Source organism: Dendrobium catenatum, unplaced genomic scaffold (genome assembly GCF_001605985.2).
Source record: "Dendrobium catenatum unplaced genomic scaffold, ASM160598v2 fragScaff_scaffold_412, whole genome shotgun sequence".
Classification (NCBI taxonomy): Eukaryota; Viridiplantae; Streptophyta; class Magnoliopsida; order Asparagales; family Orchidaceae; genus Dendrobium; species Dendrobium catenatum.
This window is the reverse complement of record NW_021318874.1, coordinates 1,089,800-1,161,052: the sequence shown is the minus strand read 5'-3', so window position 1 is coordinate 1,161,052 and position 71,253 is coordinate 1,089,800. Positions and strand designations below refer to the sequence as shown.

The following is a 71,253-nucleotide window of genomic DNA, read 5'->3' as shown; positions in this document are numbered from 1 at the left end:
TTTTTTTCCTCTTGCAAATGTCTAGTGAGAACATCCATGACTAAAGCAAAAATATATGACCTTAAGGCTGATCCTTGATGTAATCCAATCAAAATAGAAAAATACTTGGTCAAACCACCTTGGTTTATGCTTTTTGCTGATGATATTCTTCTTGTTGATAATACTAGAGAGGGAGTTGAAGGTAAACTTGAATTATGCAGGTCAAACTTAGAGTCTAAAGGTTTTCGCTTGAGTAGATCTAAAATTGAATATATGGAGTGTAATTTTAGTAGTAATAGACCTAGTGAGGAGATTCTGACTTTGGGCGATCAAGTCATTAATAAGAGTACACGTTTTAGATATATTGGATCTATTGTTCAAAGTGGAGGAATGCATCGGGCATGTTGTGTGATAGAAAAGTCCCCCTCAAACTTAAGAGAAAATTATATAAGATGGTGGTGAGACTTGCAATGCTTTATGGTGCCGAATGATAGCCATTAAAAGTGAAGCATAATACTGAGTTAAGTGTTGCTGAGAAAAGGATGATCGGGTGGATGAGTGGCTTTACTCTTAGAGATAGGATACAAAATGAGCATATACATGAAAAGGTTGGAGTAGATCCAGTGGAAGATAAGATTAGAGAGAGTCGCCTTAGATGGTTTGGTCACATAAAACGGCGGCCTTCCGATGACCCGATTAGAAAAGTAGATGTATTAAATTTGACTTATGTTAAAACGGCAGCCTTCCGATGACCCGATTACGATTAAAAAAGTAGATGTATTATATTTGACTTATGTTAAGAAAGGTAGACATAGACCTAATAAGACTTGGTTAGAGAATATTATAAATGGCCTTTCTTTATTAGATTTAGATGAGAATTTGACTCTTAACAGGACACAATAGAGAAAAAGGATTCATGTAACCGACCCCACATAGTGGGATAAAGGCTTATTGTTGTTGTTGTTGTTTTTATAAGGAATTTTTTTTTGTAGTTTTGAACCATAGGGAGCAATTTTGAGCTATAAAGGAGTAGTTGCCACCCACTTGTCTTTATCAATATTGAAGATAAGGCAATGAGCACTTCATCCTTGCTTGGTTAAAGGGTTTTGCCTCGCCTCCTTATAAGTGGAAGAGTTGGCTCTAAATAGATTAGATATCTCGAATTTCTCCAATCTTAATGGAGACCAAAAACAAATATGAAGTCATTGATCATCTATGTTGCACACACAATCTAACTACCTTGCTTAAGGTTCAAAAGTTACATGATTAGGGACTCTTAAGATAGATATGCATGTGTTATTGTTAGAGTAAATGTTTTATCTTTATCCACACAGTTGTGAGCATATCATCTAGATCATCAAATTTGCAATTTTATTGGTAGAATCTGTGAATTAAGAATAGTATATTTGAATCACTAATAATCATCATGCAATGCTATTCCAACAGTCGTCAATTTTCAAAAGCTGATCAAAGATACATAAATCAAATTTTAGATGAAAGTAGAGGCTTTGACCTTAATAACTTTTGATAGATCATTATAATCATCATCATGGCATTATCCATGATGGTCAATTTTCATGCTACATTGGTGTTTATGTATTGGGAAATAATCAACAAGGCCAAATCCTCAATGACTTCATCTTGCTATATCCTAAGGATATATCTTATCAAACAATCATTATTATATCTATCTAGCGCTTGGTCCTAGGATTTTTATCCACGTGAAAATCCTAGTGTTGTTTATCGCTTGGATTTACCCTTAGCATTAATTCACAAACAATAAACTTGATAGATATACCTATATGGCATACTCAAACTTGATGTTGTTACTCCATAGAAAACATCAATGGAAGAAGTTGATGTTAATTTCATGTTTCATTCATATTCTTATTCGCACTTATCAGATTGATCCTCCACCCCCAACCTATAATTACCAACCACAAAAGATTTCAAACTAATTTTATCCAGATTTTGAACATCATAGAAATAAAGGACTTGCATACCTAGAAAAACAGGCCAAACTTTGAAGCTACTCCAAAATGGCTAAGCTTAATTCAACCATTAGAAATCTAAGTAATATTCCTTGATAGATATCCCTATATTGCACACTCAAACTGTGATGTTGACTACTGCTCCATAGACAACATCAATGGAAGATGCTGATGTTAATTTCCTGTTTCATTCAGATTCTTATTCGCACTTCTCAGATTGATCCTCCACCCCCAACCTATAATTACCAACCACACAAGATTTAAAACTAATTTTATTCGGATTTTGAACATCATAGAAATAAAGGACTTGCACACGAAGATATACAGCCCAAACTTTGAAGCTACTCCAATATGGTTAAGCTTAATTCAACCATTATAAATCAAAGTAATATTCCAGTGAAAATTCTTAATACACTCAAGAAGAAATTTAAATATGCATGTATTGTTTGGGTTTTGTTGTGATACATAAAATCAATACACGAGTAAAACCGAAGAAATAAAATTAAAGCGACTAAATGCAGAGAATAAGAGAAAAAATTTCACAGAGCCATGCAACATAAGTTTTTGTAGATAAGAGTTTATCCTCCCCAACCGACAAAATTTGAGGACAAATACTAGGAGAAATTGATTGAGAAATTACTTGCTCAGATGTGGCCATTGACCCATGACAAGTGAGAACCAAAATCCTGTTTGGATCTCCTAACAGAGGGTGGGCCTTAAGTTGGTCCCTCAAGCAACTGATATCATCCCAGCCTGTCATGAAAACTAAAACAGCACCTGGTCCCTCCTTCCGACATATATGACATAACACAGCCTCGATGAGATTAAACCCAATGCAATCAGGAGTCCAGCTGGCCAAGGAATCTCGTGCCCTCGCACTGTATGTTTCATAGTTTGAATTCTTAAGAACGTCCTGTGCAGTAAAAGAAACATAATCACAGCACGTTTAAAATTCTAAGAGAAGAAATACGCTAGTATCACATGTTTCTGTAAGAGGAGTCATACCTCAACTAGCGTGGTGATCTGATTCTTTCTCTTCCTAGGAAGCAGCTGTCTTTGTGTTTTCCATAACTTATCTTGGCCATAGTCATCAACTTGATTGAATGAAGTTAGCTTATATCCAGTTTTTTCCAAAATGTCTTCAAGAAAGAGTGCTCTAACCGGATATGTAAAACCCTAAATTAAACGAGAAAAAACCGCACATGTAGCTTAAAATCGTATAAACCAATTGTAGCTACTTATTAAGCTACAATTTTATAATAAGATTCTGCATGGAATAAAAGCCACAATGCACCTAGCTCTATAGTGTGAATCTTGAGCACTTGCAAAGTGTTAAACCTAACAAAGTTGACTGCCAGTTTAGTGAATAGTACGTACTAATTATAACAGAAGAATTAATAGTTTGACAATGTCATGATAAAGAATTAAGTATTTTGTAATATTACCAAATTTTATAAGAAGAAATCATAGAGACTTGCAAACAAATGTTATAGATTACAACTAGATTGACTATGATATACTCAAAACAATGCTATATGGATCTAAGCGTCACAATATAAAAAGCCATTGATAATAAAGTTATTGTAGCAAATACTTTAAAATGCTAAGATATTTGTCTGGAAAAATCAGGAAGAATATATTAAGAAGCAATTGCATAAGGGTAATTGTAACATTAGCACTTATTGAAAAAATGTGCTGAAAAATAGATTTCGTTTTAGAAGTCGTACAGAAAAAATTAACATGGAAAGAACCAAAAAAAAAAAGAATAAAGACCAAATGTAATATGAATGTGCAAAAATATCAAATAGATTTAAAACCTTCAAAGGTTTCTAAGGTTTGAGGCAAGGCAAACCACTCTGTTGCTTTCCTCTTCTTTTCATTATTATTGGGGATGTCCTTCGTATAATGCTTATAGTTGCAACCAATGATGGTTGGATAGAGGATAACAAGTGTGGCAAAACCAGCATTGTAATTGATAGTATTCAATTTGCAAATGAAACTATCTTGATAGTATTCAATTTGCAAATGAAACTATCTGATGTGAAACTACGAGGAGTTATTTAAAAATTTAAAAGAAACGATTAAAGTGTTGCTCCTTACGAATTTAAAGCTAGCACATAAAATTTGAATTAGGGATTTGAAAATATTAACTTGATTAGGCCAAAGAGATGCACTTGAGATTAACCAAAATAGTTCATTCAAAATCCAAGGGAATTAAATGCGAAGTACAAGTAACAAAACCCAACGTTTAACAACGAGAATTTCACCTTGGGGCCGTATCACTCAAAGATTGGTGGACTTTTGGCGGAGATAGAAGATCCAAGCAATGAAGGAAGTTACCACTAGAGAAAGGGCGCAGTAGAACTTCGTCGGAGGAAAAGTAGCCGGCGGGGATGGATCTCGTAGGTGACCGTCAAGGCTCCACGTGTGCTTCGAAAATTGACGGTCGTAGATGCTTGCAAGGATCGGGACGACTCTCTCCAAGTACTCTTCCACGGTGGTCTCGTCTTCAAATCCTACGTCGAAACAAGGTGATCGTAGAATGTTGATGCTCCCGTCGGCGTTGAATACAAGACCCCACTCAAACTCCGGGTCCGCCATTCATGCTTGATGTTGGCCAATCTTTCAAAAGAACGAACTTGGAGTGATGATGAAGGAGGAGCCTTGCGCCCAAAAGAAGGGAGGATGGGGATGAGAGGCCGGCGGGATCTCCAGGGGAAGGGGGCGGCGGGTTCCACAAGGAGAGGCTAGGGTTTCAAATTGCAATCCTAGTTAATTCCCTAATTAAATCTAAAATAAATTTCAGAATTAATGATGTTGGGAGGGAAATCCCATTTGAAATTAGTTTCAAATTTCAAAGGAATTGATGGGGGGAATTAAAGAGTAATTATTGGGGCTTCTCCATGATGGCCGGCGGCATAGAGAGGTTGGGGAGGGATTTGGGGAGGGATTTAGGGAGTTTCCAAAGTGGGAGGATGGATTAGGAAAGTTTTCATGAGATCCAATTTATTAGAATTTCAAATTGGGATCATGAATAAAACTTTCCTTAATTGGATTTTCCAATTTTGGTAAGATTTGAATTTCAAATGGAGCCAAAATCTTCATGTCATGCTCAACCTCATTGGGGAAATTTTGTGATGATGTGGATCAACAGCAAGATGAATGGACGGTGGAGTGGGTGGGCGGCGGTAAGGGGCAAGCTGGACGGGTGGGGGTGTTGTGGACGGGTGGGTGAAGTAGGGGGCTGGTTTGGGCGTTTGGGAAGAAGGCTTTGAACCACAAGCGATGTTGAATCTTGGATGATGGTGGTGCTATGGATGCCGTCGGGTGGGTGAGGGAGGGTGTGGAGATGAGGAAAACAAATAAAATAAGAGAAGAAAACCACGAGTCGAGGACTCTTCCAACGACTGGTGGGCCTTGCGATTTGCTCCCCTTGAGCTCTCTCACCCTTCTCTAGCTCTCATGCAAGAAGAAGAAGAAGATAACATCAAATTTTATTCAAATATTCATTAGCCTATTACAAAGCATGAGACCCCTATAAATAGGTCTTCAAACATAAGGAAATAAAAGTACTCAAATGCCCCTTGGACTACAATAAGACATAACTCCCCACAGGGGTAAAATGGGAAAACAGTAAATAAAAAGACAATAATAATAAAATACATCATGACATCTAAATCAGAAGTAGAGGCGCTGAATCGTGGCCGTCGATCTGCGGTTTCGCCAGCGATAAACATGTCGGTAGCGTCTGTCGATGTCCTCATCACTATCTTATTTTGTTGTGTATCCCATTATCAAGTTTTGCTTCTCAAAAACATTCTACTCCTTTTCAAGAAGTTTCAAGTCTCAAATAAACTTTATTTAAATTTTCTTTGATCTACATTGGTGGGTGTCAAAATAAAGTATTTCTATCACTAATATTTTAGAATGTTCTCTTGAAAGGCTTCCTTTCAAATATTTGAACCTTCCTTTTGGCACTAAATAGTTGTAAAAAGACCTGTGGAATCGTATTATTGAAAAACTCCAGGAAAATTTGCATCCTAGAAAGGTAAATTCTTTTCTAAAGGCTAGATAATTGTTCTGATAAATTATATTTTAATTTATATCCCTCTTTATTTGCTTTCCTTCTTTTGAGTGCTAAAATGGGTCATTGATAAAAATGCTATCATCAAAAAGTTTCTTGTAGAAAGTAATAGAGGAAGGCAAAAGTTTCTTCTTGGTCAACTAGAAAAAAAAATGAAGATTAAAAATAAATGGAGGGCTTGGTGTAGAAAATCTCTGTACCATGAATATTTCTCCTCTCTAACTGGATCTAGAAATTAATTCATGTTAATAATAGGTATTTAAAAGACACTTTACTGAGCAAAGGCACTCGTGATTCTCAATTTATTAAAAGAGTTGGGAAAGCTCCTACGCCTTTCTTCCAACCAACCCTCTTGGGACACTATCAATGGTGAAAGAGTCAATTTTTTAAAAGATGTTTAGATTTGCAATTTGTCCTTAGCAAAGATTTATCCTCATCTCTTCAAGTTAGAATATAATCCAAATTGCTTAGTAAAGCTCAATTTTTTTCTTAATATTAGCATGTTCATTAGAAAGGAACCACTCATTTTCATCTATACAATGATACTGTCAATCTTAACTACAAGTTAAGCAGATTAAGCTAGAACTCATACTTTGCTTCACTGATGTGGAGCTCTCTCCTAAAGGCCTTTTTTGGTCAACTCTTTCTATTTTTCTTAATGCATGTAGCTAGAATTAGATTCTCTTAAAATTAGATCTGAAAGACATTGGTTCCCTTGAAAATAATTTTATTAGATAGACTATTTATTTGGAAAAAAAAAATTCAAGTAAACCTTCAACATGTTAACTTGTTTCATGAGAAATTCCATTCTAGAGGATGATTCACAATTGGTTTTTTTTAAATGTAGCTTCTCATCTAATGTTTGGAGTAGACTTCTATCTCATAGTGGCATTTTAATTATACCTTACCTTCGAACTCTTCATTTCTTCCAGGTGAGATCTTCATATCAAGAGTACTGCAAAAGCCATTCATGATATTTTCCTTCTCTCAACTCTCTGGAACAGCAATAGATGAGTTTCAAACACTACCAATGATGATAAATCAATCTAGTTCAACACTATCTCTTAATTGCTTTTGGATGGGCTATGATTAAGGAAGCAAGACGCGTCAAATTCTAGAGAAGATAAGGGCTTTAAATATCCCAGAAAAACATTGTAATTTTTTAAGGAAATTGTAATATATATATATATATATATATATGTGTGTGTGTGTATAACATCATCAAATAGCAATCAAACAGAAAACAATCGAGAGTTAAGATTCATCAATTTGTTAAAAGAGCACTTCAAAGCACACTTTAGGAACTGAGCGAAGCGATGTTTTAACCTTGCGCACCTCTTGCATGTGAAACACAAGCTCTCAACAAAGCATGCTTCTCACACAGCTTTGCCAGTCACGTAGTATAGCTGTGTGATCAGCTCCCACTCAAGCAACATCCGGGTTCATATTTGAAGTTTTTGTTCCACATCCACCAAAATAATTAGGCAAGATTGTGTGCTTTTCATCACTATTTCTCATAGTTATTTAAGTATTTTCTCATTGATTCTTTGGTATCTCCTATTGGTGCTAGTTGCTTCCATATGATTCTCTTCGCTCTCACTTCCTGAATATTTCTTGTGCATTTTTCACTATATTGTTGGGACTAGTAGCTTCTTCTAGAGAATGCTTCTCATGCCACATCTTCACATTTTCTCTTGCTTCATGCTGCCTTTGCCTCTCGATCTCAAATCAGTCACATAATCTCACAAGTATACTACTGATTTCTAAGTATATGATTACATCAATTTTTTTTTTTTCTTTCAAATAGCTGGAAATTATTATTATCGAACATATTATTATATTTGTTTGAAAAGTATTATCTGATGTGGTTTAGATTAATTACATAAATAACTACTCTATGCACAAAATATCTTTATGTATGATATGCAATAAGGGTGTAAACGAGTTGAGCTGAGCTTGAGTCATCTCTAATTTGAGCTTGATCATAATTCATCAATTGAGTTCAAGCTCAAGTTTAATTCAAGGAGTTTGTTTCGGCTTACAAGCTGGATCATTTATTATGTAAGAGAGAAGATAATTTTTTTCAAGCAATTATTATAATAAATGATAAAAAATAAAAATAAATGTGAAATAATAAAAAATCAATTAAAATATGAAAGAGAAATATAGTTCTTGAATATTTAATAATGTTATCCTAAAATTATTTAATTATAATATATTTTAAATATTCATTAATATTTTTTAAAGGAGCCGGCTCACGAGTTGACAAGTCAAGCAGAAGCTGGCCCAAGCTTAGCTTGTTAGCTCATCAAGCTCAGCTCGAGTCGAAACTGAGCCAGCTCACGAGTCATCTTGACTCTGGTAAACTCCCAATATACAATTCATGAACACCATAGTAAGTAAAAATGTTGTATTACTTTGCGCATTGAAGTAAAAAATAATCCTTGTGCATCATATTGTGCTTAGCACCTTGAAAATACTTGGATTCATAAAAAAGACCTTAAATAGTTGGGATACAGCCAATGATGAGTAATAACATGAATCCTGAAAGACTCAATTCCCCTCCAAGGCAGATATACAAGAAAGACAAAAAAGGCCTTCGAGATCCTTGTTCAGCCATTTCCAAAGAAGGAGAAATGACAATATTCAGAAAATTCCAATACTATCAAACCACTGTCCAAATTTAAAAAAAAAAATCAAGCAAGCTACTAGTGGAACTTAGCAACAACGTTGGAGTACTGAATAAAAAATAACTAAATTATCAAACTGCATAAGTTGGTAATTGATTTCAACAGATATGTAAAATGACCTAAGCAATAACAGCAGAATACCCAAAAAAAAAGTAAAAGCAGAAGTAAAAACACATTTTTTCTTTAAAAATATAAGCTTACTGGAATATGAATTGTAGGAGCTCCACCAAAGTAATTTGAAAACATTTCAGCATTCAATGTAGCACTCATTAAAATCAACCTTAAATCACGACGACGGGGAAGAAGATCTTTCAACACAATCAACAAGAAATCTGCACTTGTAGGAAATCAAAGTATAAGCACCAACTAGAGAGCAGATTGTATAAGATAAATAGTAATGCAATTAAAGAGGTACTCGAATATAAATCTGATCAAACAAGCAAAGCACCTTCATTCATGCCTCTTTCATGAATTTCATCAACAAAAACATGGGTTACACCATTCAAATTGCGATCCACCAACAATCTTCTCAGTAAAATGCCACTGGTACAAAAAAGCAGATGTGTGTTTTTTCCTTTCATACCTTCTAATCGAACTTTGTAACCAACCTATCACAGAAACTAATGTTGTATGGAAGAAAGAAGAAAAGTGCTGAAACAATCTCTCTTAAAAGTCACATAACAGTTAGATTCCAAGGTTATGGAGGCTTACTGTTTCACCAAGATTCTCCCCCCTTTCAGTAGAAACCCTTTCTGCCACAGTCATAGCAGATATTCTACGAGGTTGGGTACAGATGATATTGCAAAATGCTCCTCGACCAGATTCTATCTCAGATTCTAATACATACTGAGGAAGTTGTGTTGTTTTACCACACCCTGTCTCCCCAGAAATTATAGTAACCTGCCCAAAATTACATAAAATTTACACGTCCATAAAAACCAAATTAAAATCTGTATCAATTAAATGTTCATATTGCTGTTTCATTACAAGTGGAAAGAAATAAAACTTAGTAGTAAAACTTAAAGAACTATGAGTTCAAGTGTTTCTATGCAGTCATCCTCTTTTAACAAAAAGAGCTTTACATTTGGGAGGTCATGAAAATGAGAATTATTTTTTATAATTCTGCATGATGAAGATTTTAACCATTCTCTGCAAGTGAAGACTTTAGAAAACTATAGTGGGGGCAAACTAGGGAAGAAGGATTCTTCTTCCCCATCTCAGATTATATCTCCACCTCAACTTTTACCCTTTTTTGGCCCTCACTTCTCCTCATTTTATCATTCTCATCCATGGTTCATACCCATGATTTGCATCACATTCCCAGCAATAAGGACAAATTTATTTTAGTGCCTCAAATGATTGGATTTAACTTCAGGAAATGAGTTGAAGTGTTTATTTGACAATGGACCACACAAACACACACGCAGAAACAACTCCTCATTTGGGATGCATATAAATGGTTTCAGCCTTCAATAGTTTATGCTAAACTTTTTTCAGAAAAAAAAATGCATCCTCAAACTTTGCCATGGAAAGCAATAATATTGAACTCATCCTTACTTATATTTATTTGTTGACCGTATGAAGTTTAGGATTCACGTGCAGTTTTAAAATAGCATCAGGTGCAGTGATGTTATCATCAACTATAATATCACGTAGTTCAAGTACATTTGATATGGAATCTGTGGTGCCAGCCCATAGGGCTAAGAGTTTTCTAACGTCTTCTCTATAATAAAACCTGGTACAACAGCTTTTTGCCTTCTAGTGAAAAAGGCTTATCTACTGAAGGGGCCATGAACTTTTGATGGAATTGTGACATTTTATGGGTAGAAAAAATCAATAGGAATTGAGAAAGAAAACATGATAATTAAACATGAGTAGTTATTTTAGAAACCACCTAACTAAACCCATTTTAAAAGGCAAGCATGTATTAGAAACATAGAGCTAGAATGTCAATAGTAACTAAGGCTACTTAGAGAGAAGGCGTAAGAATCTCAAAGAAATGATTATAACTCTACATGATCATTAAATAAAAATAAACCAACATGAAGTATCCTTCACCACCAAGTAAAAACCTGATTCCGAGCAATCGCAGACAAAAGACTCTCCTTTTCCATGTATGCAGGAAGAGATCTTCTGGAATTGAGCATTTTAATGCCCTCGGGAGACTCCTGTCAATTTAAAAGTCAAATTTCCATGTTTCTAATTTAAAATCATAAATCAATGGCATAGAAAACTCAAATCTGCAAAGAAAATATAAAAAAGTTTATCATGCCGAAAGAGAACGGAATAGCCAAACGTAGACGCAGTAGAAATAGGTTTGTAAGCCTAACTTAACAAAGATTATTGATATAATTATAGACTACAACAAGGTTTGGATGTAAAAAACAACAGCATATTGTTCTGGCCATAAATAAATAAAACTACAACTATTCTACAATCTCATGGGAATTATATTAATGATAAAAGGTGATAATGGTTTCTCAAAAACAGTAAAACGTGGAATGATTAAGGGGATCAACCTGCCAACTCCGTTGCAGGTTACGCATACGCCAACTCCTCCTCTGAAGAATCTTTTCCATAAGTATGTCATCAACTAAAGTATCTTGTTTTTCATCAACAGCTTCTTTGGTATCTACAGTAGAAGATGTTCCTTCCAACATTTGACTATATTTGCAAGAAGATGCTAGTTCAATTCTATCAATGTGTTCCTGCAATAAACCCTCAACTCGTCTTTGTAAACTGAGAGGAATCACAACCTGTGAAGCAATAGCAAAATATTAATCATTTTGGACAATTCAAATTGCTTCACACATCCACTGCAGTAGAAAGAGGAAATTGCCTCTCTTTGTGGCCGTTTGTCATCAAGATCAGGTCTATAATTAGGAAGAGGAACTTTGCTGGCAACAACCATCTTCCCATATAATTCACTGCAAGTAGAGGTAATTGTAGTTACATAACATTGAATACTTTGAAGAAAGAGAATGATGAATCTCAACCAGATCTGCTACCTATAGAGCCCCATCCTTTTTGCAAGGTTAGAGATTTGTTCATAGTCACGGCGATCTCGTTTATCTCTGGAAACAATTTCTTGCTCTTCAGGATTACGTAAAAGCATGCTTAGTTTCCACCTCCACTCATCTATGTTGGCAACTGAAGAAGATGGCTATATAGGAAAAAAAGAGTGAAGTTTTGAAAATAGTTTGATACCAAAAAAAAAAAAAAAGAACAAGCCAAAATTTTTTCAAATCAAATATTTAAATGTTAAATGCTAGTGTATTTTCTAACAAATGTCATAGTTTGCGCTGTTTTAGGGGAACGATTAGTGCACAGAAACAAACGATAAGATATACAGGCAGTCATATCAAACGTAAGCGCGCCAAAGAAGTAAAAAAAAAAAAAAGAATAGTCTGAAAAATCTTTATTTGTACACTCATGAGAGCATCCAAATCGACAGTTATAAGATGTACTAGCCACTGTATATCAGTTCATAGCATCAATCACCGGTTTGCTAGACAAGTTCGAATCCAGAATTCAATCAACCAATATGGCATAGACATCAGAAACCTACCACCAAGAAACAACTGCGGTGTTCTTCTTATCAGCATTCAAAAGCAAACCTCTAAATGCTCCATTCTAAAGAAACTCTAGTCTGACGAGGAGAACAACATGACTTATTAAGCACATCGAGTTAATAATTATGCCAATGATCAAACAATAAAGGATTGGGTAATCCATGTAGCACTACAAAATATCTCAAATAAGTAATAGTGTAAAACGATGATGATAACGACATGAGAACAAAAAATAAAAAAACAAATATGACGATAACTGATAGCGAAGTGTAAAAAGTTTCCATTCCTGACCTTCTGGTTTTCGAAGTCACACTCGTACTCGTCATCTGAGTACTGCTCCGCGGCGTATCCACAAAACCCCCGGCTCTCACCAGCTGAGCAACGTTGTCCAAAATCTCCGGCATTTGATGATATCGCAAAACGGAATAGGTAAGGGAGACCGCTGTGCGTGCTGCGACTACGAAATTTCACCGCTGAACTTGCAGTTCTCAGCAGAATTACTAGTCCCGGCCTCAATCCAGAAGGCATCGTACTATGGGGACATGATGGTAGGGCAAGGTCTGGACGGCCAGTTTGGCTGGTTCAAGTAGTGGTTTAGGGTTTTTGTGTCCTGACGAAGGAGACGACGAAACCCGGGTCGATGACGAGACCGGGAGTCTGATTAGGCTTATTTCCTCCGTCTAGCTGGAACTTTTATTTGGTCCGGTGTAAGGACCTAGAGGAAGGTTCAGTTTTGTCTAAAAAAATGCAAATACCGAGTTTTTTGAAAAAATACCGAGTTTTTCAAAAAACTCGGTATTTGCACTTTTTGACCTATTTTTGCCTAAAACCGAATCTTACTCTACATCTAGTGAAAGGACCTAATAATTGCTCGTCTAGCTGAGGCTACTGATCTCTCGTTTGGCTGGTATTTGATTGAGATAATCTTTGGTGCTTTGGATAGAACTTTTATTTGGTCCGGTCACAGGACGTAGCTCTACGTTCGGGCGTCAGTAGAATCGCGCCACGCGTTCTCACTATTTACCGTGCGCCCCGACAACTCAACCCGGAACAGACCCAGTATGGCTTGGTATTTCTCGATTTTGCTAGGTATTGCTAGGTATTAGTCGATTTTGCTCGGCAATAACCAATACCGAGCAAATACCGAGCAATACCGAGTAATACCGAGCAATACAAGTTGTACCGGGTTTTTCTAGAAAAACTCGATACAACTCGGTATTGGTTTTCACAGAGCGGTATTTCTCGCTATTGCCAAGCAATACCGAGCAAATACCGAGTAATACCTCGCAATACGCGAACATAGCATTCCCAGGTTCCAGTCCGGGTCAAGTCGTCGGGCCGCGCGGTAAAGAGTAAGAGCACGTGGCGACATGTTATTGGCGGCCGAACGTAGCTCCACGTCTGGTCAGAGGACGTAATAATTGTTCCTTTGGATAATAGTTGTTTGAGCATGTAATTTAACTTTATAATTTTGAGTCTCAGATTCTTGTTTGATATTTGATGGTATACTTTTATTACATTAAAATAAATATATTCTTGTATATAATTACTTTAGCGATACAAATTTTGTGAAAATTCTTATATTTTTGTCTAGTTATTAGGCAATGTCAAAATTCTTATTTTTATGATTGTCCTCAATTCTCATTGGTTTGACTTAATATATTTATTGACATATATGGGTTTTGATATAACACTCACTAAAAAATTGATATGATTGGAAATGAATCTCCAAAAATATTTAAATTGAAAATTTTCAAAATTAAATTTGGGATCATTTGAACTATAAATTTAGCAAATTTAGGGTCATAATAGATGTTTTAATAAGACAAATTCAATGACAAAGCAGCTCAAACCAAGCACTTAAAACATAATTTATAACTTTGAGATCTTATGCTTTATTTAGGGCGGCTTTTTTAATGTTTTCTAAAGTTATTTTCTAGTACAAAAAAAGACTTGAAGTTGAAATTTTTGTACTAAAAAATTATTTTAGAATGCAGTAAAAAAGTCGTCTCAAACGAAGCATTAATCATATGATCGAATGATCTACATTCTAATATATTTATAGTCAAATCTAGGGAGCTTAAAATTGCCTAAATTCGAACATTATTAAGGCATGTAAATGTTTGAAGAACAATATAAAATTTGAGGGAATTAATACGAAATGTTCGATTGAGTGTTTCGAATTTTGATTATAATTATAAGCACGCCACTCCCGATAAGTCGATAACATCGATCTGATGATGGTTAGTTCGATTGCAGATGTTAGTTGGCTTTGGTCGGATTACGGTGGTTAGGTAGTGATTCGATGGAGCTACAAGATTATTTAAGCCTTTGATTCCTACTTAATTTCAAGCCATCATCAGATCGATGTTATCGACTTATCGGAATGCCACCATCGAACCTCTACCCCTTTTCATCTGCACTTCACCCGCTATTATCCGACTACGGTCCACTTACCATCATCGTCTAACTATTGTCGTCCAATTATAGTTGTCTAACAAAGGACCTCCAACCACCATCGTCCACTACAGCCATTTGACCTCCATATCCTGACTACAATCATTTGACATTTGTCCAACTATAGTCTTTCAACAATTGTCACTTAGTTAAAAGCCCTTAGATCATTGAGGCAGATTACGACACTCCAAGCATGGTCACCTAGTTATGGCCCTCCAATCACTCTTGCTTAACTATAGCCCTTCAAACATTGTCATCCAACAACTGGCCTCCCGCTAACGTCGCCAAACTACGACCCTCCGGCCACAATTACCTAACTATGATCCTTAGGCCACTATCACCCTAATACAGTTTTCTGACACCGTCACTCGATTATAGTCATCCAACCACCGTCACTTGAGTACGTTGAACCACTGTTTCATGACCATGATCTTTCTTCCACCATCACCCAATTATAATCATTCAACCATTATCGCTTGACTATAGTCTTCCTAACACCATCACTCGTTTATGACCATTTGACCATTGTTATCCAACAACGACAAATCAACCTTCCAACCACTGTTGCCCGACCTCTATTAGATATTGTTCATATCGACTATTTTGTGTCAACAGTTCGACACTTTATTCAATTATGGGGAAGAACATCATTTGTAATCAATGACAAAAATTAATTGAATCATTTCAATTGGGCTATGTCTTATGGTTTTTATTTCTTTGGGTTTTTTCTGTAAAAACTCTAGTGTCTACTACGACCCTCTTTTGTATGTACGTGAGATGGATATGCATACAATACTAAGATGTAAAACGCATAAATTATGCTTTTGTCTGGAATAAGCACTTAGTTTATATTACATTATTTGTTCTATGGCAAAATAAGTACAACTTAACTAATCAAACCTAGGTTATTAAAAAGACATGGGGCAGTGTATTACTTTACTGAAATGCCTATTATGTCACCGTTTTAATTTATTTAATAACCATCAAATCTTAAAGGTTTTATTTATCAAATTATTTAGATTGATTTATGAGATAAGCAGAAGCTTTCAAGTTTTTTTTTTTCTTTTCTCTATCTCTCAATCATAATTTTTTGAATTATTAATATTAGTTCTTAATGAGATCTCTGATTTTTAAATACTCTAATGATTTTATTTTTTTCGACTTCTTGGGCGAATAGAATTGTTGCATTTACCTACTTTAGATATTATATTGTTGATTTCATCACTGTTCAAGATTTATTGTTCCTACGTATATCATTTTATTAAAGCTTTTGTTTTTTTTAATTTTTAATGATTGAGGTTTTGTTTCGGACAATTTTTTTTTACTGTTTTTAAAGTACTTTTTTACTTAAAAAATATGTTGAATTTGAAATTATTATAGTAAAAATTGTTTTATAAAGCATTAATAAAGTAGTCCCAAACGATACCTAAGCATTAATTATAAGGCTACATGATGCATCACCAAAAAAACATCTTGATCGAGCATGAATCTCGAGGCAAAGATGAATTAAAAACTTTCAAAATTAATTATAGGACCATCTTAACTCCTGTTGCGTCCTGGAATATTCGCGGCGGTAGAGAAATATATAGTTTAACGTCTTAGCGTTGTACGAAGATCCAGCACACGATCAGATAAGTGAGAGGGTGTAGCGTTCATAAGAGACACCAAAGTTTTTACGTGGAAAACCCCTGAAAAAGGGGGAAAAACCACGGGGCCTAGCCCAGTTTGAATGAATCCACTAGTATTTGCAGTCGATTACAAATGAGGCCCTTCTTAGGGAGAAGGCCTTGTCAAACAGTTTCAGAAGATTTAACATGATTTAACAATTATTTTGCCAAACAGCTTTTAAGATTTAACATACCAAGATTTATTAAATCCTAAATTTATAGGATTTATTAAATCCTACAAAAGTTAAATACTACTTTTGTCAAACACCCCTTAAGAGTTGCATAATCTTACTTTAGACTGTATTTTCTTCTCGAACAATCAAACAACCCCCTGAATCGAATCCTGATGCTACCAAACAACGCCTTAGTTTCCCTTTCGCGCACTTATTCAGCCAAATCCCGTAAATCCGCCGAACTAATACAGGATTTACTATTTAGGGCAAAAGACAGAAACGGGAACAATTATTACGTCATCTGACCGAACATAGAGCTACGTTCGGCCGCCAACAATATGTCATCACGTGCTCTTACTCTTTACCGCACGGCCAGACGACTTGACCCGGACCGGAACCCGGGAATGCTATGTTCGCGTATTGCGAGGTATTACTCGGTATTGCTTGACAATAACGAGAAATACCGCTCTGCGAAGACAAATACCGAGTTGTACCGAGTTTTTTCTTACCGAGGTATTTGCTAGAAATACCAAGTTGTACCGAGTTTTTCTAGAAAAAACTCGGTACAATAACTCGGTATTTCTCGGTATTACTCGGTATTTGCTCGGTATTGATTATTACCAAGCAAAATTGACCAATACCTAGTAATACCGAGCAATACCTAGCAAAATCGAGAAATACCGAGCCATCATGGGTCCGTTCCGGATCGGGTTGTCGGGCCGCTCGGTGAATAGTGAAAACGCGTGGTGCGATTCTATTGGCGGCCGAACTTAGAGCTACGTCCTGTGAGGCCAAATAAACGTTCTAGAAACGGAGGATTTGTTCCGCCGTGAGATTTACGAATGCTGCTCAAATCCAAATCCTGCATAAATCCTGTTGCCAAACAGAAGGTTTTCATTTTTGCTGTTTCGCGGGAGTTAGGTTAAACCCTGCAACCCAACATCCCGTAGGTTAAATCCTGCAACCCAACATCCCCTAAGTCGCTCGGCTGATTCGATCGACCGCTCAAGTGACAGGGCTCGGCCGGATATCTCGCCATCTATCTCGAAGCCAGTAGTCAGGCTCCCATTCCCCTCCCCTCCTCGTTCGTATAACTGTCTTCTAATTAGAAGGCTTAGATGGGCGGTAAGGGCCGACGGCGGCGTGAGAAGAACTATCTGGCTGCTCATGGTGGTGATAAACGCCTTCCACCCCCGCCTACCGCTAAAGAACTTGAAGCACTTCCCTCGAAACTCCGCAAGATCATGGAGTTCAAGAACTCTTCTGGGTCAAAGCATGGTCCTTTTATCCCTCCCCTACTCTTGCTTGACTATAACACATCAGTTTCAATTGATGTGCATGAACTCGTTTATTCTTATCTGACGCAGTTTTTTTTTTCCTTGCGGATTGTAGGAGATACGATAAGTTCTGCGGAAACCAGACAAGGGAAGAGGAAGGATGAATCTTCCGGTAAAAAGGCAAGTAAAGCTATGGCGGTTTTGGATTTTTTTTTTTTTAATTTCAAGTCCTAAAATATGTCAAACAGTGGAATCAATCCTCTGTGAATGCGTGACACTGCTTACTTTGTGGCTTTACTGATCCTTCAGCAGTGTTTAAGGCATTCTATGATTGGTGTGAGACTCTAGTAGTAAGTAGTCTGTGTCTATTAAGCTTGTATAGGTACCAACGATGCATGCATGGACATGCTAGATGGGCCTTGACGTCACTTCATGAAGAACACTGATTCATGCTCTCATGGAGATATTACATTGGAGAACACAAGGGAATGCTTTATGAGGAAGACGTTGACCAATTGTATTGGCTTTTAATTAGTTTGGTATTGTAGAAGCAATGAAGCATTAAATATTTTTTCCCGAGCTTGAGTGGAAAACATATAAGAAATGAGCATATACGTGAAAAAGTTGGAGTAGCTCCAGTGGAAGATAAGATTAGAGTGAGTCATCTTAGATGATTTGTTCACATAAAATGGCGGTCTTCCGATGACCCAGTTAGAAAAGTAGATGTATTATATTTGACTTATGTTAAAAAAGGTAGAGGTAGACCTAAAAAGTCTTAGTTAGAAACTTAGAAAATATTAGAAATGAACTTTCTTTATTAGATTTAAATGAGAATTTAACTCTTAACAAAATCAATGTAGAAAAATAATTCATGTAGTCGACCCCACATAGTGGGATAAGTTCTTGATGTTGTTGTTGTGTGGAAAACAAATTGCCTCGACTGCAATATAAAAGCATATTTCTTGAGGCACCATTGACTCATGTACTCTATTGAGACAATGTAACCCGAGCTGGTTGGCTTGCTAGGTGGTTCTTGTTAGACGCAGTATGATGACTAAGAACACCTTAGTTGAAAAACTCTTATTCCTTCTAAATTTTTGGGAAGTAGCTCAAATACTCTTTGCATGTGATATAAGAAAAGAATGGTATAAAACTATCATGGTTTTGGTTCTTTTGCTTTAGGTAGCTGATACGCAGGGGTGGGGAGTTATTTAGGAATGTTCCTTATCAAGAGTGAGTTATTTAGGATAGTTTCCTAATTGTGTTTATGCTATATTGCTATTTAGTAAGTTTTTAATTGTTTAGGAAGGTTTTCTAAAATATGTTGGATTGTTCAAGAATGTTTTCTAAATCATGTTTAATTTTTTAGGAAGGTTTACTAATGTTGACTTAAAAAATAAAAATAAAAATGAAGAATTACGAAGCAGTTCACGCTCTCTGCCGGCCCCACTTCACCGAATGACACATTGTTTCGCTCGAGTAACCACCATTCGACAAAGGAAACAAATAAAAGGAACGAAGGAGTTCGGAGAGGGGAGGATATTCGCTCATTCGCTCTGACTCCGATTCGACAGACGCTCTGTTCTTCGTTGTTGTTCGATTTCGTTGCTTCGCACAAGGCAAAGAGATCGCACGAGACGCTCCTTCGAATCCTTGGTTGCTGTTCGACTTTGGCCCCAACAAAGCAATTCAACTTTGTTGCTTTAGGAGGAGCCTAGGGTTCGCTTCCATCTTCTCTTTTTCGTCATTACCGTCCGACGTTGCATCGCAAGCGGTGTAGAGATTGCGGGCGTCACTTCTCCGACTCCCCGTGGCTGTCCGGCTTCGCCACTTCGCAGGTGTAGCGATTGCACGATCGCTTCCTCTGCTCTGTCGCTGCCCTCGGCTCTGTCGTTGCCCGACTTCGTTGCAAGAAATACATATTGCACGAGCAGCTTCTGCGGTTCCTTAGTGCCGTCCGACTTTGCTCCTTCGACTCCCAACAGGAGACCCTACACCGTCGACCTTAGGTCCGGGTAGGAAGAAATTACGGCAATGCCGTCCCGATTTCTCCCTCGGTGAGGAGGTGACGCCGGGAGGCTGTCAAAATTTTCTTAAAATTTAGAGAGATTATATTTGAATATTGATTCGACAAAAATGTTAAAATTGACTTTTAAAAATTAATTAACTAATATAGTTAATTAAGGTTTAATAAAAATTAGTCTGTTTAAGATTAATCAAAATATTTGATTAATTTAGATCTTCAAAGTCTTCTATATCGTCAAATGCGTGAGAGCGGAGAGCGTACAAGCACTCATTCTCTTCATGTCCCTATAATCTAAATATTTCTTTTTAAGAACCTTTAAAATTCAAAAGTTTCAAAGTTCGAGGGCATTAAATGATTTTTTTTATATACTAGAAATTTAAATTGTGAGAATTTTAAAATATGATAATTTCAAAGATCAAAATTAATACAATTAACTAGAAAAAATTAAATTTTTGGTTAGTTGATTAAATTTATCTTAAAAGAAAGAAAAAAATGCATGAAAAGAAATATTGTTTGCATTAATTAACATTTACAAATTGCTCTCAAGCTCTCAAACTCTCCAAACAATAAACCCTACTAAAGAACCGTACAAACTCTTCAAACAACTAAAAAATCTTCAAACTCTTTTGCATGATCTTCAAAGCTCTCCTGTACGAGCTCATACAACTACTTGTGGAGCCTATCCACTGAATTGCTGCAAGCACCACTTGCCTGCAAACAAGCAATCAAAAATTAATGCAGCATAAATAAATTAAATCAATGCGGGAAAGTGGTAAATCCAACTACTGCAAGTAAAACAAAGTACTGAAAAGCAGGAAATGTTAAGTACGAAAAAGCTAGTAGTGTAACAGTGCTAGAAACAGGAAGAGTATTGAACTGCTGTAGTAAGAAAAAGGCTACAAGCACAGAACAAACAAATAAAACACTAACACAAGTGTAAAACCTCTCAAAACAAGACACTGGTGTCAAACTCGACAAACAAACAATCAAATCCACAAATAATTGGGCAGCCTTGTTTATAAGAACTCGGTTGTAAGACCCACTACCCGGCAACTTTCGTAGGAAAGCATTAAGCCCGATCTTAGGGGAAAGGTTTAGGTAAAATTGATCTAACTTTTAAACCCCAATTAAAACCCCGGCCACTTCTAATAGAAGCCGTAAGTCCGACCTCTAAGTGAAATATTTAGGTGATAACACAAACCTAGACCCCTCATCTGGGCATCCTAGTCTAAAGGACTAGGTTGTAAGACCCACAACTCGGGCCGCTTAGCTTACAGGGTTAGGTCGTAAGACCCACCATTAGATAACTTCTAAGGAAGCCATAAGACCTATCCAACTGAAATTCTCCGGGCAACTCCTAATTGGAGCCGTAAGCCCCAAACTAAGAAAATTATTCGGGCAACTCCTAATTGGAGCCGTAAGCCCCAAACTAAGCAAACTATCCAGACAACTCCTAATTGGAGCAGTAAGCCCCAAACTAAATAAATTAACGGGCAACCTGTAAAAGAGGCCATAATTCCCACTATCGGGGCAACTCCTAATTGGAACCATAAGCCCCTAATCGTCGGGCATATCCTAATTGGAGCCGTAAGCCCCAAACTAAACAAATTAACATGCTACTTCTAAGTGAAGTCTTAAGACACACATCTTAAGAAAATTGTTAAATAAATAGCAATGATCTTAAATCCCAAATAATCAAATTCAAACTTATGGGCATCTTAATCTAAAGGATTAAGTTGTAAGACCCGCTTTTCTGGCTACTTCCTAAGGGAAGACATAAGTCCTACCTAAACAATCAAAATCCTCGGGCAGCCTCACTGTAGAGTTAGGTTGTAAGACCATTCTTGGGCAACTCATAAATAGAGCAGTAAGCCCCATTCCAAATAAAAAAAGTATATCGGGCTACTTTCTACGAAATTCATAAGTCCCAAACCAAATCTAAATCCCTGGGCTACTTCCTGAAGAAGTCATAAGACCCTCTCCAAATCAACTTCCTGGGTATTCTAAAAGATGTAAACCCCAAACTGAATAAAATTTCTGAGTATTCTAATAGATGTAAAACCCAAAACCTAAAACACCAAATAAAAAAAAATTAAAATTAAAATACACATATCCACTTCAGTCTACTTGGGATTCCTGAGAGGAGGCCACCCATGGTTGCTAATTAGGTTCCCTGGACACTACGGTCAATGATTGTTAGTGTTGGTAGATTGGAACTACGGTATACCCGGGATGACGGAACCATGGGATCTTGATCGGGTTTACCTCCACTTCCCCATTATTGAGACTAAAATTATTTAAAATTTATTCATCCTTAATCGAGAGTTCTCTCTTACGCGTTAAGAGGGGTAATTAACTATGAGTGCTTGCGCTCATAGAAAGTAAGAGCCCTAGATTTTTAAACCCTGACACTACCCTCAGGGGAAATCTGATTAATTTCAATTTGACTTAAGAGAAATGGAATCCTATGGCTGCAAAGCGGGATTCGTGCATTCGTGTCATTTTTTTTGAGCCAACAACTAAATCATGTTTAATTGTTTAGGAAGTTTTCTAAATTATGTTTATGTTGATCAGGAATTTTCTATTTATTTTGAAATGTTTTATAAATTTTGTTTTTGTTGATTATGGAGGATCTAATTGTGTTATTGTGTTTTAGGGCAATTTTTAAAAAATATAATTATTCAATTAATTGTGTTTTAGGGCTATTTAAGGGGGAATTTGTCTATGGATTAGGGTATGCTTGCTGAGTTTTGTGTTTTGTTGTAGCTTGCGGTTTTGTTCTTGAGGGCTTCCTAGCGGCTTCTAGGTTGTTTGGGAGAGTCGATCTACCTCTATAATTGTAGATCACTTGTATCTTGTCTTTGATTTGAAATTATAATAAAAAAACTATCATTGTATGGAGTATTTCTATAATTTTTCCATTGTTCTATTGTTGTTATCATGTTTTGAGTTTGCTGAAATTAGAATTTCTTAGTTGTGAAGGCTCTAGATGCCAGCTAGGGATTTGAGAGAGTTGGATCTTCCTCTCCAATTGAAGATCCAACTGTATGTGATGTTTTCTTTCATATATGTTGCAATAAAAAGAGTTTTGGTGTGTTCTTCTTCCTAATTTCTTATTGACATTCGCTGATTTCGAGAAAATTGTATCTACTTCCTATCATTAGCATGCATAATGGTTATAATGATTTTCAATTCAGTTGCTTTAAATCTTTTTCTTTTATCATCTTATAAAGAGTAAAAAGGTTTTTTGTGATTATCTTATGCATTGATCTCCCAAAATTTCTATCTTCGTGGCTTGAGAAAGCAAATCAATATGTTGACTCTCTCATGCTTATCTTTTATTTATTTGTCACCTATGTTGAACCGATACGGAAATGGTGACACGGATACGACACGTTAGGTCAATTCTTAAAAATACAGGATACGGGTATGGTGCAACACGATATTATGATTTATAAATCATACATAAAAATTAAGAAAGCAATCAAAGCAATAATATTTGAAATTACAAAAACAATGAAATAAACATCATTTGTAGCCTTGTAGCCTATAATATCAAAATAAAAGTAAGCATTAAACGTCTAGTACAACAACAAAAGTATAAACATAAACTGTCTAGCACATGAAATTTTAACTATTCGATAGAATGAATAATATGATTAGCTTCTTCAATGGTTTGTCTTTGAACTTCTATATCATCTTCAATAAATATCATAGCTTCTAATTCAGACTCATCTAGTGAAATATTAGCAATTTCTAATATTCGCATATCATCAAGAGACTCAAATCCATGTCGGAAATGAGAGAACCTCACTCGCAGCCGTGGAAGTAAATACGACGGGTCTTTTTTTCGGTTTTTTTTTTTCAATGGACACACTTATCGGATACGCGTGCCTTTTGAAATTAAATAGTATTTTAATTGGATACGGCAAAGCCGTATCCGACACGTATCGATGTCGTATCCGTGTATCGGATATAACACACCTTTATAAATAGGTGTATCGGTGCAACATAATTTGTCACATATAGGTTTACGTATGGCTTAAAATGAAAAGAAAAACCCTTTTATAAATCCGGCTGACTATGCATGCGTGCCCTTGATTCTTCACACTCTTATGCTTAGATCTGCATGGTAAATTATTTTTTAGCTCATTCTTCGCCTCCATGTTAGCAAACATAACTAGGTCCATATTAGACATGGTAGGGTCACATGTGCCACTTTTACCAACTATTGCATTGATCTTCATCCACAAAATGCTTGAAGTTCCACTTTAGCTTCTACTGTTTGACATAAGTGGTTTGTATCATTCATGATAAGTTTAATCAAGTTATAATTATTAATAGATTTGTATACGTGAGATACCCATTCTTACACGGAAGTTATTTATTCAAATGATCGAAGCAGCCTCTCTGCTAAAGCAGGGTTAACTTGCATGAGTCAACCTCTCCACAGGTTCACAGTTTTGGGAGGTTCTTGCATTGATTGTGTGTGTGTTTTTTTTTTTTGGGATTGTTTTTTGATGTACATGCTCATTTATGGTTGGTATTTTTTTTTTCTCTAAAATATAGTTTCTGTTGAAGTAAATTTATTTGCTTATACCTTAGGAAGCTTATATTATTGATTCTTTTAGGATTTTGGTTTTCGATGAAAAAAGATAAACAACAGTTGCTGCTATGTCACTTATCTTAGGGTTTTCTCCAATTTATAGATGGTAAAATCATTTGCAAACCTGATGTACTAAACGTGATCTAGTCTCTTTTCAGGATTAGACCTTCTCAATTTGCTTATAGTTCTTATTAGTCAATTTACATATTTCTTTTTGTAAATATAGGTTCTCATGTTACTTAAAATGTTTTGTACTCTCATCATATTCGAAATGAGCTAAAGTGTCCATATAGTGCATTAATTCAATTTATCTGGCCAATCAAGCCTCATAGTTGTGGCCAGTTGGGCATTCCCCTCTTTCAAGACGTCAAGTTTTTCAGATTTGTTCACGTGCTACAGAAAAATGTCAAGTACACTATTAGTTAGCTTCATTGATCGACCAATATTTCCTTGTGATTTAAATGATTTATTGATTTGTTGATGGAGAGGTATCTAATTTTAAATACTTCTATTGTTTGTAATCACAGAAGCCAAATCTAAACGTATCACGATCAACAGCATCCAATTTAATACTGGGAGACCATACAAATGATAAAACAGAAAATAATCTTGTTATGGACAAAAATGGAAGTGCAGAAGTTAGCTCGGCTGATACGAGGAAAAGAAAACGAAAGAGAAATTCAGCGAAAGACCTCCGTTTTGAGGCTTTGGATCAGCTTGGAAAACATTCAAAGAGGAAAGAACGCAAGAAAGAGTAAGCTTTCTTCTAAATGCATACTTTCATTATTACAATATTAAAAATTAGAAGATTGGTTTCAATGGTTTTTAAGGCATTTGAAGCCAATAGTAGAACCTATGTTAGTTGTATTGCTTGACCTGGTGTCCCTAAATGAAATCGCGCAACTGTTTATATGTATGTTCATTCCAACGTTTAATGCAACTAATTAGTTTAATTAACCTTTGAAGAGTTTTCTCCAAGTTAACTCTTCAGTGTGCAGTTCACTTAAACAGTTCTGTAAAATTAGTTTTGATGAATTTATAATCGAATTAAAATTATAGTTGCAAGATTAGACCTCATTTAGAACTTGTGAATTTGGTGAATGTTTTTATTTTGTTAATGAAGGGGTGGGTGAAAATTGGCAGTACTTTCTGAGGTGAATAATGAAATTGCCAAAGAGGCAGCTTCATGCTTGCTAAGTATTCAACTTAGGCTTCGTTTGGGATGACTTTCTTACTGCTTCTTAAAATAACTTTTAAGTAAAAAATTAAAATTTTTGTATTAGAAAGTTGTTTTAAGAAACAATAAAAAAGCTGTCTCAAATGAAGTTTTAGGTTTTAATTGGAACTACTTTTTTATTGTTTTGTATAACAACTTTTTTAGCATAAAATTTTTTTGAAGTAGCACAAAAGCCGTGACCAAAAGTTGTCTCAAACGAATCCTTAATATTTGATTGATAACATTCAACCACATATAATGAGAGCTTTTATTTGAAGAGAATTTATAAATATTTTAAATTTGTCCGGCCGTTTGCCCCTCTTTTCAACCTTTTACAGATACCTAAAAGAGAGAAAAAATAAACACAAAAAAGTAAAGGCGAATCATGCACTGGACTTTCCAGGACGAGAAAATATCAGATTTGGTGAAGTTGTTGAGGCTCCACCTAAGCTTTCATTACCAAAGGTATTATATTATTTTAAAGATTCCAACTTTTTGCAATTTTATTATCAAAACTTTAGAAAAACGATAAGTGCCATATGCTTTTGCAGATGTCAAAAACTTTAACAGTGGATGCTTCGAAAGAAAGGCTAAGACAGCAAGCGGTGGAATTATACAGGAAGCGGAGAGGATGGGAGTCCAGGCCTGGACTTAAACTTCCGTTGTAGAAACCACTCATTTATGACTGGTAAATGCTTTCCAGAATTTTTGTGATTTTTTCATGTTCTCTTTTAAAAGAAAATAAGTTAATACAGGTAAAATTTTTTCCCAGAATTTTATTATTTTGTTTTTGTTCTCTATCTGTTTGTATGCGACTTTGCATGTTTGTAAGAACTTTGGAATTTTTACTTGTGCTCGTTAGGTTTTCTTTGGTCAAGGGCTGTAACGGTTCCATAAGAAGTTGTATTTCTCTGGTTTTCAGTTAAAATTTGCTCCTTTTCATAGCTCTTTGCTGGTGGAAGTTCTATACTACTTTCTTCATTTTAACCGTACATCAACTTTGAACCTATTGAATCTAAAAATATGGTATAAAAATGGTGAATTTATCATTTGATTATGTACATTAACAATGCTTTCAAAATCTATCATTTTATTTCTGTTAATAAATCAATCTTCAAGCCTCAAAATATAAATTGGCTGATTGAGGTTTCGTTTGGGACGGCTCTTAAAGCAGCTTTATAGTAAAAAAAATTCAAAAAGCCAAAAACCTCAGTAATACACAACTCATCATAGCTTCACTAATACACATTAGTGGCCAGTTTGTCTTGTTTAAGGCCTGGAAGTGATTGGATTTAAGTTTATAAGTGAGTTTAAATATTATGCAAATTAAAGCTAAATAAATTTTTATGCTAAAAATTGCTTTATAAAATATTAAGAAAGTTGTCCCAAAGAAAAGCTTAGAAAGCCATTACAAGCATTCAGTTTTCATAATGAAAGCATGGATTTTGCATGCAAAAACAAAAAGCTTGCTTTAGTTGCAATTAGAATTAAGGCTTCGATTTTTAAAGCAGTTTTTTAGTATAAAAATTTAAATTTTTGTACTAAAATATTATTTTAAGCTACAAAAATTATTTTAAGCAATAAAAAAGTCAAATCTTGTAGAGTCTGGAGTTTTGAACACAAGGAAAAAAGCAATTAGTATTTTTCTTTCTATTCAATCTAAAGCAAAATTTCTGAGGGCCCCTATTGCCTCAAGCCACTCCAAGCAAAAACGTTGACAGTTTTGGCTGAAAAAGAAAGCTTTTGTGCTATATTTCAGACCACATGTATACGGTGGCTATAATTTTCTAGTTTGGTTGGCGGTTCCTTTGATTTTATTTGGCTTTTGAAGGCGACACTCAACTAAAAAGAAAGAGATTTATATCTATAAAATTGACAAATAATGCTGCACTTTCTAAGGATTTTTATATTTAACGGAATTATATCCCCATCAATTATTTTAAGTTTCATTTGAGATGATTTTTTTTTTAAATATTTTTTAAAATAGTTTTTTATACAAATTTTTTTTTTGAATAAAAATTTTTGCGCTAAAAAATGATTTAAAAAAACAGTAAAAAAATCGTCCCAAACGAAGCTTCAAAGAAAATATAATTTTACAAAAATTGCATAAAGTTGACTTGTTTGTTTTCTTGAAAAAATCTTATACAAATTTTAAAATATCTGAATGTCTAAAGTTTCGTTTGAGACGACTTTCTTGTTGTTTTTTAAGACAATATTTTAGTTACAAAAAAAAAAAAAAAAAGAAAAATCATCCCAAATGAAATTTAAATTTCTATTCTATAAGTTTAGACAATAATAACGTTAATAACAACATCAAATTTTTATCTCATTACATAAGATCAGCCGCTACATGAAGAATAATTAATTTAGTAGATTTCATATAGTAGGATAAAAATTTGATTTGATTGTTATTATTGTTATTCAAACTTACATAATAGAGATTTAATGATTTAGATGCATTTAAAATTTGTGTAAAATTTTTTCTTCATGTCATAATGATGTATTTAATAACAAAGCCAATGAACAAATATCAAGGCTAAAGTGTCATTACTCCGAAAAAAAATAATAATAATAAATAAAGCACACCATCCACTTACAATTTTTTTTCATGGCAAAAATGGGGAAAAATTATTAGGTGAGGAGTGCACATTATCCGTGCAAGCACTGGGTACCCAGCGGTACCGAGTACGGGTACCGCTAAGTACTCAATACTTGTGCGGACGGTTCTACCCGTCCGCACTCCGCACCAAATAATCTCTCCAAAATGGGAACAATTATTAGGTCAGGTGACCTGACTTAGCTCTACGTTCGAACGCCAATAATATGTCGCCACGTGCTCTTACTCTTTACCGCGCGGCCCGACGATCTGACCCGGGTTTGCTATGTTCACATATTGCTCGGTATTAATTGTTATTGCTTGGTATTACTCGGTATTGCTTGGCAATAACGAGAAATACCGCTCTGTCAAGACCAATACCGAGAAATACCAAGCAATACCGAGCAATACCGAGAAAAACTCAGTATTGCTCGGTATTTCTAGGTATTGCTCGATATTGATCTTCACAGAATGATATTTCTCGTTATTGCCGAGCAAAATCGAGTAATACCTAGCAATACCGAGTAATACCTAGCAATACCGAGTAATACCTAGCAATACGCGAACATGGTAATCCCGGCTTCGTTCCGGGTCGGGTTGTCGGGCCGCGCGGTAAATAGTGAGAACATGTGGCACTAATTTACTGACGTCCGAATGTAGAGCTACGTTAGGTGACCGGATCAGGGGCCATGAATCTCCATATTATGAGTTAATATTTTTAAAATGAAGGCGGCGCAATTAGCCTTGTCAGTAGCTAATCATTCATGTTATTTAATGCGTCTTTTATCTTAAAAGTTTCTCAAAATTTCATAAAGATTTCTATTTTTTTCACAGCAGAGAATGACAGAACACACTTCCAAGCATCCAGCAGGCCATAAATAAAGCAAAAGGTAATATTCAATTAATATCTCTTCATAAGCACTTATCTTATAAGCTGATTATGTAAGCACTGATGTCATTAAAATGTGTACGGAAGATTATGATTGCTTCTTTGGAATCCAATTTAAGCATATCGTGACGAGAGTGAGAATATATTTGGAACCACATTAGTGTATTTTTTGCTTTTAAAAAATATTATGTTGCTCCACTTGATAATTAAGAAATCAAAATTGATAAGTTGGTACATAAATAAAGAGAGAAAATAATAATAATAATAATAATAATAATTTCATATAATTTTATATTAAATTAAATTTCCCTGCAAATATTTATCAAAATATTTTTAAAATAGTACTGATTGAATTCTAATAATAATAATATTTAAAACTAGCACATAAAAGATTCTTTAAAAGACTTGGACAAGATTGTCCAATAAACAATTTCATCGGAGAAATTCTCCTGATCAATTTGAGGACACCAATGTAGGGCTCCCTTTGTTGTCATGTTGAAATTCATTCTCCAAAGTTAAACCACAATCTCATAGATATTTTTCATTTAACTCATCATTCTTATGCTGTTGGAGGCGGCAGTGGTGGTTCAGGTCGTCGTCGGCGGTGGCAGCTACAACAATCAGTGGTTGATGGTCGACTACGACATAGATGGTGGTTGGCAATGATAGTGACAGTTTAATAGTTGTAGAGGTGATTGCAGGTTCTGATGTTGGGTGGTGGCGGTGGTGGCGACCAACGATTACGATGACAACTGATGACTAAAGGTGGGCAGTTTTTGCAGCGGGTGAGAACAATGACAATGAATTTATGATTTATTTGAAACTCGCTCAAGTATGAGAAACTTCAAAAACTCCAAAAAAGAATTAGAGGGTGAATTTCAAATGAATTAAATTTTATCAAGCAAATTGAGAAGTTAACCAAAATAAACAAGTGTTATATTCAAAATTGTTAAAAAATATTTTAAATTTACTTTTTGTTTTCAAACAAAATTCTACATTTAATTAACTCTTCATTCATAGTACCTCAACCGAATAGCACCTTAAGCCGAAATCAAAATTTTCGAATTCAAACTCCAACTAATTCGAATTGGGTTCGACAGTTCGACAGCGACCTGTTCTTTAACAATAATTTTGCCCGTCAGGCCCCTCCATCATCGCTTTTGTCTCCCAAAATCCAATCTATTTATACGCTTCACGACCCGCCATTTCAGTTCTCCTTTCCTCTGCAAGTCTCACCCTCTCTGCTTCAGCCGTCATGAATTGTTTCACTCTAGCTACTGAGCTTATTCTCAATCCTAACCCTAACCATAAGCATGCCCCTTCTCGGTCCCGCAGACTCCGTCGTCGCTGCTCATACCATTTCGTCCTCCGTTGCTCCGCTGCTCCTCTCGTCTCCGGCTCCGCAGCTATCGCCGTCGCGGCCATCGCGACCGTCACTGAATCGGACTTGGAATCTGCAGCTGACGCTTGTAATCTCCGTCTTCGCCGTCTTTCCGACGAGTTTAAGTCCCTTCCCGAGCCCATCGACCGTGTTAAGCGTCTCCTCTTCTACGCAGATGATCTCCCACCTTTTCCCGACGCTGACCGCATACCCTCCAACCGCGTCACGGGATGTACGGCTCAGGTCTGGCTCTCCGCTCGGCTCGACGCCCTCGGCCGGATGCGCTTTGCGGCTGATAGTGACTCCGAGATCACTCGTGGCTTCTGTGCCTGCCTTATTTCTGTCGTCGACGGAGCGCGTCCGGAGGACGTGCTCGCGATGCACGCTGAAGATCTCGCAGATCTCAATGTCGTTGGAGTGGCCGGCCGTACCCACTCGAGGGTTAATACCTGGCATAATGTGCTGATTAGCATGCAGAGAAGTGCCCGTGCGCTCATCGCCGAGGGAGAAGGAAAGCCGATGGTTGATTCTTTTCCATCTCTAGTAATTGGAGGTGATGGTATTCGCGCAAATGGGCGTTACGCGGATGCCCAGGTGAGTCTTTCTGGACAATCCATGGGGACATAGGGATTAGGATATCAAATTGCTGGGATTAGGTTTTTGTGTTCTGCTTATCCGCCCAATTCCCCCTATGTTAAGGATTTCTGGAACAATTGATTTTTGTTCCAGGCCGTTTGGGAGTTTTTAAAAAAGTAGGGAGATTTAGTTTCTGCAACAAAGCAATTGATGTATATTTTGTAATAAAGGAAAGGTTGATTGATGGTAGCTGATTCCTAGATAAAAATTGTAAGATGAAATGTGATTGTATTTTTAGCAAAAGTTATGTCTCCTGTACATCTTCAAACATTATAATATGAAAGATTACTCGATTGAATATTGTGTAAGGGGAACTGAATATTGTGGAAGGGGAGCTTTGGGTTTAGTAAAAACTTGATTTGTATCCATGTCAATTAACTTCTGATGTTAAGTGATGTTATTTTAATTTAGGAGTTCTTTGGCTGCAAGTAATTAGAATATAGGTGTATTTCAAATGTTGTGTAAATTAGATACAGTGCATTTTAATTTCTTTGGATTGTTTGGATGACTGTAAGAGAAAGCACAAAAAATTTATTCTTGGTTGGATGTAAGGAATCAATTCTAGCACATTGACATTGAACTCAGATGTTGTATGGCAGGATTGCTAGGGTGGGTGATTCGAAACTAACAAGAATTGCACGGGAATATTTAAAAGAATTACGATGCTTGCTACTTTAAGAATAATGTTTCGTAAGACGAGATTAAAGAGCTCTCAATCGTCAAGTTTATTATGGCAAGCAATTACAAGACTAGAAGTTTGGAACAACTGAAGATAGATCTGAAATTATCACAGTAAAAACAAATATGTTGTAATACAATCCCACAGTTAATATTTAGAGAGTTCACTATGAGTTACCATGCTCACTCACACTCAAAATATGGCTTAGCGGAGAAAGGTCTTCAGCACACCCAACAATGCCACGAGGACGGTCGCAACACCAATGGTCTTAATCCACATAAAAGTTGACGGTGGTGGAGAGGTAGCCACGGACGGAGAAGGAGTAGATCTCCCAACGAGATGCCAAGGCGTCTTAGGCTTTTGAAGATCAATCGTATGTGCTAAGCAGTAGAGGATGCGCTTGACGTATCTTTCCACCGTCTCGTCGTACTCCCAATCGGGGTCCTAGAAAGGAGAGAGAAGAATGTCAATCTCCTCACGATCGTTGTAAGCGAAACCGCGATCAACCTTGGGATCGGCCATACATCATTGACATGAGATGGCGAGGGAGAGCCCAAGGGAGTAGGCAAAGAGAGCAAGGGGTGAAGGAGAGAGGTGGCGGCTTGAATAGAAAGGAGGGAGAGGGGCGGCGGCTTCAAGGGGAAGAGGGCTAGGGTTTGGAATCCGATTCCAATAAGTCTCCCAATAAATCTGAAATAAATTTCATACTTAATTAGATTTGGAGGGAATCAAATTAAGATTTGAATTCAAATTCAATTTGGGTAGAATTGGAAACAAACAAAGTGAGAGCCCATTAATGGGGCTGGCAGGTTCAAGAGAGAGGAGGTGGGGGTTTTATTTTCAAAACCTGAAATTAATTTTAGGATTTGAATGAAATTGGGTGTAGAATAATTCGAAATTTGATTTCAAATTAATCTTGCAATTAATGCCTTAAGTAAGCATTAAGTACTTAAGGCATTAATTGGAGAGGCCCTAGTAGGCCGGTGGCATGGAGAGAGAGGGAGGAAATTTGGGGAGGTGTTTAGGAGGTTTCCAAGCAAGGATTATGATTTAGGAAAGTTAATATTGAATCAAATCTATTTTGAATTTAGATTGATGTCATGACTAACTTTCCTATTTCGGAATTCTAAAAATGGAAAGAATTCGAAATTCGATATTTGAATTTCAAATGAATTCGAATTTTCCCTCTAATGCATAGCTTAATTAGGAAATCATTATGATGATTGAAATCATCATAATGAAGGGCAATTATGAGGGAAGGGGGTGGCGGCAAGGAGGGAAAGGGGCGGGTTGGGGTTTTGGTTGGTGGTGGGATTTTGAATGATGGAGCTAGGGGATGATGTGGGTGGAGGGGATGAGCCATCGGTGGTGGGAAATTTGGACGTGGCCGGCGATGGGTTTGAGAAAGGGAAAGGGAGATGAAGAAGAAAACAATTAGGATAAAATTAAACTAACCACGAGTCGCGGACTCTTCCAACGACTGGTGGGCCTTGCAATTGCTCACTTTGAGCTCTCTCCCTTCTCTCTAGCTCTCATGCAAGAAGAAGAATAAACAAGTAAAATTTCATTAAACATTCATCATCCAATACATAAGAGGATGACCATATATATAAACCTCACAATGACAAAAAAAAAAAAAGAAGACAAGAATGCCCCTTGGGCTACAATAGTGACCAACTACCCATAAGGGCAAAAATGGAAAACTAAAAAAATAAAAATGACTAATACATAAAATGCATCAAAAGTAAAGACTCTCCATCATGGCCATCGATCTCCTGTGTCGCCTCTGATAGACGCGTCGAAACCTCGTATCGATGTCCCCATCAGTGGGTCTCAAGTGTGGTCACAGGTGTGGGGTGCCTAGTTGGGTGGTAAGCCGCGGGTAGGTCGTAGATGGGGATGGGGTTGCAAAAGCAAATCTCAGTTGGTTGCAATGGGGTTGCGTTGTGAAGGTGGGGTTGACGAGGACAACATAGCGGGGTCATAGACTCTGATCTTTTCAGGTCCCAGCAGAGGCAAGGTCACAATGGGTCACTCCCAAGCTGAATGGTGATCTACTTCATTAGTGGAGTATACTGAATTCACCCAATTTGGGTGAATTTCATAATACACTGAAAATAAACTGGAGGTATTCTAAATTTCTCAAAATATTACTTTGTATGGATTTTACTTTCAACTAGATACCTGAGATCTTAAAATTTCTATATTTGTTTTTCCGTACACCCATAATACACCAAACCAGTCAATTCATACTATTTTTATTCCACTACGGGAAAACACGCGATTACCGTCGGAATTTCCGGCGGATATTTTTGTGCCGGCATTGACGGCGCAGGTTCCGGCGGAATGATGCGACGTAAAGTTTACGGCGTAATTTCCGGCGGAACTGACGCCGGAAAGTTACCGGCGTCCATTGCCGTGGCCGGAAAAGACGATACAACGAAATGTATCGAGCGTACTTACCGGCGAATATGATCCGTCGGAAACTACCGTCGCCAGTCCGGCGGATATTCCGCCGTTAATTACCGGCGCAACAATTGCGTCGTAAACCAAGCTTGGAATTTCGATGACGCAACTCCGACGCCTTATCCGCCGTTAATTATCGTCGCATGATACGACGGTAATTACCGGCGCATAAGGCGCCGGAATTCTCCCATTTTTCACGTCGGTAAACAAAACGTTTAATGCGCCGGTAGTGCGTCGGAAACTACGCCGGAACTGTTTCCGGCGCAACATATGCGTCGGAAAAAAATTATCGACGCACCCGAAACCGGCGGAGAGCTTTGCGCCGGAACTTGCGCCGGAAACTAACGTTTCCGTCGGAGTTTACATTAGTTCCGGCGGATTCTGTCCGCCGGTAATAACAGGTTTTCCTGTAGTGTTCCCTTCCGATTAGCATCTTTATTTTACATAAAAGTGTTGTTTGCTTGCAAATAAAATGGTTGTAAAATATTTCTTGCACATGTACTTTATCTTTTATTGTATTGAATTGATAGTAAAATAAAAATTAGATGCCTTTGAAGTATCTACAAACCCTAATTTGCCTTGCAAAGAAAATTCGAACAAAACTATAACTTTTTTATTTCCCTTTTTTGCATGCATTGCCTTCTTTCATCTTGATGCATGTAATAAGAAAAATATTTTACACCCATTTAAATAACCCTAAACCTCCACCTCATCTGATTTTACCTTCACATCAACCTCCATCTTCCTTACCATCCTATTTGACTAAACAATCTGGAAAACACACAAGAAAATACATTGAAATTCTCTCCACGAAGTTCCGTCTGAAACTATTGTTGGCAACCTCTTCAAGGCACTTTATTTTGAAACTTATTGCAAACCACTTAAATCATGATAAATTCCCTAAATCCTTGATTGCAATTACACGTCTTCAATTTGGGGTGTTTGACTAGTTTCCAAAAGCAGGTTCTACATTTGAAAAACTCCCTCCAAAGACATGTATGAATGGCCTCCCTTGCACATGAAAATATATGAAGATTACATGGATCTAACATAAAAATTATAAACTACAATTTTTTTATTTTTGATGGTGGGCATTTGTGATTAATCTATTGATTGAACTTTTTGCTTCCTTGCATCACTGATAGTGATCGGGGAGGAGGTTATGATGGTGAGATGGGTTAGTGCAGTAGTTGAGGTGGAGAGGAGGTAGAGATAGAGGCTGGTGATAGACGAGGAAGAGATTTGGAAGTTATGTCGGTTTTCTCAAGGAAGAGGTTCATGGTGGTTGGATTAGGCAGGTGTGACTTTGATAGTTGTGGAGGTTGTCGATCTTAGCTAATTTTTTTCGGCATCCTATCATAGAAAAAGGAAATAGATTTATTGTATTTGTTTTGCATCTAACTAGGTAGCTTCGTAAAAAACAAAATAAACTACATTTACATAATATTTTATATTTGAAATATGTGTATCTGAAATGCATTCACCCAATTAGTGAAGGGGTTTTTTACTTTCGTGTACTTGGAATGTAACATGAAGTAAATACATGCAAAATAAATGTTCTGAATTTGGCTCCATTTACTTGAGATTTTACTAATATTTGTGATGGAAATATGACAAAGTAATTTTACTAACTTTACTTCAAACCAAACTTTAAAAAAAAAAAAAACTAAATTTACTTGCAAATACTTTACATTAATTTCACTCAACAAATCAATCTCTAACTTATTTTAAATTGCATTTGCTTTATAACAAATAAAAAAAACCTCTAAGTATGACTGATTTTTTTTTTCTTCACTTTTTTTTTCTGTACTAGTGTGAAAAAGAAATATTTTTTTCCTTCAAAATTCAGATAAGATTTTTCAGGAATTGGTGCAAGCCTTCTTTTCAAATTTAAAATGTTTGAATTGTTTTGAATGTTATATTGCTCTGCAAAGTTGATGATGGAGCATATGGATGCCCTGATGAAATATAAACAGATGGGCCATCGATTGTGATTGGATGATATTGCCCTTCTCCTCTAAAAGGATTCAAATAAACTGAAAAAAATAGAAAAAGAAAAAGGGTGGATGGGTGAAAATGGGTGGGAATATTTTCTTTTGTCTGGTTAAAATAATTATAATCTTATGGAACCCTTTTTTTACATTAAGAGGCCTTTGACGTGCAATATATATATTCGATTATTGATGTTAGCACACATTTCACACTTGCTTATAAGCCTACAAGATAAATGCTTTTTGTGTAATAATTGTAGTGGAAGTTAACTCAAAAGAATGATTGTAATCTCATAGACGAGGGCTATTAATGAGGCTCTTCGGTCGTAATTGGAAAATCTTAGGTTAGCCATAAGAGATAACGGGAATTTGGCATGATTGTACTCCTATTTCTATCTAGGGCTATATTTCACCACCAATCTAATATTGTTTGGCTAGTATGGAAATTGGCTAAATGTGGCTACTTTAATTAATTTTGCCATGCTCCAAATTGTGTGGCATGACATGCTATGTGTAATCTTTTTTTATTTTTGAAATGACATTGCTATTCAGCAGAAATGTGTTTTCTACTGCTCTATAGTTTAAAGCATGCAATAAATTGTGCTTATTTCTAACTTTTTTTAACTCCATTATACTATTTTTTCTTTTTCAATAAAGCTGCATGTTGTAACTAATGAATAACGAACCAGACGGTTGAATTCTCCTTGAGGACTGTTGATGGTTGAAAAAAGCCTTGAAAGTAATCAGGTTGCACACATTCTTTAGCGAAGCCTTGAAAGTATGGGAAGATATACTAAGGTTTCTTTTTAGTCTCTTGTTTGATATTGCGTGATTAATCAAGTCCCAAGGAAAAGATGAATTAATCAATCCATAGAGTAAAGTTAATGTCAACAGCTTGCCAAGGTCTACCTTATAGAGAAATTGTATTTCCATCAGTAAATTGTGGTGTTATGTGAGTAAGGGTAGAGTTTATGTATGGAATTGTTGCCTATTCATTTTTATCTTCTTACCTTAAATAAAATATAAGAATGAGGCAAACGTCTGAAGAAAATAGCTATTACTAAACAAGTTGACATTCCATTTCAAAATAGTTGATGTATGCCAAATATAGGAAAGATTGTCACGAGCACAAGTATTACTGAGCAAATACTTCACAATCAACATATTATTCTTTACGTTGGCGGATGCTTTTGTGTCTAAACAATGGTCGTCATTTGGCATTCCACAAACACTTTTAGCTAGTTATATATAAAATGTCGCATGTAAAGGACCATGAAGGTGAACATGCCATGTCATAAACTTTTATGAGCCAGACTTCGTAGTAATTATGAAAAAACATTGTATAAAGTGGAGGTAACTATGAGTGCAATACTCTAAGAAACAAATTGAAAAGAAGGATTAATAAGGTTTATCCCAAATAATTTGGTGTACAGAATTAAAAATCCACTTGCTCTGTGATTTGACCAATGGTTGGTTAAAAAGAGTATGCAACTTGATGCCAGAGATTGGATGTCATTAGACCGAGAAATTATTCTGTGCGGAGTCCAGACGGTAAAGAACCATCCGGATGTGAGTATACACTGAGTATAATTTTGTACATAATTTGATTTTTTTTATACATAATGTGTGCAAAAACTATGTACACTCACATCCGGACAGTTCTTTACCATCCGGACTCCGCACGGAATAATTTCTCCAGTAGACCAAAGTATTAGGGTTAACTCGTGTAAAAAAAAATTCATGCTATACCAGATCATGCTGTCTCTGAGAAGGTATCGTGAACTCCAAAATATTTTTTCATGTATACATTCCCGTGCTCATTAACAATTTACATGATCGTTATTTTTTGTGTCCTTACATTTTCTTATGTTGCTATTTCTGTTCCTAGTTTTACTATTCTAACAGTAAAGAAAATCTATAATAAAACAAACAAGTTAATCTCGTACATTATTTTATATATTTCATTTCTATGTCTAGGTCCAGTTAGCTAGTGGTGTCATTGTTCTTGCTTTCCAGGTTAGTACTGTCTTGTGCTTCTTGTATGTTTGGTGGTCTGAATTTCTACAAAATTGAACTGGAATGCTTGAATCATCTTGTTTTACTCGTTTCTTCTAAGCTTGTACTAATTATCATGCTTTGTAGCCTGGGAGTTTATATATGAGGTGAGCGACAACAACTAGTTCCCTAGCAGATGCTGCAGCAAGTCTACCGTACATGTAATTACTTGAGATACGGTACGGTAGCTACTCTGTATGTTGTTTATAATTTTCTTCCATTGCAAAAGTTGATGCGGAAAGATATGTTTTTAATTTTTAGCTGTCATGAATATTTTAGTTTTCCTACTTTGGCAAAGTTATTTTAATCTAGTTCTTAATCATCAATTTTTAAGTCACTATTAACAATGTATTAGCAATTCATTAGTTGCTTTTTAGGAACCTTTATTTTCATCTTTAAGAGAATTCTGAGGTTCTAATAAACTTTTTGACATTTTTTTAACCAGATGTGAAGATCTTTCTTTTTTCGTTGTTTTGAGATTTGGATCTTATATCAAGCATAAGACCATAATAGTTTCTGGGCGAGAATCCCCTTTTTCAAGAATTAATTTTGCTTATTTCATTTCTTTTTGTTATATATTCTACTCATTTCTATGGGCTCCAAACATTTCGTGCACCGGTCTCTCCACGCCATCTCTTCTTGTTGTTGACGGTGAGAATTTTAACGAGTTTAGGTTCACGGGTAAATTTTCAGAAGACAGATAGGATTTGAGATAAGACACTACCCAGAGATTTCACCCTCAATTTGCTAGAACTTTATAATATGAGTTCTGATTTTTTATAGGCGCAAGCCTCTATAGTTAATTGCCCTTCATGATAGCGAGAAAGAACTTTCGATTAAGGCTAGTTGTTAAATAGTTTACAAACCTTTTTTTTTTTTTTGATGAAAAGGAGAGAGATACACAAGTAGAGCAACATGATTTTATTTACATTGGACATTTGAATCAAATGGAGGATCGCTTGATGAGAATAATTCAAGGAATTCTCAAGCAGATGTCAAGAACTGCTTTGCGAGTTGAAACTGTTATAGAAGAAGGATATTTTGGTTCTCTTATTTGTATGCAAAAATCATCTTTCAATTAAATATCAATGTGCCAAGATTATCCACTAACTGACAATTGGCGAGACTTACCTTTCCAAAGAAATTATTGACGAGACTCATTTATCCATCATCTTATGAATCAAAGACCTCAGCCATTAAAGGCCTTCTCTGTGAAGATTGCAAAAGTGCAAGCTCCATCAAAGTTCAAGATCTCCAACTTGAATTCATTGGACGGAGGTAGAATCTCGTCGACCATGTCGCTTATTTTGAGTCAATTATTTCTCTCCTTTATATCAATGAGGTGCTCAAGTGTGGTTTGTTTTTTACTACTTTCAAGGAGGCACCATTGAGATGGTTATCATGTCTTCCATTGAAGAGCATTACCTCACACTCAGTGATCAAAGAAACTATTTATGACTCAATTTGTTGGCGCCCCAAGAAACTAATGAATAAATAAATCTCAAGCTCTTTTATTATGATGGAGGAGCAAGGTGAATCATTAAGAAACTTTACTGTTCAATTTTAGATCGAGATGTTGGAAGTGAAAGACTTTGAATTAGCAATGGTTCAAGCTCTCTTTGAATTTATGCTTAGTTTACAACAGCTGAGAATATTGGTCGAGTTATTGGAACCCAATAACAATTATATCAATGTGGAGGAGGACCAAGGGCGGATCCTCATATGAGCCAGGGTGGGCATTTTGAAATTTTGCCACCTCTAAAAAATATTTTTTGCTCTAAGATCCGCCTGCCCCTTTTCCATCCAAACTTCTGGCTTTGCATGGGCGGCACGCCGCACGCTAAGGTTTGTGATTTGCAGCTTCGCTCTTCGGCGTCTTCCGAGCCTTCAACGCCTTCGGCCATTCAACGTCTTCTTTTTTATATAATAAGTTTGTCCACCCTAAAAATTAAGGCTGCATCCGCCCCCGAGGAGGACCATAATTTACCTACTGCTCCAACATTTCAGCCATATGGCTTTTGGTCTAGTGATGAACTTATGACTATTTCTCCTAAACCAATCAGGCTGGATTATGAACACTTGGAAAGAATCGATCAAGATTCAAAAAGTCGTGCAATCAGTAATGTTTTCAGAATCACAATTATCCCATTGAGAGGCAATATCAGAATTAATGAATTAGATGCCACCAAACAAGAGAAGTTGATGCGACCTTGTCAATATACAACCTTCACTCCCCTTGTGAAGTTTCTCTTCTTGAAATTATGGAGGAATTGTTACTGTTGCCTCTGCTTTTTCTTCCAAATTCTAACCTTGGCATATGTTATGTTATTGATTATTATTATTATTATTATTATTTAATTTTGTCGAGTTATTTGGTGCTTAGCTGTGAGGATGGTTGGATCCATGCAACTACGTGGGTTTATTGTCTTGGACAAAGAAAGGTTTTGCGACGATCAGGGGAATATAGCCATTCTGGTAAGTCTGCGAGTTTGAACATAAATCTATAGGGAATTCATTTATGATAATTTTTTCATCAGAATACACTTTTGTATTATAATTTAGAAGTTATGAGTTTTTTTTTTTTTTTTTCAATGTCTCAGCAGAAAGGGACTAATGGGCTGTTTGGTTAAATATTTTTAACATATAAAGTAATTGAAATATATGTATTTAAAAATACAAATATTTATTTAGAAGAATTATTATTATTTTGTTATTAGGATACATTTCAAGCACTCTTATCTCAAATGCTACGTAACAGGAGATCGAGAACAATGAAATGAAATGCAAAAAACTCCTAATGCTTTTGCCAAAACATCCTTAAAACCAAAGCAGTTGAAGAAGAATACTGTAAAGAACGAAATGCATACAAAGATACCTTTGAAGAACCATAGAAGTTCCAATAGGAAGCTAAAAATGCAGTTTTCTAAGGGGAGTTCACATTGAAATATGAAATTGGAAACAAGCCTCATCAGGCAGGAATGAAAATGAAATCATAAGGTAATAAGACAGATTATCCTCTTAACAGATACAAATTCAATCTGATTCTAGGCTGTTTTTGTGTAGATCCTTACTATAACAGCCAATCCCAGTATTGCTAATGGAACCAAAAACTGGAGAATTTTGATTATGAAATCCGAGGTCTTGTCTTGATTGTAGTAAGGTTGCTTTGGAGGCGAATATTTGACCTTTGTTGGAATTGTGGACACATCAATCTCACCAACATAATATTCATCCATCATAGCCCTTGCAGTTGAGCTATGCCCAACATCCTCAAAATCATCAGTTGCATCCTTACCTGTAAGGCCAGGGAACCATGCCACATTTTAAGATGTCTGGATTGTTATAAATTTAGACTTCGTTTGAGACGATTTTTTTGATGCTTCTTAAAGCAGCTTTCTAGTAAAAAATTTATTTTTTTTAACTAAAAAGCTGCTTTACGAAGCATCCAGAAAGCCGTCCCAAACGAAGCTTTAATATTATATGCTCTTTCAAAATTTAACTTACCAGTTACTGCTAACAATACCTCATCTCCCCCCGGATGATCTTCCAGAAATTTAGCCACATTATAGACCTGAGAGGATGTGTCACAAAAGTTTGTGTGATGATTTTGGTGAAGAATGAAACCATGGAGCTTAACTGGTTTGAGCAAGGGATAAAAACATAATTCAAGGCAGAAAATTTGTCTGCAATTATGTTTTTTTGTTGAGGAAAGAATTAAAAACCTAAGGATCAAGGGAATATATCGTTGCTTAACAACAACATCAAGCTTTTATCCCACTACGTGGGAAACTTTATGTCATGATTATTCGACAAGTTTTTCGCTGGCTGTCAACTACCTAACACAACCCTTCACTTTTCTCATCTAAAGACTTGGGACTTGACAACGGCAGAAAAAACATCCTTTTTGATAAAGTATACAAAACTACAGGCGAATCACTTTATCATCCCTCATGACAAGAGGTTTATTATCAGCACAAATTCATGTTAGCGGTATCGAGCAGCGGTCTCGAGCGAAGAGATGACGTGACACATTCTGATTGGTCTCCAGACTGCATTCGGCATCCGCACAAAATAATTAATCCATGACAAGAGGTTTATTATCAACATAAATTCATGAAGGGTTTTCTAGGAGAGAGGATCACAAGTTATCGAATGATACTTTTTTTTCGGTTAATTGCTACTCTTTCTCCCTATTTTAGGATGAATAAATGCTTTAACAATTTTATGAGTGTGAGCTTGGTATAGCTGCTCTGGCTTTCAAAGTCAGATATAGGGATTTAATCAAGGAAATATGTACTGCAGAAACTAGCTATTTGTTTAGAAGGCAATAACAAATAATCTTCAATCTTAAAATTTCGTGGTATAATAACACGATCTTATCAGTGCACTTATCATGCTCAAGTTCCTGTCTTAGATTAAGGTGAAGTAGTCCTTTTACTGGGCAATTTCCCCATGTTTGGATAAATCTTGGACAGTTGACAAATGGTTTGGTGAACTCTAATGTGCAAACTTACATATCTTTGGTCGAATTGATAAGAATTATGGTTAAATATATTAGTGATAGAGATTATCAATGAAATATGGTGGGAAAAGTACAAGATGGAGCGATTTGGAGAGTACAAGAAAAGAAATTAGTGAAAACAATGGAAATACCTAAAGAACCAGTTGTTTTACACGGCTCTCTGACACTCTCAGAAGAAGAGAAGAGGTATCTTTCATCTTTCAATGTCTCTAATAAGTTTCATCATAGATTCGTGTCTTACATCCAATTGAATGTGCATTGAAAAGCATCATTAAGTGCATTGAAAGGAATCCACTAAGTTCTACGTCCAAAAAAAGAATATTTATGACATTAAAGAATAGTTATCCACTTCAATATGTTTTCTCGAACAGGAAAAGGTGGTTGATTTCCCATTAATACATATAAAGCATAAAATAGCAAAACTAGAATGGAAAGCTACAGACCAAATTGTTATGTTAAGATACCAATACATTCACATTAACGATCAGACATGAAAGCATTCAAACAAGGACCTACGCATTCACAAATAAGCAGGTAAGTTCGCAGTAAATATAATGAAACTTGCCACAAAAAACAAAGCCTGTGCATGGTTTTCCTAATCTTGTTTGAACAATGAACATTGCCAACTTGCCTTAAAAAACGAAGCCTCATCTATCTCTTAAATGAAGATTTATTTATAAAGAAAAAAAAGTGAATTAAATACAAACTATTAATTAAGAGGTCTGTTGGTTGGGAACCTGGGCTATCAATTAAGAGGTCTTTCGTTCGAGTCTTATTTATGTGATGTGTGCGTGAGTTTGCCTTAATTGACCTAAATGTCAAAAAAAAAAAAAAAAACATAAAAGCAACACAAGCTTCCTAAATTGAATTGCTTTATCTTGAATAGATTTCTCACATCTGTTAAGAAACAGGTGATGGTCAAGCCATGTATACTGTTTTTTTTTTTCCCTACCAAAAAAATCTAAGCACACAATAGCTTAAATGAAACACTTTATCAACGGCAACTTTGAAGTTTCATCAAGTTTAAATAACATTGTTCATGGCTAAAAACTTTGTGAAGTTAGCTAATACTCGAGGGATCTAAAGGTCAACATTTATCATCAAGCCCAGCCTAGTGAGTGCTACTGTGCTAGTCATAAAAAAACCTTTTTTCCTTTTAACATGATGAATCCAAATAAAGATCGTCCAACTTCTCTAACGTAGGTGTTTCTCCATGATGAATTTGCTATCTTGAAGATTGTCAGATAAGCATGACAACATTGAAGCAATATGATCAAGTGGGTTAGTGGGCTTGGGAAGGATTCATCTTAGGGATTATTATTATACGTTAGGAAAGTCTATACCATCATCAATTTTGAAGAAACATTCGGTCAGATTTACTATTCAATCCTAAAAACCTGTATCAAGTTTGCATAAGAAGCAAATACAAAAGAATATGTACCAGAAGCTCTGCAAGAAAATCTAGACCTTGCTAAAAAAATTATAATGAACTGATGATATCTTTGGCAGGCAGTAGCATAATAACTCTTATGATGATACTTTGAGCTGCTTTGAAGTATTTGGATTAGCCATCCCACGTTAGAGACATGCCTGATATTTGAATTGTGATATGCATATATCATAAGCAAAGCTCCACCTTCCCTCTATTGCATATCTTCTAGTGTGATGTCTATGTTTCTTATTTTTCAGCTTAATAAGAAGCCTTCCTGGTGTTCTCATTTTTTCCCCAACTGATAAAAAACTATTAAAATATGAAAGCACAACGCAAGGAACAATTATTACGTCCTCTGACTGGACGTAGAGCTACGTTCGGCCGCCAATAACATGTCGCCACGTGCTCTTACTCTTTACTGCGCGGTCCGATGACTTGACCCGGACCGGAACCCGGGATTGCTATGTTCGCGTATTGCTCGGTATTACTCAGTATTTGCTCGATATTGCTTGGCAATAACGAGAAATACCGCTCTGTGAAGACCAATACCGAGCAATACCGAGTTGTACCGAGTTTTTCTAAAAAACTCGGTACAACTCGGTATTTGCTCGGTATTTGCTCTCGGTATTGGCTATTGCCGAGCAAAATCGACCAATATCGAGCAATACCGAGCAAAATCGAGAAATACCAAGCCATCCTAGGTCTGTTCTAGATCAGGATGTCGGGGCGCGCGGTAAATAATGAGAACACGTGGCGCGATTCTACTGGCGGCCGAACGTAGAGCTACGTCATGTGATCAGACCAAATAAAAGTTCCAACGCAAGAGTAGAAAACCAGGAAAAACAATGGTGTATTTTCTTTTATTTTACCGAAATGACCTAAAAAAAGCATCTTGCCCATAAATCAAGTCATCAAAGGGCCCATCAGTTTAAGAATACTAGCGAAGGACCAGAGAAAAACAGATCCAAAAGTAAAAAGGAATCATTAGTCAAAGACGGAATCTAAGAATATCGTATCTTTAGTTATAGTAGGCTAGGGGGACCGTTTGGCTACAAGTAAGATTTAACTAAAGTAGGATTTACATAATCCAAGTTTAATAAATCTTGAGAGAGTTAAATATGAAAATTGTTAGACGTGACAACTGTTAAATCTTGTTAAAGCCTGCTACTTTTTCTGTATTTGTTTAAGATTTGTGACATGGAGAATTCTTTAAATCCCACAAATCTTATGAATGGGGGAATTTAACAAATCTAAGATTTAACCGATAATAAGGCTGAATATAGTTTTCAAAATCGTAGGATTTAATTCCCCAGAATTCTGCTCGGCAAGAATTAAGCTAAATCTTGCTTGAATCAAGCCAAAAATAGGATACCAAACAGCCTCTTAACAGGAATAAGAGAAAAACAGACCTAAAAAATACTTTATCTGCACGCTTCAACAGCAAGAACACCTAGGGCAATCAGATCACCCCACCCAGGGTTTTCCATCACTGCTTCTGTTCATTCTAGAGATTTCATTCGTCGAAGAACAAAAGGGTAATGGAATAGAGCTTTTAGCCAACAGATCGAAAAATCCATATAGCTTGCTTAGCTTGACAAACTACCCCAAATAGCTGGGATACTGTTAATGAGATGATGATGATGATGATGACTGAAATCCCAGTTGATCCACAAACCAAGAAGAAGACACACATGGAATGCATTTTCGAGTACTGTATATGAATTAAAATTTAGGGTAAATGAATTAAAATTTACTGAAAGGAGGATCGCTGCATGCCATCGCCTTAACGTCGAAACCCGATCGGCATCAAAATGCAAAACGCGCGAAGCAAAAACGTAATCTTAGCAAAAGAGCGAACTTCATGAAAGAGATTGATTAAGAAAATGATAAGTTGATCAGATCTGGGCCAAAGATGGAACGTCGAATACCTTGCCATTGATGATGAGCCAGCAATCCTCCCGGGAACTGTGTTTCGCAACCTCCGAAAGGGAGTAGTATACCTTCGCGTTCTCTTCTCCGCTGCCCATCTCTCTCGCCTTACTCGCCTCGATCTCCAAGTTCCCTAAAAAGGACAGGAAGTTGTGAGATAGAGGTAGAGAGCGGTGGGTCGAATCGCAGTGGGCGGAGTTCGGTAGGTAGGCAAACCACGGCGCGGCCCGCCTTTTATCTATGAAAATACTAAATAGTAGAATCAATACACACTTTTTCAGATTTTTTTTTTCTTGCGAAAATATAGTGTAGCCCACGCGAACAATTATTACTTACCCGACGGAAGAGGAGAGTCCGGAGGTCAAATTCCGTCAAAAAATGAGTTGTACCGAGTAAATATCGAGCAATATCAAATAATAATGAGGAATACTATCATTTGAAGACCTAATACCGAGTTATATCGAGCTAAATCGAGAAATACCGAGTTATACAAAATTTGTACCGAGTTTTTCCTCGGTACAACTTGGTATTTCTCGGTACAGCTCGGTATAACTCGGTATTGGTCTTCAAAGAGCGGTATTCCTCATTAATATCAAATAATACCTAGTTGTACCAAGCAAATACCGAGTTTTTTGGCGGAATTTTGCCTCCAACCGGACGTTCCTCTACGTCCTTACACCGGACGTAATAAAAGTTCAACCCACACAGGCCCCTCCCCACCGAAATTTTTTTTAACCCAGCGGACCAAAATTGAAAAGCCTGTGGGACTTCTCTTATTTTTATTCAATTATATTAAAATTTTTTAATGCTAACAAATAAATCTGTGAAAAATAATTATGTCCTGTTTGACTTCTATTTTTCGGGTCCCTTCATTACTTCTGTCCCTTCGTTCCTTCGATATGCCTGTATATTTTGCCAAGTTTGGACAATGATGAAGCTCCCATTGCAGGCCCCTTGGACGGTCTTCGGGCAACCAGAAATTTGTGACTGTTCTGAATTTTTGTTAGTTTATCTGAGTCCAGGCTGTTGGGCTTGGGAGCTTGTTTCTGTTTATTGGTTTTGGTTAATTCCTTTTTGTGCAGCTTGTATTTGCTGTGTATTTTTGAGCTTGTTTGAGCTATGGCTTTATTTGTTTGGCCAAATTTTGTTGTTCTTTTAATTTCATGATGTAATTTTGTTGCTAATATATGGCTAAGCCCAAATTTTCCAAAAAAAAAAAAATGTGTAAAAGAAATTATTTTTGCACACTTATATATATTTTTATAAGTTTATCACTTGTCACTCCTCCGAGAACTAAGGTTGATTCCGCCCCTGACTCACATAGGCTAGATTCAAAGACAAAACCCAACCAACAGATCAAAGAGAACTACGTCCCAAACTCATTTGATATAAGACCAATTTTTTATTATTAGCATAAATCAAATAAATAAATGATATTTTATTTAAATCGGTTTTAAATCAACCAAATTTGAAACCAAATCACCTAATCAAGATCGAATTTTCAACAACTTGTTACTTAGGCGACATATTCTATTATGCAGATTTGCTTTCCAAGTTTATTGATACTTTGCATTCATTAGTGTTTTATTTAATTAAATTCTTAATATAAAATTAACATATAATTAATAAAAAAGAGCAAATATATAATGCATTAGGAAGCAATCTAATTTTTAATAAATAATGTATTAAATTGTTAGGATTTTAAGTGTGCAAAATAGTAATCTTGAGACTCTTTCCTATATATACATTTTTTGCTCCTAAATTTTTAATCATTTGGTGTGATTTATGAGAATTGATAAATTTTATTTAAATAGATTTTTTTTTTTAAATATATATTTCTTTGAGGAGCATAATTTTATTCACTTTACTATCATAAAAAATTTAAGGGTAAATGAAATAAAATTTTATGCGGGCACTAGAAAAAAAAGATTTATGTAATCAATTCATAAATAATTGATGTTGTTGTTATTATTTTTATGAAAACAAATGATAAAATACTCTTAAATAAATTATATAAAAATGAGCTTTAAAATTATTATATTTGGTATGAAATTCGTATTATGCATTAAAAAATTATATCATAATAATCTTAGAATAAATTTAAAATCCATTCTAACATAATTTGTAGTAAAATATATTGCATAAATATTTAAGAAAATAACCAAGTCTGATTTCCAATGCAACCACAAATGACAAAAGGAAAACAAATAGTTGAACAGAGTTGTATGTTTCATTTGAAACAGAGTTTTTATTACTTTCTAAATAAGTATTTTAATAGTAAAAATTCTCAAACTATAAATTTTTTATTAAAAAGTCGCTTTAGAAGAAAGAAGACGAACTTTCCAAACAAAGTCTTATCTAATTCTCTAAGATGATTTTAAAACTTCATTTGAAATAGCTTTTTTATATCTTTCTAAAGTAATTTTTTAATTAAAAAAAAATTAATTGAAAACAAATAATCAAAAAACTACTTTTAGAATTATTAAAAAAAAAAAACTATCCCAAATAAAGCCTAAGTCATATATGTTTGTAAGAGCTTTATATGCATTATGATTAGGGCCATCAAAATTGGGTCATGGATCGGGTTCGAGTCGAACCTGAAACTATTCGGGTCAACCCGAACTCATTTTTTTTGCAAACGGGTCAATTTTTTGGACCCGAACCCAATCCGCTTCTAGTTCGGGTCAACTCGATCCGACCTGTAAGGCAGTGACACGACAACGGCTTCTGAAGTGATGCACAAGCGGGTGAGCGGCAATGCTGGTAGACTCGCAAGCGAGCGACAGCGCTACGCGAGTATGCGAAGCTGGCAGACGTGCAGGCGGGCGACTCGGGCAAGCTCGATTGGACAACCCATGCAGACTCACCGGTGGGCGACTCAAGCAGGCAACGCGAGCAAACGCACGAGCACGATACGCGGTCAGCCGTGGGATTCCCGACCCAATTTCTGGGTCAAACCGAACCCGACCCTATTTTTGAAACTGGTCGGTTTGTTGAATTCGAATATGGCATGTTTCACAAACGAGTTGACACTAATCTAAAATTTTCGGATCGTGACAAATATTGACACCCCTAATTATGATCCTCACTAACAGCTGCACTGTTCGTACAATTAATCACGAAGTTTGAAATAATTGATAACAATCACATCGTCTGAAATAAAAATGAGGTTTGAATCTTTCCATTTTTATTTCAATAGTCTAAAAATTTGTCAAACATTCTATGTTTATTTATGGCCTAAAATAAATAATGCTTTTGGGCACATTAGTCAAAACTGGATTGCCGATGTAGAAGAAAATTGAAAAAGAAAAAAAAATGCTTTTGATTATTATTATTAATGAAAAAAAATATATGCAAGAACATTATGATAAAAATAGTATTAAGATGAAATTTAAAAAATAAAATTTTAAATTAATATAATATTAAAAAAATATTACATTAATTTTAAAATTAGTCATATATTAGGATATATATATATATATATTAATTTCAAATCAATTTAACTAGGCCAAAGTACGATTGATCGTGCTTAATTTGAATATAAATAAACAGATAAATATATTTTTTTAGTCATTTAAATTTATTATTAGAATTCATTGTAGGCACAAAATTCATTTTTGTACATAATTGAAGCAAATAACTTACACAATGAAGAATACTAATTTAATTTCAATTATCGAGATTATAAAAATTGAGTGTCCACATTTAAATAATTAAAGTCCAATAACCAGGTTGAATTTTGGTAATCAAGCATCAATAGTTGAATTATAGAATTCATGTGATATAGACAACGATTGTTGGAAATTATAAAAAAAAAATATTCAGCTCTCTTATCTCTAGAATAGGCTATTCACATAAAAAAATTGAACTTTATTTATAACCTTATTGAGAAAAACATTTTGATAAATTTAATCATATTCAAAACACTCAATATTGATCCTCTTGATTCTAAATTATTTATCTAACATTTAAATGCTTTAATGACGTTGAAATTGGATGATCTTGATCTTGTTGGATTCATCTGGTCAAGTCATTCAATTTAATTCTAAAAAATAATGAAAATTTAGAAAATATTCGATCATTCAATTAATGTCAACTTTTTCATAAAAAATGTACTTCAAATGCTTGATTTGGTTCGCTTAGTCTTTCATCAAATTATTTGCCGCACCGATGGATTCATCTCATCTAGACATTTAGGTCAAGTATCAATTTGTTAAAAATTTAAATTAGAATTTGTATGATCTTGAATTTAATCTCAATTTTTTATTCAAATATTAAATCAAAATCCATGCTCATCAAATGAATCATTTGGAGCAAATTTTATTGCCTCAGGTTACCAGACGTAGAGATACATCAGGTAGCCTATAATATATCGCCATGTGCTCTTACTTTTTACCGCGCGGCCCGACGACCCAACTCGAAACAGACCCGGGAGTTTGCGTAGCTCGGTATTGCTAGATATTGGTCGATTTTACTCGACAAAAATGAAAAGTACTATTATGTGAAGACCAATACCGAGCAAAAACGAGCAATACCGAGTTCAATACCGAGCAATACCGAGCTCAATACCGAGCAATACCGAGTTCTTTGGCGATATATGTTCAATACTGAGCAATATTCGTTCCGTGTTGGGTCGTCGGGCCGCGCGGTAAAGAGTAAGAGCACGTGGCGATATACTATAGGCTACCTGATGTATCTCTACGTCAGGTAACCTGAGGCAATAAAATTTCCATTTGGAGATCTATCGATTATAAATATGAAATTCTACTTTCAAGAAGTTTATAATTCTTCAACTCAATATATATATATATATAACTCAAGCTTTTTAAACTCTGTCGAACCTAAACAACTAAAAGTTTTAAGCGTACATAAAAAATGAGACCATGAGAGGACTAGATAACCTGAAAACCTCCTATTTTATAAAATACAAGGTGAGAATTACAAGTCTTACTAATATTAGAAGTTTAGATATTTACAAAAATGATATGACAATATTATATACGAAATATGATAGAATAAATTCCTGATATTGGGACGACTTTCTTACTATTTATTAGTATCAAAGTTTAATTTTTATATTAAAAAACTGCTTCAAAAAATATTAAAAAATCCATCCCAAGCGAAGCCTAAGATTCAAGGGAGCTGCACATAGATTAATAAATAGAGCAATAATATGTGCTACTGCAGCTTGTAATCTAAAAATTATAATGCATCTGAGTATCTATATCTTCTAATAAAAGTTATTGGGCTTTTTATATAGAAATACTAGCCCTATAGTCGAAGGATTGGGCGTTAACCGTGGTGGCCCGCATTTGACTTCTCTAACTTCTAAGAGCATCTCCAACCGAACGCCAAACGAGCGTATGACATCATTCGATCGCTCCAGCTGAACACAAAATCTTCCGCCATTTACTCGCCGTTGAACAGTGCGACGCTAATATTAGCGTTGCACTGTTCACCCACGCTATTTTGCTTTCTCAATCGAAAAAACACGTGAAAAGATCATTACCTTCGCAAAAACACATAAAATGATGATTGGAGCAGCACCACAGCATTTTAAAATTTTACCGTGAAAAATGGAGTTCTCCGTTGGAGATGCCCTTAACTCTTTTATCTTTATTTGTGATTTACTCGCTCAACCTCATAAAAATAAATAAATAAATAAATAAAAACGGTGCACGGAATTTTGAGAGAGGTAAGTTTAATATATAGTAGAGGCGGTAGGAGGGAGTAGGTGACTCACCAGTTTACTTGCTTCTTTATACTGCCGCACCTATTAGTTTGGCTAGCCCATCAGTTGTTGGTAAAGGACATCACGATTTTACTGTGGAGCCCACATTGCTTATTAATGGGCCCACATTGTACCAGCCATGAATAGTCGATTCCCAACAACCTTGAATAGAAAGATGTTAGACCATAAGTGATTACAAATTTAAAATAATGGGATTGCTGCATTAGGTAGGAGAAACTTTGTGCTTATAAATTATTAAAATTATTTTTAAAATTAGCTATAATAAATTCAATAATTTTCAAACTAATGATTAATATTATGGAAACTCGACCTGTTTTATGGGAAAAAAAAGGCTAAATTATATATGAATTTAACAAGGGCCATTTTTACTTGTATTGAAATGTAGTGGAAAAAGACCAGGTTAAATGATAGTTCAAATCAAAATACACTCAGTATTTAGTGGCTGTTTGATTATTAATATTTGTTTTTATAATTTGTAAAATCATATAATTAGCAGGAATGATTCACCACTATCTTTAAAATATTACTTTGATTCATTAAATCTAGCATCTAAATTTCAACATCAACAATAGTTCAATAAATTATCACTATATTATATTAAACTAATATATAGATTTAACTCCATTTTATTTTTTTAATGCCAAAAAATCTAGTAAACACAATTTTATTTCACATTATATTTTAAAGATATATGATTTTCAAAAACTTAACAAATAAATTAAGACTTCGTTTAGGATAGCTTTCTTACTTCTTTATGAAATAGCTTTGTAGTACAAAATTTTATAATTCAAAAAATTTTACACTAAAAAACTAGTTGTCTCTAATAAGCCTATAAAAAACCCCACCAAGCTTAGCTGGGTTGGTGGACGAGCATGTTTGGAACCTCCCAACCCATGTTCGAATCCCCTCTCATGCAGCGCGACCTCTTAAGTGAGGAGAAAATAACTGAGAGTCCTGCACATGTGGGGTTGGTATACTCGCCGAGGGATTAATTACGCCGCCAAGCCTTCTAGGGGGGTGACAGTGAGTAGATACTCCGTTCTCAAGAAAAAAAAAAGCCTTACGAGAATAAAAAGCATAGGTATTCACAATATGAACTCTCACACTAACCAAGTTTTTTTAGTGGGCTGATTAATATTATAGTTAGCATTTATTGGTATTGGTCAATACTGAACTTTGTAAATATTATATATAACATTATAATTATTAAAAATAATCAAAATACTAAAATCTTTAGCACAAAAATTTCTTGGTAAAAAAAGTATCAGTCAAATTTGGTAACTACAAGAAAGCAACTTAAAGCAAAAAAGTCTTACCTACCCATCTTACACATCTCCATGCATATTTGGAACAGTTGAAGACGAGCCCTTCTTATTCTTCTTCTTCCTAGAGGCGAAGCTACTTGGTCCCACGGCAATTGCCATGCGTTTTATTCTGCCAGTTGGGAAGGAGAAACAAAAAACATAGGAACAAAAAGAAATGAGGTTGAAAAACAGGGAGAAAAAGTAAACAAGTAGCTTACACACCGGATTGACAGCTCTAGACTTTCTCTTTCTCTCCCTTCATCTGCTAAACCTGCTGCATGGGGAACATTTAGCTACTAAGCATTTATATATATGAATCTCTATAAATAAGGGTGCATAAATTATGTAGGACTAAGGCTTCGTTTGGGATGATTTTTTTACTACTTCTTAAAACAACTTTTTAATATAAAAGTTCAAATTTTTGTACTCAAAAGCTGCTTTAAGAAGCAGTAAGAAAGCCATCTCAAACGAACCCTAAAATTTGTCTTAAGACAATAAGGCCAACTTATGCCAAATCACAGATTATCCCTAGGCTTTATAGGGCAATGAAATTCTTACGCAGTCTAATATTAAGAATTTCCGTTTAATAATGGTAAGCTATCTGATCTTCATATATAGGTCTAAAAATGGTTGGAACAATTTTAGATCCAGCTTATAACACTGCAGAAACAAAGATTGCCGCAAATTTCATGAGTCTTTTCTAAAAAAGAAAGGAAACGAACCAAGGAATTCAGATGCATAAGAAAGAAAAAAAGGAAAACACAACAATGCCAATCTACACTATTACGGCAGTCTCCATGAGGACCATGAGGCAGAGCCTTTCAGATGGACAAATTATTCTGTGCGGACACCGGACAGAGAGAACCGTCCGGATTTGTTGTGCTTTTGCTGCCAATTTTCTACGCTTTTGCAAAAGGGCAGCAGATATTCAATTATGAATGCATTTTTGCTGTCCTTTTGCAAAAGCTCAACAAATAATCAATTATTTAGTAAACATTAAATATTTGCTGTCCTTTTACTGACCTTTTGCAAAAGTGCAGTAAAAGAGCGGCAAAAGCGCAATAAATCCTGACGGTTCTCTCCGTCCGGTGTCCATACAAAATAATTTCTCTTCTAGATGACGACCATCTAGGCACTGGACAGGGACAACTAAGCAAAGTGTAATCATCAGTTTGTTTTAAGGTGCCAGTAGATTCTTTACCAAACAAATTAAAGGAATTAATTTGGTTTTAAGATCAGCAGCAGAAGCATTCCCCAAGCAGGGCCGTCAATCCAGATTGATATTCATGAATAAATTATTTTCTACTCAATAAATGGTTCCAGTTTGGTTTCATTGATAAGCAAACAAACCGAGTTTGAAGAAGGTGCATAAGTTTCACTAGCAAATGAGTTGCAAACAAACAGAGCAAGCTGAACTCAATTATATATATATAAAAGGAGACTTTCTTCACAAAGAGAATAATGATCTTTCTCATCCCAACTTTGATCTCATGAAGTACAAATATATGATCACAATTATTCATTCTTTTTAACATTATTGAAACTATTGACATACACAATTTTAAAAATTTTAAGAAATCGTTTATCCATTGCAAGCATAAAAAATCTTTGGGTTGTTTTGATTGAATGAGATGAAAATCGATATTCTCAATCAACAGACTATTTCAAATAATATGGAATTGAGAAACATGGTTATTGATGATATAGAAAGAAAACAAATGTCAAAATTGCCCATAGAGAATGACAGAACACGCCATATCTCTATTTATATGGGATCATTTTAGTCCAAACTATCTAATATATCCAATTTATTCATTTGACTTCTCGAATGTGATTCAGGCTTCGTTTGGGATAACTTTTTTGCTACTTTATAAAACTACTTTTAAGTACAAAAATTTCTAATTCGAAAATTTTTTGTATTAGAAAACCGTTATAGAAAGCAGCAAAGAAGCTGTCCCAAACGAAATCTCAAAATAGTCCATCTATTGAATTATTGAATCACATATGAGAACTCAATGAACTATTTTGAATCACATTTAAAGAGTTAAGGGACTAATTTGACATTTTTCTCATAAGCAAAGGATGTCTGATAGTTTTGATTGGTGAAATATGTGAGTAAAATTAGATTTTAAAGTGAGCTTATACATAACAAATGATTATTCTTATTTTGCCACATACATGATTAATGGTTAAGTTATTACAAATTTGATGAAACAAATTTGATCTCTATGTAAGTGTCATATATAAAAGACAATGATCTAAATTTGAGTTTGAAGATCTATAAGACAGTAGACAAAAAAATAAGATTAAGAGGAGAACCATTATTATATATATTTCCACCGCAGCTGAAATTATAGCTGGAACATATCACATAGTCACAACAAAAAGAAAATTGTATGCAAATCGTAGGAACCAAACAACAAAAATTACTCATATAAGCGCTAAGAAAAACATAAACCGAAGGCAAAAACACAACCACATTTACTGCAAAGCCGTACATTGTAATCAAGCTGCAGGAATTTCTCAGTAGGTATTGGGAGAGTTGGATAAACAAACAGTTCACAGAAGTTGTACCAAAAAAATGCAAGGAACTGTATAAGAACCAACTTGAACCTCACAAAGGAATTCATTACGTAATTAAAGTCCTACGTTAATGTGCTTAGCTTGAAAAAAAAATGGCTTCTCTAACAAATTTAGCATTTAATATTCATCAAGAAAATCAGGGCATTAATTATGTGCTTCTTGTAAAATAATCCATGAGTTAGCACAAGCAAGTCTACCACACCAATGCACTAGATATTACTAGAATCCATCATCAACAATGGACAAAATCTCATCATCCAAAATAGCTTCATGAACAAGCCATATTGGCAATGTTGGAAGTAGTTTAACAATGAAGAGATGGAAAGAGAAAAGAATCCAATAAGCTAGCAAATGGTTCATGAAATAAAGTCAGATTAGATACATCAAAGACTTAATTAATATCATAATTCCCTAAAAATTTCAATTTGCAAGCATTAGTTCAAATATGCTCCAAAATTTAAAAGAATCCTATCTTTCTCACATTTAGTTTAAAAAAGAATTTTCGAATTTAATTCATCATTACTTTATCATCAAGTTTAAACTTCATGTACCTCAACAGTTAATGTTCTACAAAAGTTCTAATGAAAATCAGAAGTCATGCAAATGATAAGAGGCGAGTAATGAAAATGCTACAAATCTAACATGCACTCTAAAGAATAACAATTTATCTATAACTAACAATTAGTATAAATTTTTTTAAAATAAATAAATCACACAATTATGATTCACTCTTAGAAACATAATGCAAAATGAGTATATATTATATAAGTGAAAGGGTTGGAGTAGCTCTCGTGGCAGATAAGATTAGAGAGAGTCACCTTACACGGTTTGGACTAGGGGAGTCAAAAATTGACCCGACTTTTGTTGGACCAACACTTGAGGCCCTCACCTCCACCGGAGCAACGACGTCCGAACCACCGCCTGACGTCGTTGCTCCGTCAGACCACCACTTAAGGCCCTGAGCTCCGCCGGACTACCACTTGAGGCCCTCACCTCCACCGGACCACCGACTGACGTCGTTGCTCCGTCTGACCACCAAATAAGTCCCCGAGCTCCACCAGGACAACACCTGACACCCGGAGTTCTTCCGGACCACCACCTGACGCCCAGAGTTTTGTTGGACCACCTGAGGCCCAGACTTCTGCCGAACCACCACTTGAGGCCCGAACTTCTCTCGGACCACCACCTAAGGCCCAAAGTTCTGCCAGACCACCACCTGATGCCCAAAGTTCTTCTAGACCACCATATGAGGCCTGAACTTTTGCCGGACCACAACCTAAGGTCCGGACTTCTGCCGGACCACCACTTGAGGCCCGGACTTCTGTTGGGCCAGCCCAGAGTTCTATCAGAGTACCACCCTACAATTACGGTCTTTCGGACCATTGTCTCCTGCCGCTTATGGTCCTTCCGACCTCCGTGACCTCCGTCGCCTACTACGGTCCTTCCGACCTACATCGCCAGACAACGGTCTTTCAGACCCCGGTCTCCTGCCAATTACGATCTTTCGACCCTTGTCTCCTGCATATTATCGTCATTCCAACCTCCGTCGCCTACTACGGTCCTTCCGACCTACATCGCCAGACTACGATCTTTTAGACCCCGGTCTCCTGCCAACTACGATCTTTCAGACCCTTGTCTCCTGCCGCCTATGGTCATTCCGACCTCCGTCGCCTACTACGATCCTTCCGACCTACATCGCCATACAACGGTCTTTCGGACCCTTGTCTCCTGCCGTTTATGGTCCTTCCGACCTCCATCGCCTACTACGGTTCTTCCAACCTACATCGCCAGACAACAGTCTTTCGGACTCTTGTCTCCTGCCGCCTATGGTTCTTCCGATTTTCGTCGCCTATTAAGGTCCTTCCAACCTACATCGCCAGACAACGGTCTTTCTGACCCTGGTCTTCTGCCAACTACTGTCTTTCGGGCCCCTGTATCGTGCCGACTATGGCCCTTCAAACCAAACAAACATATCTATGTTGATTATTGTAACTCCCACCATGTAATGTGCTCTATACGATGTACAATTGTGACATCAAGCCAAGGCATACTCCCACGGAAGGGCCTCATTTGTAATCAACTGCAAATACTAGTGGATTAATTCAAGCTGGGCAAGGCCCCGTGGTTTTCCCCTTTTTCAGGTGTTTTCACGTAAAAACTTTGGTGTCTCTTATGAACGCTACACTCTCTCTCTTATATGCTTGTGTGCTGAATGTTCGTACAATGCTTAGACGTTAAACTATATATTTCGCTACAGCCGCGAATATTCCAGGATGCAACAACTATAAACTTGATGTCAATCTAATTACTAGCATTAATTGAAAAACTTGAACTCATATCTTAAAGTCCTAGCAAAAATGAGGACAAAATATCTAGGTAGTGTCTTATTTCTAATCTAATATGTTTTCTGAAAATTTAACCTGGAACTTATTATGTTAAAACTCTCTCGAAAGCATTGAGAGGTTAAGATGTAAAATTTTAAGGGCTCGCATCTATAGAATTCTTATCTTCAATAGTTGATTGATTCCCTAAAATGGATGAGATCACATAGTAACATCCAAAAGAAAACTACATCTTAAATGGTAAAAAATTATTATGAACCTATGGAAACTCCTGAATAGGCGCTAATTAAAATGGAGCCAAACATTTAACCATAGGGACTGCAAAACTATAGGGGTCACGTTGCATGAATTGCATAATAAATATAGGCATTATAAGAGTCAAATGAAGGTAACTGCTCGCAAAAAACATACAAAAGAAAATGCAAGGAATAGGATAACTACCGACCAAAGCCCTATAGAGGAAGCCACCACTATAACCCCTAATTTAAAATCCCACATCATTACAAGCTTCAGCTCTGCTTAGGGGTGCAATCAAGTCAAGTCAACTCACGAGCTGGCTCGAGCTCGACTCGGTAACAATCTCGACGAGTCGAACTTATCGAGCTCGCGAGTCGAGCTCAAACACAATTACGAGCTCGACAGCTTATCGAGCTCGAGCTTGAACAGTCCTCCGCTCGACTCGCGAGCACGTCGAGCAACTCGCGGAACGTGTTGCTGAGGGGAAAATGAAATCGCGTAAGCAAAAAAAAGAAATGCAATGGACTGAGGCTGGTCGGACGTTGGAGATGGACATACATTGGCAGCGACGACTAACACTGGCTTAACGTTGGCGAAGAAAACTAATGCTAGCGATGACAACGACTGATGCTGGCGACGGACACTGGCGAAGACGACGCGAACGCTGGCGACGATGCGAACATTGGTGAAGACGTAGACGCTGGCGACGCTAATGATTGACGCTGGCACGACGGACGGATGAGGATCAACAGCTCAAACTGCCACTCGATGAGCAGCTCAACGAGCTATTTTTTTCCCCTGTCGAGTCGAGCTTGAGCTCAGTATTTGATGGTCGAACTCGACTCAAACAACCCTTAACTCGAGCTCAACTAGACTCGTTTGCACCCCTAGCTCCGCATGTGCTCAACTGCATAATTAGAATACCAAGGCAAACAAAGCATTTGCTTGCTCAAGCTCGATTCTTTTTACACCCTTACCTTCTCGACTAGTATGCTTATATCTTTTGATATTGTGAAGATTAACAAGAATGAAATTCTCTTGCATTGACTGAACAGGTAAAGAATCAAGCTAAACAATGCCTAAGTTCACTCAAGCATGACTTTTTACACCCTTACCCTATAGAATTGAGCTTTAATGTCTTCATATGTAGGGCACAGCTTTATCCCTAAATTCAGCTTTAGAACTTTGCAAGCAGAAAAAGATAATTTGCATAATTTAGTATGTATTCTTTTCTCATTATTGTGGAGAACTACAATCTAGGAAAATTTGTTTCATGAGGCTACTATGATCACTTGCTGGGAATACAAAATTCTCTCCAATAGTTACAAAGAAAATCTAGAAGCCAATTTTTTTCCTAGGAGCTCTATAACATTAAAAAAAAAAAAAAACAAAGAAAGTAGTATTCTCATCAAAGAATTAGTGCTGAAAAAAAGCAGAATTCATCATAAAAAAGTTAGATTGTTATCTGTAAATTAAATATTTCTATCTTACCTGAGCCTTGGTTAGCTTCCGTTTCCTGAAAAGAAGTGATGCGCGATTCCCAGCTAACTTTTTCATCATCAGAATCCCAATGACCTCGAACAGTAGGAATCCAGAAATTGGGCTCTTCAGAATCACTGCTTCTCCTCTCTGCCGCAGGTTCCGTAGGCATAAAAGCTTTGGCTCTCCGACAGTAAAGAGGATATGAATTTAAGTTTGACAGCTTTCTTGACTTCTTCACATCCTTCTCAACCTTTTCTGGTGATTGCCGCATTTTTACTTCATCTATTTACAGTGCACATGCAAGACATATAGGATTCATATCTTCTAAATTCAAATAAAGGACTACAAAAGGAATCCCCTTCTTCTGATAGCCAAGAAAAAACAATTATGCGTTTATAAATCTATTATGTACAAAGGAGCCATTAAGTGCGTTTTATATGCAACGTACTAAAAGAAAATCAACCAAAATATAAATGGTGGCACAACGTGGTTGATTGAATTCTTGATGTATGTGTCTAAGAGGGCGTTTGCTGATGTGGACAACTCTCACATGGGTGGGTGGAGGGGTATTGTTATGGCTTGAGGGAATATTGGATTTAATCCCATATAGAATAGGTTAAAAAAAAAAAAAAACATGATGGTGTAGAAATATAGTGTTTGGCTTCACTCAAAAGCTTAAGCTTTTTGATTGAAATGAGTTTAATCACTGATCTATCTAGTCCAACTTGTTTCACATTTGGTCCACACTCCACAACTTTGAAATGAATCAAAATTTAATGAGTTGGCATTATTGTCGTTCTAATATCAATTTTGTATTTCCCTAAATTGGTCTCGGATCTTGCCTTGATGGCTTATTTATTGACCAAGTACATAAAAGGCACATGAGTCAGTTCAATACCTTTCGATCCATAATCTTAAATGTGTCTACCTTAATACTCTAAGTGTTGTTGTGATCAAAGAAGTTTGAATTTCGACGACAATTTTAGAAGAGAATCAAATCTTCCTAACTTATAAGAAATGTGCAATTATCAGTATAATTATCTATTAAAACTGGAAAGAAAAAGTACTTTGAACTTCTAAGTTCTAATAGAAAAAACAAAAAATAAAGGTAATTTAAGGAAACTGAACAATAAGCCTTGATTAATTCCAACTCTTCATTAAGGACAATACAATTCATGTTAAGATGGCCTTTGGCTCTTTGCACAATGAGGCTCAAAAGGAAGATGTTCCTTTAGGTCACACACCACTTGATCGCATCAAGATTCGTACCAACTAATCAATCAACGCTAAGCCGTACATCTCATTGACACTAACCTTGTGATTATGATATAAATATGATCATCCAATTCAAATCACCATCAACACTATCTCAGAGCCATCAATATAGATCCAAATCAAATTTGAATCTCCATTATCACTAATCATAGGTCCTCTAGACTGTAGAAATGCATAACACGACTGATAGAGGAAGAAGAAGAAGAATAAATGAAAACTTTATTAATGTTTTTCCCTACTCTGTTACAGCTATACAAGTGTATTTATAGAGTTACATATATGATAGGTACACGTGTCAATTAATAATAGGATAGCAATATGAATATAACCAGTGGTTCTTAACATGCCCCCGCAAGCTGAGTATTGGGTCCAATGGTCAGTTTGTTGCGAAGTAATTTGTACCGTGGAGTGTTCAAAGGTTTGGTGAGAATATCTGCCTTCTGATCAACGGTATTGATTGGAAGCAAACGAATTGTATTGTTTTGAATGTTATCCCGCACAAACCTTTGATCTATTTCGATGTGCTTTGTGCGAGCATGAAAGACAGGATTGTTTGCAAGGGCAATCGTGGATGTGTTGTCGCAGAAGATGTCAACTGGTTGAGTATGTGAAACCTGAAAATCAGCCAGAAGCCGCTTGATCCAGATTGTATCCGCAGTAGCAGATGCAAGAGCTCTGTATTCCGATTCTGTGGAAGAACGGGATACAGTTGTTTGTTTCTTAACTGTCCAAGAGATTAACGTTTCTCCAAGAAAAGTGCAGAAGCCTGAGGTAGATCGACGAGTAATTGGATCGGATGCCCAGTCAGCGTCTGAATATGTGGTTAGAGTCAGGTTGGAGCGTGTGACTGGCAGTCCGAAATCAACTGTCCCTTGTATGTACCGAAGAAGTTTTTTTAACATGGCGGTATGAATCGGTTCAGGACTATGCATGTGTTGAGAAAGAGCATTGACGGCGTAAGAGATATCGGGACGCGTCAGTGTCAAGTATTGTAAAGCTCCAATTAATCGTCTGTATAGAACCGCATCGAAAATCGAAGTTGGTGGAGAAGACAATGCTGCGGGTTTTGTAATTGAAGGATTAGCGACCGAGTTACATTTAGGTAACTCGGCCATTTGAAGAATAGATTTAGCGTATAGAGATTGAGATAGAAAATACTTATCTGGGTGGCGATCAATTTTTATGCCCAGAAATTGGTGTGCCAATCCGAGATGTTTCATGGTAAATTTGGATTTGAGTTTACCGACTAGATCATTCATAGCTTGAGTGTTGTTTCCGGTAAGTAGAATGTCGTCCACATAGACGAGTAAATAAAGACGAACATTGTTGCGATGAAGAATCATGAGCGACGGATCGGCTTGGCTTTGAGAAAAACCGATTTGAAGCAGGTAGGTCGTGAAGGTAGTGTACCATTGTCTGGGAGCTTGGCGGAGACCGTATATCGCCTTTTGTAACTTACAGACATAATGCGGATACGAATTATCCTCAAATCCTTTAGGTTGGCGCATAAAGATCGTTTCTTGAATGTCGCCATGCAAAAATGCATTGGCAACGTCCAGTTGGTGGATTTGCCAATGGTGGAACAAAGCAATGGTAAGTAGAATCCGGATAGTAGGGAGCTTTGCAACAGGACTGAAAGTTTCGTGATAGTCTAGCCCATATTCTTGTTGATTACCCAATGCGACAAGTCTTGCTTTGAACCTTGCGACAGATCCATCTGAATTGTATTTGGTTCTATATGTCCATTTAGAACCAAGAATAGAACCATGTATGGGCGGCGGAACCAGTGTCCAAGTTCCCTGCCGTTGGAGTGCGTAGAATTCTTGAGCCATAGCTTGACGCCATTCGAACTTCTTGCTTGCTTCAGTATATGAAGTCGGATCTATATTGTTCTGATTTTGATGTATCAAATTGAGCTTGTTTACCGGTTTCAGTAATCCTGTTTTGGTTCTCGTCATCATGGGATGTGTTGAAGTAATGATTTGATTAGTAGAAGGAACCTGTGCGGAGCTAATCTCAGGATCTTGTAAGCGCCGTGGAGAGGTATCGGCTAAGACGGACGCTGTGGGCAAATTTTGTCGAGATGGCTGAGTTGTATCATTGGTATTTTGCACAGGTAAGATAGACGAGGGGATTAAAAGTGGAAACGGTACATCGGACACAACAAAAGGAGGTTGAGTTTGCCTGTTTTTAAAAGGAAAAAGAGATTCGTCAAAAGTAACGTTTCGAGATATAATAATTTTGTTTGTTACCATGTCAAGACATCTATAGCCTTTGGATGTATCAGAGTAGCCCAGAAAAATGCTCGGTGGTGAAGTGGGCTGAAGTTTCATATGACGGACGGAAGGTAGTAGCGGAAAACAGGCACAACCAAATGTACGTAAGTGAGCGTAGGAAGGTTGGATGTTAAACATCCTGGTAAGTGGAGCAACGTTCTCGGTCGTAGTAGACGACAGACGATTGATGAGGTATGTGGCCGTGAGAGCTGCATCAAGCCAATATTCAAACGGTAGACCTGCCGCTTGTAGAAGAGTTCTAGTAGTGGAAATTATGTGACGATGCTTACGCTCTGCTATCCCGTTTTGTTCGGGAGTATATGGACACGAGGTTTGGTGCTTAATACCTGCATTTTGAGTAAAAGCTTTAAACCGAGAATTAACGAACTCGCCGCCACCGTCAGTTCTGAGGGTTTTAATTTTATGGTTCGTTTGACGTTCAATAAACGTAGTGAAATGAATGAAGGTGTTAGTAACATCGAATTTGTTCATAATAGGAAACAACCAAACATAACGCGAAAAATCATCGACAAATATGACGTAGTATTTGAATCCTTGGTGAGACGAAACCGGCGACGGACCCCATACGTCGGAGTGAACCAGTTGCAACGGAGAAGTAGTTTTACTAATAGAGCGATCAAAGACAATTTTATGACCTTTACAGGACATACAAGAACTACAAGGAAATTTACAATGTTTAATATGTAAAGCAGGATTGCTGTTAGCAATCTGAGTAAGCACGCGTTGGTGAGGATGACCAAGCCGCATATGCCAAATGTCCGAAGAGACAGAGGTTGCCGATAGAGCGGAAGAACTAGTTCTGGAGCTTTGATTTGCGATCTTGTATACACCTTGATCACATGGTCCGTTAAGAAGGATTTGATTTGTTGTCCGATCCTTAAATACAAACCCGTTAGAATCAAATGTAATAGAGATATTGTTGTCTTTAACTAGATTAGATATAGATAAAAGATTGTAAGACAATGAGGGAATATGTAAAAGCTGTGATAAAATAAGCTTACTCGACGGGGTGGGAAGAATGCCCGAGCCCGTATGTGCAATAGGGACGGATCTCCCATCCCCGAGAATTACCGTGTCAGCACCATTGTAGGTGTTATAGAAATCCATGTTTTCGGTGGTGTTTGTCATGTGAGATGAAGCACCGGAGTCGATGAACCAATCGGTGTGCGATGTGGTATCTTGATTCGCAGCAAGAGCGGTATTGTTCTTAGAAGCAACCGGAGTTGGTTTGTAATTGATGTTGAGCCTATGCCAACACGCATCCGCACCATGCCCTTTCTTTTTGCAGATTTGACAAATGATAGCAGACTGTGAGTTGTAATTCTGCCCTGTCGCCGATCCAGATGTAGATCGTCCGCGACCACGTTTGCCGCGACCACGCATCGAGTAGAGGGCGGATTGGTTATCCGACATTTTTGGAAACTTCTGTGCAACATTTTTGAGATGAATTTCCTCACTAGCAAGAAGCGCATAAAGGCTATCCAGCGACAAAGATCCTTGCATTGTGCGGATGGTTGTCGTAAAGGCATGATATTCCGGAGGAAGGCCATTGAGTATGTAAAGTATTACGTCTTCTTGATCAACCGAGGAACCGGCAGAGGAAATCTGATCAACGATTTTCTTGATCTCAGTAAGGTACTGAGTCATGTTCATGGACTGCATTGAAACATTGTGCAGCTCGTTTTTGAGCTGTATGACTTTGGAGCGGTTTGAGGATTGAAATCTGGTATGAAGGGTTGTCCAGATGGTGTGAGTTGATTCAAGATGAATCACATAAGGAAGTAGTGCCGGCGAAATGGTAGAACACATAGCAGTCGCCAGATTTTGATCGGTAATCTGCCAAGAACGCGCATCGTGATTTGGATCAAGATTTTCGGTGTCCGGTTTTGAATCAAGAAACTCGGCGAACCCATTTGCTCGAAACAATTTGGCAATCTGAGTACTCCAAATGGGAAAGTTATCCGCTGTCAGAGCGTGCAGAACAAGTAGTTTGAGATTTGAAATCACAAACTTGAGAGAGGGAGAAATAGCAGTAGTTGAGGATTTTGCTCCAGTCGCAAAACCCGTGGAGGAAGAAGTGGAAGACTGATCCGCCATGAAGAAGCTCCTCAGGATCTTGAGGCTCTTGATACCATGTAGAAATGCATAACACGACTGATAGAGGAAGAAGAAGAAGAATAAATGAAAACTTTATTAATGTTTTTCCCTACTCTGTTACAGCTATACAAGTGTATTTATAGAGTTACATATATGATAGGTACACGTGTCAATTAATAATAGGATAGCAATATGAATATAACCAGTGGTTCTTAACATGCCCCCGCAAGCTGAGTACAAAGGAGCCATTAAGTGCATTTTATATGCAACGTACTAAAAGAAAATCAACCAAAATATAAATGGTGGCACAACGTGGTTGATTGAATTCTTGATGTATGTGTCTAAGAGGGTGTTTGCTGATGTGGACAACTCTCACATGGGTGGGTGGAGGGGTATTGTTATGGCTTAGAGGGAATATTGGATTTAATCCCATATAGAATAGGTAAAAAAAAAACATGATGGTGTAGAAATATAAAGTGTTTGGCTTCACTCAAAAGCTTAAGCTTTTTGATTGAAAATGAGTTTAACCACTGATCTATCTAGTCCAACTTGTTTCACATTTGGTCCACACTCCACAACTTTGGAATGAATCCAAATTTAATGAGGTGGCATTACTGTCGTTCTAATATCAATTTTGTATTTCCCTAAATTGATCTCGGATCTTGCCTTGATGGCTTATTTATTGACCAAGTACATAAAAGGCACATGAGTCAGTTCAATACCTTTCGATCCATAATCTTAAATGTGTCTACCTTAATACTCTAAGTCTCTAAGAGTTGTTGTGATCACAGAAGTTTGAATTTGGACGACAATTTTAGAAGAGAATCAAATCTTTCTGACTTATAAGAAATGTGCAATTATTAGTATAATAATCTATTAAAAATGGAAAGAAAAAGTACTTTGAACTTCTAAGTTCTAATAGAAAAAACAAAAAGTAAAGGTAATTTAAGGAAACTGAACAATAAGCCTTGATTAATTCCAACTCTTCATTAAGGATAATACAATTCATGTTAAGATGGCCTTTGGCTCTTTGCACAATAAGACTCAAAAGGAAGATGTTCCTTTAGGTCACACACCACTTGATCACATCAAGATTCGTACCAACTAATCAATCAACGCTAAGACGTACATCTCATTGACACTAACCATGTGATTATGATATAAATATGATCATCCAATTCAAATCGCCATCAACACTATCTCAGAGCCATCAATATAGATCCAAATCTAATTTAAATCTCCATTATCACTAATCATAGGTCCTCTAGACTACATATATCTCTTCGTTATCAATAGAGACATAATGATACAACATGAATCTCAAGAATGACGTGGCTCAATTGGAGGTCATAAGGAATATTTTAGCCTAGCACAAACATCAATGGCAACATGGCTTATTGGTCCACCATACACTTCATAATGCTCTTTATCGAAAACGCCAATATATGCACGCAAAAGGGATTGGTGAAAAGGCCCTCCCAAACTTTAAAAAAAAAAGGCTCTCCGACTCCTTTCTCTTTTATTTCTAAGAGAAAATTCTACTGAATTGGTTTCAGCTAGTATTCAATTTCAAGCCTAGTTAATAACTTAAGCATCATATGGACTAACCGTAGACAAAATTTTCAAGTCAACTCGTCTTTATTTTAATCGATTGCATGTGGGGTGTGGTATTGAACTAAAAACAATAAGTCTACCCAAATTCAACCAATTTAGAAAACTATTTTTGCATCAATAATTGGTAAAACCAAATATCTTAGCTAATTAGAAGGAAGATTGCCCTTCTAGTTCCTACAATATTTGATCACATCAATATTCGTGACAACTTATTGATCAACCTTGAGAAGCATATCTCATTAACACTAATGTTGTGGTTCTGTTCTAATATAAATATGACCATTTGATTTGAATCACCATCAGCATTATCTCAGACCCATCACCATCAACATAGATCCAACTCTAATTTAAATCTATGATATGGCACGCTCTCTCTTCTAAAGGAAAACCCTACTAAATTGGTTTTAGCTTTTATTCACATTCAAGCCCAGTTAATAACTTAAGCGTCAGATGGCCTTACCGCAGACAAAAATATAGGGTTGGCATGCTAAATTTTTATTTTAGGTAATTGTATGCAGGACATGGTATCGAACCAAACACAATTTGTTTTCCCAAACTCAATCAATAAAAAAAACTGTTTCCGCATTAAATAATTGGCAAAACTAAATACCTTGGTTAGTGGATTATAAAACAAGGCTAATGCACTTTCCAATGGCAATCAAAGTGTAGATTCCAAATATCTAGATCCAGATTACCCACGAAGGAAGAGAATGAATGCCAAGAAGTTTATACTTTACATTACCAAGTTTCTTCAGAAACCGTTTTCCGTTGATATGCTTCCAAATATGCTCCTCCGACTTATTGATCGTATCCCCCGTTAAACTGCACAAGAGTTTCGACCTACAAAGCAAACAAAACCTCATAAAAAAACTGAATATGGTACACATCGGATAGATAGAAAAATTGAGTGAGGTGGTGTAGGGTAGAGAGAGTGAGAGATTTTGATACTTGGACAGCGAGTGGGGAAGAAAAGTATGTAGAGGGGGCTGCTTCCTGGAGAGAGCAACGTCGATGAGGGCGAGGCGGCAGGATTTGGTCTGGGCGTAGGAGTCCATGTCCTTAGCCGGGAACTCGTGCCCTGTCTCCTTGCATCTCAATCGACCGTTCCCGATATCAATGAAGGTCGGCGATCCCAATGGCAAACAAACCCCGGCAGCGGAGCTGGTTTCTGCTCTGTCCACTTCCATGGCTTCAATCCTCCAAATGATGCTGGCTTTATTTTTGTTTATATAAATAGGAGCATATTTTTTGCCCGCATAATTGTGAAGGGTAGGGCTGCAAGCTAACAAAACGTTTCGCGAGTTAAAACTCGTTTGCAATCGTTTAATTAATTAAACAAATAAATTTGAATAATATTTTAAATAATTGATTCTTAAATGAATAAATTTGAACACTAATGTGTTCGGCTCATTTATGTTCACGAACAACATCATTTGAAGTTCGTGAACAAGCTCAACATTAAGCTCGATAAGAAGCTCAATAAAAGCTAGATTCATGTTCGATTTTGAACTCGTGAATAAGCTCGATAAAAATAATTAATATTTGACTATAGAATTAATAAAATAAATAATCATTACCTTTGTTACATAGACAATTGCTTTTATTATAAATGTATTTATTCATAGATATGTTCATGAATGTGTTTGTTTGATAGTTAAAAAAATTCGTTAAATATGTTCGCGAACAAGCTCGATAAACACTAAACGAACGAACATGAGAACATGAACCAAACATGAACACTCATTAATTTAAATGAACCAAACATGAACACAAACGCTAAAGCTCGAACAAACATGAACCAAACTTGAACAAGCTGATATTAAATGAACACAAACATGAACACTCGCATACTCGACTCGGCCCGGTTCATTTGCAGCCCTGGTGAAGGGTGCATTTTGGATCACTTTTTTTGTGCTCTTGGGCCCTTCTTTTTTATTTTTTTTTTATTTATATTTAAACATAAAATAAAATATATTAATAAATTAAAATATGTTTTTTTATTTATTTATGTAACAATAAAATAAGTTATTGGTGTAGCAACATTGTCTTAAAATGATTATAGTAGTGTGAATTAATTATTACAAAGAGTATATTTGCTATAAAAACAGAGGATAGTAATACTTTGAAATGAACAAGAATCATAAAATATCTCTCTTATAGTGGTGGTATGATGAGTATTGAGGTATTAGATTTATCATTAAATGAGTGTGTGCTCTCAACAAAGTAAGAAGATTAATTGTTTAGAAAAGAGTGTTGGATGTTAGATGTCGGTGATTGATGGACATCAAATGTAATTCACTGACATGAATTTGATGACAATTGCCAACGAACACTAACTCACACTGGTGGGTTGTCAGCTTGGTTCTTTTGATAGAACGCGAGATTCACTTCCCAGGAAAGTGAACGTCAAGCATCAATAGCTAATAGAGTTCATTACTCCAACAACAATCCTTTTAAAAAATTAAGCAACGACCGGAGAAGAATATCAATATTCATGTAATGAGTGACAATTGATGATAGACCCAGTCTTTTTTTTAATAGAATGGGAAACTAAGCAACTACAAAGACAAGCATCAAATATTGATGGGTAACTTACATTGCAAAATGGAAGATGAGGAGGATTGATGAAGGCTGTGTAATGTCCAACAATTAGCTCATAAATTCTCCAAATAATAAAGAAGATTGGGGGACATGGAAGATAAACATGGGACTTTTGAGTTTAAAGGATATCAGACATTAATAATTAGTATATATCAAGTGACAATTGATACGTCACCAAAAATCATCTTGATCGTGCACAAATCTTGAGGCGTATTCAAGTTGAAAAAATTCAAAATTAAATTCAGGAATATATGAACTCTAATTTTATCAAACTTATAGTCATTGTGAATGTCTCGAAGAGACGAAGCCAATGACACCAAAATGGGTCCAATTTAAGCTCTAATTGGTATGAATTAAGAGTCTAAAATGTATTCGAAAGATGGATGACAAAATGATATCAAAATATGGCATGCTTATAGTCGAATCAAGAGCTCCAGCGCCATTGCCAGAGAATCTTAGCCGACAGTTGTTGCACTTCCACCTTACCATCATCAGACCACTGCCCAGCCGCAGAACACAGCCAAACTTCCACCCGGCCGCTGACAAACACCAGATACTGCTCGCCCGCCGACCACTGCTGAACTTCCACCCGGTTGCCGATCAGCAACAGACTTCAACCCTATAATCATCGGACCACCGCTGGATTTCCACCCTTCCGCCGACTACTATCGAACTTCTGCCCCACCATTTTCGGACCATGGCCCCACCATCAACCATTGCCAAACTACCACCCGATTGTCAACCAACGTCAGACTTACACCCGACCATCTTTAGACCACTGCATGGTCACTGACCGCGTTGAACCACCTTCTGGTAGCCGATCATCGCTAAACCAACATACGGTTTTGCCAACAATCGTCGCCCTGATTACGGTCCTTAACTCCGACCATTATAGGTTCTTGATTAAGGTCCCTTCAACCATCGTCGCCCGCCGACTACCACCCCTCTAATATCTCGTCGTCTACTGACTACCGTCCCTTCGCCTCCCCCCCACCTGACTATTGTACCTTGGATCACCGTTGCCCCCAGATAGGGTCCCTCCGACCTCCCATTGCCAGCCGACCACGGTCCCTCCAATCTCCATCGCTTGCTAACTACGATCCCTTCGATCACTGTTGTATGTTAACTATGATACCTTCGACCACCGCTGCTCACCGACTACGATCCCTCAGACCTCCTATCGCCCACCGACTACGGTCCCTCAACTAATATCGCCCACTTACTACAGTCCCTCTGACCATTGTCGCCTGACTATGGTCCCGCTGGCCAAATGAACAAGCCCGCACTCTTTTGAGAACAACTCTCATATCACTAGATTCTTCCAACTACTACCTTGTAATGTGCTCTATATGATG

General features: G+C 36.4%; 5 protein-coding genes across 20 annotated transcripts in view; 2 read left to right on the top strand and 3 right to left on the bottom strand.

The window, feature by feature from the left end:
• LOC110114772 (DExH-box ATP-dependent RNA helicase DExH3) overlaps window positions 1-12,997 on the bottom strand; it is a 31,544-nt gene extending 18,547 nt beyond the window's left edge. The window contains exons 1-10 of one of the 2 annotated variants that reach the window (XM_020847763.2): window positions 12,608-12,997; window positions 11,753-11,907; window positions 11,584-11,671; window positions 11,264-11,500; window positions 10,817-10,912; window positions 9,456-9,644; window positions 9,193-9,352; window positions 8,946-9,076; window positions 2,976-3,146; window positions 2,611-2,883 (exon numbers count right to left, since the gene is read on the bottom strand). In XM_020847763.2, the coding sequence (XP_020703422.1) occupies window positions 2,611-2,883; window positions 2,976-3,146; window positions 8,946-9,076; window positions 9,193-9,352; window positions 9,456-9,644; window positions 10,817-10,912; window positions 11,264-11,500; window positions 11,584-11,671; window positions 11,753-11,907; window positions 12,608-12,844 (1,737 nt within the window). In that variant the 5' untranslated portion in view covers window positions 12,845-12,997. Of the gene's footprint in view, window positions 1-2,610; window positions 2,884-2,975; window positions 3,147-8,945; window positions 9,077-9,192; window positions 9,353-9,455; window positions 9,645-10,816; window positions 10,913-11,263; window positions 11,501-11,583; window positions 11,672-11,752; window positions 11,908-12,312; window positions 12,440-12,607 lie in introns of those variants that run through there. The other variant, XM_028694175.1, reaches the window with a different exon arrangement.
• Window positions 12,998-17,498: 4,501 nt separating this feature from the next.
• LOC110114765 lies at window positions 17,499-26,683 on the top strand. The gene is made up of 5 exons (XM_020847751.2): window positions 17,499-17,891; window positions 18,006-18,070; window positions 25,050-25,276; window positions 26,077-26,203; window positions 26,290-26,683. The coding sequence occupies exons 1-5, from the start codon at window positions 17,732-17,734 to the stop codon at window positions 26,404-26,406; spliced, it is 696 nt and encodes a 231-aa protein (XP_020703410.1). The 5' UTR covers window positions 17,499-17,731; the 3' UTR covers window positions 26,407-26,683.
• A 3,730-nt stretch (window positions 26,684-30,413) lies between these two features.
• Window positions 30,414-47,484, top strand: LOC110114764 (quinolinate synthase, chloroplastic). 12 transcript variants are annotated; one of them, XM_028694167.1, is made up of 5 exons: window positions 30,416-31,198; window positions 38,354-38,392; window positions 38,519-38,610; window positions 40,815-40,906; window positions 47,264-47,484. In XM_028694167.1, the coding sequence occupies exons 1-3, from the start codon at window positions 30,479-30,481 to the stop codon at window positions 38,540-38,542; spliced, it is 783 nt and encodes a 260-aa protein (XP_028550000.1). In that variant the 5' UTR covers window positions 30,416-30,478; the 3' UTR covers window positions 38,543-38,610; window positions 40,815-40,906; window positions 47,264-47,484. The 12 variants fall into 12 exon arrangements, with proteins under 12 accessions (XP_020703408.1, XP_028550000.1, XP_028550001.1 ...); XM_028694168.1 differs by lacking the exon at window positions 47,264-47,484 and adding an exon at window positions 41,190-41,448; XM_028694165.1 differs by lacking the exons at window positions 40,815-40,906; window positions 47,264-47,484 and adding exons at window positions 39,618-39,709; window positions 39,810-40,789.
• Window positions 41,308-46,579, bottom strand: LOC110114767 (cytochrome b5). The gene is made up of 3 exons (XM_020847752.2): window positions 46,314-46,579; window positions 41,936-42,002; window positions 41,308-41,726 (listed from the first exon to the last, which is right to left on the bottom strand). The coding sequence occupies exons 1-3, from the start codon at window positions 46,410-46,412 to the stop codon at window positions 41,476-41,478; spliced, it is 417 nt and encodes a 138-aa protein (XP_020703411.1). The 5' UTR covers window positions 46,413-46,579; the 3' UTR covers window positions 41,308-41,475.
• Window positions 47,485-52,795: 5,311 nt separating the features above from the next.
• LOC110114762 (surfeit locus protein 2) lies at window positions 52,796-68,540 on the bottom strand. Of its 4 annotated transcripts, none has more exons than XM_020847747.2 (5): window positions 68,246-68,540; window positions 68,040-68,137; window positions 60,024-60,269; window positions 53,593-53,644; window positions 52,796-53,500 (listed from the first exon to the last, which is right to left on the bottom strand). In XM_020847747.2, the coding sequence occupies exons 1-5, from the start codon at window positions 68,482-68,484 to the stop codon at window positions 53,392-53,394; spliced, it is 744 nt and encodes a 247-aa protein (XP_020703406.1). In that variant the 5' UTR covers window positions 68,485-68,540; the 3' UTR covers window positions 52,796-53,391. The 4 variants fall into 4 exon arrangements, with proteins under 4 accessions (XP_020703406.1, XP_020703404.1, XP_020703405.1 ...); XM_020847745.2 differs by having other exon boundaries at window positions 53,237-53,500; window positions 60,024-60,296; window positions 68,246-68,538; XM_020847746.2 differs by having other exon boundaries at window positions 53,237-53,500; window positions 53,593-53,641; window positions 60,024-60,296; window positions 68,246-68,538.
• Between the last annotated feature and the right edge of the window lie 2,713 nt (window positions 68,541-71,253).

Excerpts from the sequence above, each read along its gene's own strand:
- LOC110114767 (XM_020847752.2), bottom strand. The coding sequence starts at position 46,412 with ATGGGCAGCGGAGAAGAGAACGCGAAGGTATACTACTCCCTTTCGGAG. Across the intron at positions 42,003-46,313 it reads GGCTCATCATCAATGGCAAG|GTCTATAATGTGGCTAAATT; the intron begins GTATTCGACGTT and ends ACATCCTCTCAG. Across the intron at positions 41,727-41,935 it reads GGTATTGTTAGCAGTAACTG|GTAAGGATGCAACTGATGAT; the intron begins GTAAGTTAAATT and ends CTGGCCTTACAG.
- LOC110114762 (XM_020847745.2), bottom strand. The coding sequence starts at position 68,484 with ATGGAAGTGGACAGAGCAGAAACCAGCTCCGCTGCCGGGGTTTGTTTG. Across the intron at positions 60,297-68,039 it reads ACGGTTTCTGAAGAAACTTG|ATGAAGTAAAAATGCGGCAA; the intron begins GTAATGTAAAGT and ends CACTGTAAATAG. Across the intron at positions 53,645-60,023 it reads GGAAGCTAACCAAGGCTCAG|CAGGTTTAGCAGATGAAGGG; the intron begins GTAAGATAGAAA and ends TTCCCCATGCAG.
- LOC110114764 (XM_020847749.2), top strand. The coding sequence starts at position 30,479 with ATGAATTGTTTCACTCTAGCTACTGAGCTTATTCTCAATCCTAACCCT. Across the intron at positions 31,199-38,353 it reads GGCGTTACGCGGATGCCCAG|GTCCAGTTAGCTAGTGGTGT; the intron begins GTGAGTCTTTCT and ends TTCTATGTCTAG.
- LOC110114765 (XM_020847751.2), top strand. The coding sequence starts at position 17,732 with ATGGGCGGTAAGGGCCGACGGCGGCGTGAGAAGAACTATCTGGCTGCT. Across the intron at positions 17,892-18,005 it reads CTCTTCTGGGTCAAAGCATG|GAGATACGATAAGTTCTGCG; the intron begins GTCCTTTTATCC and ends TGCGGATTGTAG. Across the intron at positions 18,071-25,049 it reads ATGAATCTTCCGGTAAAAAG|AAGCCAAATCTAAACGTATC; the intron begins GCAAGTAAAGCT and ends TTGTAATCACAG.